The sequence below is a fragment of the Marmota monax genome, unplaced genomic scaffold, assembly GCF_021218885.2.
Source record: "Marmota monax isolate L192 unplaced genomic scaffold, Marmota_monax_Labrador192_F-V1.1 WCK01_AAM20220418_F8-fsc00218, whole genome shotgun sequence".
In the NCBI taxonomy this organism is placed as follows: Eukaryota; Metazoa; Chordata; class Mammalia; order Rodentia; family Sciuridae; genus Marmota; species Marmota monax.
This window is the reverse complement of record NW_026694764.1, coordinates 285374-356015: the sequence shown is the minus strand read 5'-3', so window position 1 is coordinate 356015 and position 70642 is coordinate 285374. Positions and strand designations below refer to the sequence as shown.

Sequence of the window (70642 nt, the reverse complement as noted above, 5' to 3'; positions counted from 1 at the left end):
GTTCCATAGAATGATATTGAGATTCAATGGCAAAATGTAAGTAATCACCTAATGGGACTTGATTCTTTTCATAATGTTCCTTTGGATGTGTTGAAATTACAATCTCAGGTTCTGATTGTGGTTGATGTAAACGTACCTGCTTTTAACAATGAAAAATTTAGGGCAATTTGGCTGAAACAATCTCTTCCCTTAAACCTTTTAAATACTTTTCTATACATGCAGCTGGCTTACTAGCTATATCTATACTGTTAAACTTGTCTCTGTTCTTCTTTTGCAGAGCCTGTCAAGCAGAATGGAAATGATTAAAACATCAGGATAATATGATTCCAAGAAACAGTTTCTTAGGAAGATGACTTGCCCAACCCAATCCACCTCCCAGGACATATGTCCTCCCATGCCCATTGCCTGACTTTTTGAAAAGGAGGACTTCACTCATGACAATCTGAAGCTCCTCTCACATATATACGACTCTTCAACCTCAACCAACAGGGTCCCCATGTTCTCTTCCAGAACTCTGAAACTTCCCAGAACTCAAAGTCAGGAGAGGTTGCTGAATTTGCCCCTTCTCAGCAAGAAGCAGTCAGACTTGATATTGATGCCCGATTCATCCCAATTTATTATAATACAGCTTTCAGAGTCTGAAATGAAGGATATGAAAAATAAGTCTAAGCTTTTGTCATTTAAAATCCCAGAACATGGCTCGGGAAACAGCTCAGCTGGTGGAGTTCTTGCCTCCAATACACAAGGCCCTGTGTTCAATCTCCAGCACCACACACACACACACACACACACACAAATACCAGGCCTCATTCAGAGTAAATGAACTCAAAATAAACTCCACTTGACTGGCAGCTCATCCCCAACCTAGATACCCATTAATACTTAATGGGTCACCTGGTGCCAATACAATAAGCCCCTGGTAATTCTCTATTTACATTATAGTCCCACCCTAATGGGTCAGTGGGACCCCAATACAATGGATCCCAGGAATTGCCCTTCTGTCCCACCCTAAATAAAACCTATATAACCCAGGCCCTTGCTTTAGCCTGCTGCCATTTTCTGCCCTAAAAACGAGCCATGCCAGGGCTGGGGCTGTAGCTCAGTGGTAGAGTGCCTGCCGTGCATTTGTGAGGCACTGGGTTCGAGCCTCAGCACTATATAAAAATATATAAAGATATTGTGTCCATCTATAACTCATATATATATATATGTATATATATATACATATATATATATATATATATATATACACACATATATATATATGTATATGAGCCATGCCAAGTTTCTACCAATTGACTCTACCACTGAATACTGAATAAACAAAAGACTGCTGATCTGAGGTTTGCTTCTAGTCTCCTACATTTGTCATGTATGCATCTTTTGTCCTAACAATAGTATACTAGGCATGGTGGTGCACACTTGTATCCCAGATACTTCGGGGGCTGAGGAAGAGGACCACCAGTTGGAGCCCATCCTGGGCAATTTAACAAGAATTTGTCTGAAAATTAAACAAAAAGGGATGAGGGTGTATGTAGCTCAATGGTGTGGTAGAGCAATTGCAGCGTGTATGTGAGGCCCTGGTTCCAGTAATCTCCAGTACTATATATAAATCAATAATAAAATAAATTAAAACATGTTAACCATTGTAAGACACCACACCACACTATGAATGGAAGATACCACATGACACATATCACCGGAGAGGCTCTGCTTTATTTCAAAAGGCTGTGGGTTTATATAGACCTAAGGAGAGGTGGCAGGGCTGAGGTAGATAATGGGTCACCCTTTTATTGGCAAGCTCTTCTATATGTCAGATCCAGAGCCCAAGAAGTTAATTCTTATTGTGTCTAAGGTTTCCCACCCGCAGGATTTGAACATTGGTGCCGGTGGGAACGTTTTGCGCCAGTGAAAGAAAAAAGAGGAGAAAGAGGGTCGTTAGGTGCCATGTTGAGGTTTTTCTCTGGGGTGCTGCTGCTGTTATGTTTTCCCAACATTCCTCCCTTTTTGTTTTCTTAGTAATTGGGGCCTTGTTGGTCAGATCTGGCTGCTTCCGGCTGTGCAGGGGTGGCATAGGGCCTAGAAGGGGAAGTGGAGGAATTTTTGGGGGGCAGGTCTGGGGATATCATGGCAACCAGAAATAAAACCCAGTGGCTATAGACAGCTACTTCCGTAAGGGTGAAGTCTATAAAAGTTCCCTGAAACCGCAAGTCACCGATGGCATCGAACCAGTCCTGGATGGAGGAGATTGTTGGTATCAGCCACTGGTCCTGTAACAGAGACTCTAGGAAATATTGGAAGCGTTGCCTTGACATAGCGTCACCAGCACCTGAAGAAGATCAGAGCGAACAAAAACAGGATGAAGATAAAAATTAAAGCAAATATCAGTTTTTGGCAGAAGTTCCATGTTGGGGGACTGACAGAGAAGAGGCCAAGGGCCATGAGGAGGCTTAAAAGGACATAAAGGCCCAAGAATCCAGGATGGCAGATTAAGAGATTCTCCGGGCTTGTTGTCTCCCGCTGTCCGATGTCCGTTGCATTCCATTGTGCCTGGTAGTGAGCTTCAGCACTGAGTGAGCTGTTCTCTTGAAGATGTTGGGGATTCATTGGTCATCAGAGGCTGGTAGTACCTAAGCAGAAGCTGGTGGAATGTTTGGTTAGAGATCTTCCGTAATTGGCCCTGTAGGAAGCGAAGTAGACAGGGCAGGAACAGACACATCAGGAAAAGGAGACATATGGACCCTAAAAGAGGCAACAGCCACGATTGGAAGTGGGCTAAAAAGAAGGTGGCAAATGGGTTTTGGTTTGGTGGATTTTTTTCAAAGAGGTAGCCAAGTTGGTGAGCTTGACTACAATAGTTTCCACAAGGCCTGATTCATTGATGTAGTAACAGCATTCTTCCCTCAAGAAGAGACAGGTTCCACCTTTTTCGGCTGTGAGTAAGTCTATAGCTCATCGATTTTGAAGAGTAACTTGAGCCAAGGATGTGACCTGCCTTTGTAAAGATGCTAGAGATTCTGCCGTAGAAGTGAGCACTTGTTCAAGTTTAGAACTTAAGTCCTGTACAGCCCATAAGGAGTGTCCTAGAGCTCCACCAGAATTTCCTGCTCCCACTGCAGATGCAGCCAGTGAGAGACCCACCAGTATTGGAAGGAAAGCAGCCCGCTTACTCCGCACTGGGGGATACAAGAGGGCCTGCACTTCAGCTGGAGTATAGAGAGTCAATTGAGGGACAAGCGTCACCAGTATACATGGGGTAGAGGTGTTGGTGAATAAGATAGTGATGAGAGAACCATTACACCAGAAGAATGAGCCAGGTGGTGCATAGAGGGTGAATTTAAAGATGATGTTAGAATGGCAAAACTGACTGGGAGACACCCAAGCCCAGGAGGCAGCGCCGGGGAATCACAGTATGGTTAGACTCCTCGGGTTCTCATAATGGAGCGTTGGGTGAAAGAGTTCAGAGAGAACAGTGGGCAGATGGAGTGGAGAAATTTGAGAGGTCAGAAGCCGAGAAGTTCAAGGGAACCGCAGCAAGCAAAGGTCGAGTCAGAGAGGCGCATAAGTAGCAATCAGTTGGCGGGGAGGGTTAGATTTAAGAAGGTTAAAGTTTCAGTAAGTAGTTGTAGCCATGAATACTGTGATGAACTCCCGACATAAGACTCATATGGATCCTGTATGGAGTCTAACAACTGCTGTTCGGAATGCTTTATATCAGTAGAGATTATAGCTACTGAGGGCTGGGAGGGTTGAAGGTCTCAGGAGATGGAGATGGAGCCACAGCGGGTGGGAGAGGATATGTCACAGTAGAAGGAAGCATTTACCCTAGAGGTTCAGCGTGGATGGTTAGGGTGCATGATAGACAATTGATAGCCCCCCAAGATCAATCTGAAATTTCCAACAGAGGAATTCCCGATGCATGCACGTGGGTTATGAATGTTGCATGACCAGTAGGGGCACCCCCCATAGGTTTCGGGCCACCATTTGCAGTAATCCTCTGTCTGATCATATACGAAGCAAAGGTAAGGCCTAGCAGTTGTTTTTAAAAGTTCAGAATTCTGGGAGGAGAGGGGAAGGAAGATAGATGCATTATATCCCGTAGGGGTGCAATCAACCGAAGAAACTAGGTGAGTGTAACGAGTGCTGCCTTGGACATATGTCTCTCTGACTTTGGATCTCCAAGTATAAGAGGAGGACAATGATGTCCCCAGAAGAAAGGTGATGACTGTGAAAATACCAATTAGAAGAGTGGGAGTCATGGTGGAGTATGGGCGGTTACGCGAGACAGGCGAAGCTTTAGAGGATAGTTAGGATGTGGAGAGCAGGAGTAAAGGGGAGGTCTAGGAGGTGACTTTTGAAGTTCCTCTGGGGTAGTCTTGTCATCAGCAGGTGGGGTGGCCTCCTGGTGATATGGCTTCAACAGGATTCCTCAGTTTGATCTGCTATGAAGCATAGCATTGCTGAACATAAGTGGGATGAGGTGGCCCAGTTGAATCCAGGAACATTAAGGGCCCGGTTACAGCCAGTGATAGGGCAATTGCCTTGGCCCATAAACTGAGAGCGGATGGTGCCATCCTTTTGCCATGTTGCTTGGATGTAGAAGCTCCATCTGTGGGTTGGGATAGAAGCTTGAGAGGGATTAATGATTAGTAACAGGAGAGGGTTGGCAAAAAACTTTAAGTTTGGTGGGCCTAAGCATGGTGGAAATATGAGTGTATGGGGTCCTGTCTGGCAAGGTTTCAATGACTGAGAATGTAGCTCTCGACGTAAGACTGCATCACCCGGTTGAAGAGTGTCCGATTTAATTCCTGGTTGTGCTGGAACAGAAGTAACAGATAGTGCAAGAAGACACCGGTCTGCGTGTTCTCTTGGGAGTCTGTATAGAAGCATGAGATACAGCAGGTAGGACACAAGGGGAGGAGGAGTGAAAGGAAAGTTTTAGTTGATTAAGAAAGGCATCCAGAGAAGAGCTCAGAGGGGCTAAGGCCTGAGGGGGCTCTAGGGGTTGCCCGAATTTGGGTGAGGGCCAATGGCAAAAGATTGGGCCAGGAAAGTCTGAGTTCAATAGCAAGTTTAGTGAGATGATCCTTGAGAATGCCATTAGGCCTCTCAACCTTACCGGAGGATTGGGGTCAGTGGGGGATGTGGAGCCTCCAAGTCCTGTTAAGGCCTTTGGAAACTAGTTAAACAATCTGAGAAGTGAAGGCTGGACCATTGTCTGACTGGATGGAGGCAGGAAGTTCGAACCTAGGAATGATCTGCTCAATGAGGATGGAGGCGACAGTGTCAGCAGTTTTCCTGGATGTAGGGAAGGCTTCTATCCAAGTGTAAGAGAATGCTATCCCCAAATTTCAAACAGTTAAATCCTGTGTCAAGGCCTGACCAAAGTGGTAGGGACTGTCCCTTAAGCCTTGGGATAGGCCTGTCCATGTCAGCTGTTGAAACCTAAAGAATGTAAGGTCTTCCCATGTGAAGGCAAAGAGGTAATAAGAGTCAGGATGCAGAGACACTGTAAAGAAATCAGCTTTAAGATCCAGGACAGTAAAGTGAATGGTCAAAGGGGGATATGAGAAAGAAAAGCATGAGGGTTGGAAACCACCGAGTGGATGGGAATAACTGCCTCATTAATTAGGCGGAGTTCCTGGACTCAGTGATAGGCTCCTGAGGGTTTGCGTACCAGAAATATGAGATTGTTGCAGGGGCAGTCTTAGGGAACCAAAGGAAATTTAGTTTGGGGTTTCAGCTGGATTCACATGGTATGGCTTGTGGTGGGAGGCTATGACCAGCGTGGAGATGTCCCAGATCTGGGGATCGACTAGGTCAGGGAGCAATGACACAGTAGGTACTGGTGGGTTATTAGAGAGGGTAAGAATTAAAGAAAGAAGGAGATGGGTGGTAGTATTCTTGGGGTGTAGTTGGAGGGTGGCTCCTAGTAATTGGAAAACATCTCTGCCTAGGAGAGGAACTGGACAGGATGGAATGACCAGAAGAGTGGGTGAATGGGTGTCCCTCCAGGGCACAGGCCAGCTTTACAGTTCTGTTTGGGGAGAAGGGTTTGTCATTAATCCCCATAACTGAGACCTGGGAAGGAAACAGAGGCCTGAATGGGCAGGCAAGACAGAATAGATAGCCCCCGTGTCCACAAGGAATGGACTTACCGGCTGCCTGGAGCACTACCCTGGCTCGGAGAGGGCTGAGGGGGTCTTTGAATCTGGGCTTCTTCAGTCTTCTGCAAACCCCAAAAGTTCAGGAGAAGGGACTGCCTGACTGGTCATACCCCTGCGTAGAGGCACCGAGGAAGGGCCAGCCATGGGGCAGTCAATCTTCCAATGTCCTGTCTGCTTACAGGTGGGGCATGGCCTGGAAGGAGGCCATGGGTTTGGGCATTGGCAAGCCCAGTGACCTTCGCATCCATATTTGAGGCAAGCCTCTGGTGGAGAGGAATGCTGGTTCCCCTCTGAAACTTTTGCTGGAGATGTAGGCCTCAGGGCTGCTGTCAAGACCTGAGTTTGGGGTGTTACCTTCTTTTCTGCAATGGAGCCTGCTTTAAAGGCCATTTTAACCAGATCTCAGATAGGGGTCTGAGAGTCCTCCTCAGCTCATTTGAGCTTTTTCTAATATCATGGGCCGATTGAGTAATGAAATGGGTTGCTAACACTGTAGCCCTGATGAGGGACTAAGATCTAGCTTAGTGTATTTGGTTAGGGCCTCTGTAAGGTGGTTGAGAAATAAGGATGGATTTTCATCAGGGTTCTGGATAATGTCCTTCAGTTTATCAAAGTTAACTACCTTATTAGAAACTGCTTGCATGCAGTCCCAGTTAGGTTCAGTTATGGGACGTGCACTCGGACTATCCCTTTAGCACCAGCTACTTCCCTGAGAGGACAAAGGAACTGTGAGTTATCTGATAAGAGGGATCAGTGGGACCGGGTGTGGGCACTGACAGGAAAAGAGAGGCGTGAGTAGGGGGAGGGAAAGGGCTTATCAGTAGAAGAGGTGAGCAGAGTGCGGGGGGGGGGGGAGGTTTGAAGGGATCCGGAGATCCCACCCATTGCAGCCAGGTGGGACCCATCCTGCCTGCCCATGGGAACCCGGCGGCAAAAGGGAGGCATGCGCGAGTCGGGGGCTCACGCGAAAGCTGCCGTGGCACGATGAAGGTGAAGGACGGTGGTTCGCACGCTGGTTGAGGTGGGATCCCGAGGCCTCTCCAGGCCACCAAGGGCGCACTACTGGCCCGTTTCGCCCACTGCTCCGGGAAGGTGGAGCACCAGCGCAAGTGTCTGGTGGCCAGGCAGACAGGGCCACGTGCGGTGGTGGCGGACAGGAAGAAGAGGGAGGGGAGGGGGATGTCTCCAGGGGAAGTGCGCAGACAGGGCCGCGGGCTGCGGCTGCTGCAGGGAGAGGGAGGGGACGCGGAAGCGGTACCACTGGGAGGGAGAGCAGACATGAAGAGTGGAGGGAAGGGCGCAGAGGGGAAGGTTGGGAACAGAGAACAGAGGGCAGGACGGGAAAACATGGGAACCTCCTTCTACCCTTTCAGGCGCTGGCAATAGTTAAAAAGGTCCCGGAGGAGATTTGGATCTAAGGAGCCTTCTGGAGGCCAATGATTGCCATTATACAGTGAATATGTAGGCCAATCTTAGGTACAAAATCTGATAAGAATTTTGGGCTTGAGGTCTGGGGAGAGAGAGAGTAGCCAAATTCTCAAGGAGACACTTGAGTGGTGAGGTGTCCGGTATAGATGAGGAGGCACCCCTAGTTAAAGAGTGGAGGAAGGGACAGCAAAGGGAGAAAAAGAATTAACCCGGGCTGTAGGGGCTTCCTGGAAGCATAGAGCAGATGGAGGATCACATGGGCGTCCCCGAAGTGACCAGTCCACTGCGAGTAGGCACAGAGGGCACAGCTCGATCGTCACCGACGAAGTGCAGTGTGTGTGACCCTGTAGGGTCGAGGCCGCGGGCAACCTGGTGTCAGGAAAGTTTTTCGACTGGAACTAGAGAGAGTCAAGAAAGAAAAGGGACAGAGCTCCAGCAGAACGCAGCTCTGGGCCGGAAGTTCAGCTCCAGGCTGAACACAGCTCCTGCGGGGTGAGTTCCAGTGGGACGCAGCTTCCGCAGAGGAGGAAGAGACCAGGGAGCCTCTCATGTAAACCCAGAATCCTCACACCCCAAAGGGAAGCGGGTCACCAGAGGGTCCCCTGTGACCAGTGAAATCTTAGTGGGGTGCATTCCCTCCTCCCTACTAGATGTCAGGGGCGTGCTGGACAATCATGATCGCGTCTCCTGCTGCTGCCTGAAGGGAGTTGGCAAGCCGGAGAGGGGGAACTTGCCTAAACTTGATCAGTGGTGAGTGCAGGGAGCCAGCACCCACAAAGACAGACAAGGGCGAAATGTGTCCTTGGAGATAGCGGTGGCGGAGACGGGGCTTGGTTTATCAAGCACACTGTCTCCCTGGTTTTCGGCACCACTGTAAGACACCGCACCGCACTACAAATGGGAGACACCACATGACACAAATCACCGGAGAGGTTCCGCTTTATTACAAAAGGCTGTGGGTTTATATAGACCTAAGGAGAGGTGGCAGGGCTGAGGTAGATAACGGGTCACCTGTTTATTGGCAAGCTCTTCCATATGTCAGATCCGGAGCCCAAGAAGTTAATTCCTATTGGGGCTAAGGTTTCCCACCCGCAGGATTTGAACATTGGTGCCAGCGGGAACGTTTCGCACCAGTGAAAGAAAAAAGAGGAGAAAGAGGGTCGTTAGGCGCCATGTTGAGGTTTTTCTCTGGGGTGCTGCTGCCATTATATGTTTTCCCAACAACCATCAATTGAAATAATACTTTGCTTGTTTTACTTTTATTTTATTTTATTTTTTTATAATTTGGTCTTTCTTTTTTAAAAAAAATATTTATTTTTTAGTTGTAGTTGGACATAATACCTTTATTTCACTTATTTATTTTTATGTGGTGCTGAGAATCAAACTCAGGGTCTTGCACGTGTGAGGCAAGTACTCTACTGCTGAGCCACAGCCCCAGACCATCCTTTGCTTCTTTTAAAATTTCTTTTTCCACACTGGAATGTTAAATTCTCTGAGGGCACAAAACTTATCTGCCTTGTTTACCAATGTATTCCTGAGCAACTTAATAGCTCAGCAACTCTGAAAAAAAAAATAAGTAGGGTTTGGGGCCTTTAACAGTGGCAGAAGAACACCAAGGCTTAGGAGGCCTTCACACACTCCTGCTGGTTTAGGGCATTATCTGAGCGGGGAGTGTTGTGAGTGGACTCAAAACAGTTTATTCCAGGGGTCCATGGAGTGGGCAGGCCAGGCAGGGGTCCGGGGGCAAGCAGGTATAAGGAGGTATAAGTGGAACCTCAGTGAGCTGAGCCCAGCAGAAAAGACAGTGTGAGCAAGGACTTAGCCAGGACCAAGCAGGTCCCTCCACATCTCCACCTCACACAGTCCTATCCTTTGGATACTGCTGGTTTTTGGTGAAGAGTCCTGCTTCCTCACAAGTTGAAGTTTGAACATTAGAGAAGCATACTGAGGCAAGCATATAAAGCAGGGTTTATTTAAAAAGGGGTAACAGAGACTTCTCCTGGGAGGGAGAATGGGGCCATAGCTAGTATCCTGGTATCCCAAGAAGCAAGGTGTTCTGCCCTTTTTATATGTCCTAGGCTTCCTTTGTTCTTCTGCCCTCTTCCTCTTATCTTTCTCCTTCCCAAGTTAGGGAAGGAGAAAGAGCATGCTCTTTCTGTGGGATGGTCAAAGGTGGAAAAGAGGTGGGGAAGGGCAGGATGGCAGAGCCCAGGACACCTTAATCAACAACCTTAGAGCTCCCTGTAGGGAGGGGCAATTCCTGGGTCAGGTTACCTTAGCCACAGGTTGGAGCAGGGGCAGGTTCTTGATAAGGGTGGAGGAAGGGCTCTGAAGGAATTAACATTTCAACCCATCAGGGGACAGTCTCTAACTTCCTGACTCAAAATTGGCCTCCTAGATCTGACCTGACTCCATTTACATATTTCTACTGACTGCCTGTCTGATTTTGCTTCAGTTTTTCTTGTAATCTTCACAAATGACAAAGTAATGTTACTGAAAGCTGGGTCTTTGTCACCAATGCCAATACATGCCAATTTAATAACGAAGACATTGTTTTGAGAAAAAAGTGAAAGTAGTTTTATTACTTTGCAATGAAATGAGAAATACAGGGGACTAGTGTCCCAGAGGCTGGGTTCTGCCCATAGGGAAACAGAGGGCTTTTAAAAAAGGTTTTCAAAGTTGTAAGATCAGGCAAAGGCGGGCAGAGACCAGAGGAGGCAGACTTAAAAAGGCTGCCAAATGAGGCTTTATTTTGTTTTATTTTATATTATTTTTAAAATATTTTAAGTTGTTGATGTATCTTTATTTTTTATTTATTTATATGCGGTGGTGCTGAGGATCAAACTCTGTGCCTCACACATGCCAGGCAAGTGCTCTGCCACTGAGCCACAACTCTCCCCCCTCCATGAGGCTTTATTTTGATATCTTTCCTGGGCAGAACTCAATCAGACCCACACAGTTGACAGGAGAAGAGTCTGAGAAACCACATGGGAGCTGGTGTTAGATCACGTCACAAGAAAACACCAGTGACTCCAATTAAAATGAAATTAAAGCAAGCTTATTATTTCGACCTGCCAGCCTGCCTTTCCCATCAAAATCATGGGAGCCAAGGACAGCCCAGAAGCTTCCTTGCAGCCCAGTTTTATAGCCCAAAATGTTACACAAAGGAGGATTACAGATAACAAAACACTGAGGAGCATAACACAAGTTTACATTTTTGCTGGCCCCTACATCAGAATTTATGGAGGTGTTAGAGACTCAGAGAGGGTCGTTATCTGGCCAGGGAAGGCCAGAATTCATGAGATGTCACTAAGGTTTAGGAAAGGGTTGTTATCTGATCAGGGAAAACCGGGCTTGGGTGAGTTCAGGGCATGGGCAGGCATTCCAATTAGCTTTACAACATCAACTAATGGCCAGGCCATACAGACATCCTAATATTTTTACAGAAAACAGAAATGAATCCTTCATAACTTGTGACAATCTGGCTTCTGATCTAAAGAGAGAACTAGGCTAAGTATATCACTGGATGGGACTGGGGTTTTATGGGGCTCATGCAGGAAGGGAACGGCTTGGGACAGGAAAAGGTGTTTTTGGAGTCCCTTGTCCTGCTAGAGTTGGTCGGGGAGCTTGGCTAAACTTCAGGATTGGCCAGGGGGTCCTGATGATTGACAGGCATTAGTCAGGAGATCCTGTTGATTGAATAGCATTTCTGTTGGTGCCTGATTGATGTTTCTTTCCCCTTGAGGGCTGCTTTGTTCTAAGTCACCACCACCAACCTGACAAAAGGCTACTTTCCAGGTGTGCCCTGGAGCTATTCATTTCCTAGATCCTCTTCTTGTGGAGCACAGATAACTCAGGGTAATCTTGTTCCCTGACCCCAGGTTAGGGAGGAAGGAGGGAGAAAAGGAAAAAAAAATTTTTTTTTTGCTTTCAAAAATAAGCCTCAGAACAAGGAGAGTTTTAATAAAATGGAGAAGTGGAGCACTGTTATGATTATTCAAACTGTTAAACCCTGATGCAAACAAAAGACCACCAACTCCAATTTTAAATCCAATTAAAACAAGCTTGTATTTGTGTACACAAAAAGAGCTGATAAGTGTTGGCTGTCTCTTCTAACGTGGGCTAGAGACTAGCCCCCCAGCTTTGCAGGAATAAGGTTTTATAGCACAAAAAGTTGCAAAGGGGGGTGTCTTAAGAACGTAGATCTAACACGATTTTGAGAAGCATTTACAAAGGCAGATAGTAGGTTAATGATCTACAGGGCATGTTAGTTCAAGATAGGGAGTAATCAGATCCCAATGAAAAACCATCCTCTACCTCAGGGCAAAGCATGTTCAAGGAAGGGGCATGACCTTTGTCCTTGGAAAGACCCACAGAGCACTCCTAGGCACATTCCCACCCTGCTAAGTTGTTTATCTACAAATAACAGGAGAGATCTGCTGTGACAGGTGTCCCTGACTCAGTCAGGCTAGGTGAGGACCCATAGCAACCCCCTAGCAGCCACCAATCAGCATGAGACAGGGAAATACTTGGGATGCCAGATGACCCTCCCAGGAGTTTATGGTGTTGGGAAACCACGTAGTTCAGCAGGAACACCCCCTTGGCTTAAACCAATCAGTTCAAACGAATTTCCCTCTTGTAGTAACCAATCACCCCTACCCAACTTGTTCCCACCAGTGAATGTGCTACTCATGTTTTAGAGTTGTTATTTGATTTTCCCGTGGTGTGTGATGATTTGCTAAGAGATACTATGATGTATGTGGCGGTCCCTGCCTTCTCCAAAGAATGTATAAAACTGCTGCAAACCCTGGGCTCGGGGCCTCTCAGCGTCACCAGTTGCTGTGTGCGCACAGAGGACCGAGTTAGCTTGCAATAAACACCTCTTTGCTGTTTACATTGATCTTGGTCTCTGGTGGTCTTTTTGGGGGTCTCGAATTCGAGCATAACACCAACATCAGAATTGTTGTTATTTGGTCAGGAGGAACCAGGATTTATGAGGTGCCAGTAAGGTCTTAGAGAGGGTTGTTATCTGGTCAGGGAAAGCCAGGCATGGGTGAATTCAAGGCACAGGCAGGAATTCCAAACAAGTTTGGAAATCGCAGTAATTTATAGTAAAACAGAAATTAACTTTTTATGACTTTAAAATGGATTTGATCTGGGTTCATCCGAAACAGCAATACAAGTGAAGCAACAGCCGCTGAAAATCAGGAGGATCTCCAGGCTGGAGACAACCACCAGCAAGGAGAAGAATGTCACATTCCAGGACACCACATTGGATGGCTCCTCACAGATATTCCAGTCATCAGGGTGGCTCAAGTATTCATCTCTGTGAATGAGTAGGGTCAAGAGATCCAAAGAGGAAACGCAGCACCCTTCCCCCACCCCATCTCCTGAGAACACACCTAATGGTATTTTCTTTCTTTCTTTTCTTCATGGGGATTTAACTAGGGACACTCAACCACTGAGCCACATCCCTAGCCCTATTTTGTATTTTATTTAGAGACTGAGTTGCTTAGCACCTTGCTTTTGCTGAGGTTGTCTTGGAACTCTTGATCCTCCTGCCTCAGCCTCCCAAGCCACTGGGATTACAGGCACCCCACTTTGAATGGGATTTTCAAAGGGCTAGTTAGGCCCACAGGAGGGAATTCTCCTGAAGCTCTGAGCACCCAGGTTTCCTGGCCCACGTGGGAAGGGCATGGGGGGATGGGGAGTGGGGGTCACGAATACAAGTTAAGCCTTACCGTTGGAAGTGATAGTCCCACTTGCCATTTATTGAGCATTTGGGTCCAATTCTGAGTCCTTCTGCTGACATGGTGAGGCAGTAGATGGCACCAAGTAGTCCCTCAATAAAGCAGACGGGTAAACACCACTCCTGGACAGGGGTGTGGAAGGTGGGCTGGATATGGCTGTCCGCTCCCCACTCCTGGGCTAGCCACACCTAGCTCCACCCCCCACACTGCCCAGCTCCTCTGGAGCCAGGTTGAAAATACATTCTGTGGGCTGGGGATGTAGTCCTGTAACAGAATGCTTGAAATTCTGCAGAGGGTGCTGTGGCTCCATGAGAGACTGGTTCAGAGACAGAATCCTCAATCTCTTTCTCCATTTTTGGAGGGGATGCTGGTGTTACTTGGGATTGAACCCATGAGTGCTCTACCAAAGAGATACATCCCCAGCAGTTTATATTTTTTATTTAGGAGATGGGGTCCCACTAAATTGCTGAGGATGGCCTCAAACTTGGAATCCTTCCTGCCTCAACCACCCAGTCCCTTGGATTACAAGTGTGCACCACCACACCAGGCCAAATCTCTACATAACTGGGATCTCACCGGACAGTCATAGTCAACAGCTACCAGAACCAGTGCAATTCCCAGACACAGCACCTGTGGGACAAGAGTCAGTGTGATACTGTGAACCCTCCACCCCAACCCAGATCCTCAAGGTCTCCATCTCTTCCAGAAGCTGCCTAGTTTGTCCTCAGGCCTTTGGACTTGGTAAGACCTTATCTCTATGTGTCCTGGAGCATGGTTGGGCTCTACAATACTTTATTTGCCTGCCTATCTAAACTCTGTCCATATTGTATATTCCTTAGGGTTTGGGTTTAGTATTAAACATTCCCTGTGAATCTTGGCACCTAGTAGGTGCCTATCTGAATGGGAATCTGGAGGCTCTGAGTGGAAGGCCAGGGCCACACTACTTCACACTCAATGAACTCATTGCTTTCTCTGTGTCTCAGTTGTGTCCAATGTAAAATGGGTTTGTAAAACCTAGTTCTCAGTGATTAGGAATGAAAGAGATAACTGGTGGGCCTGATGTCAAGGCTGATTTACAGTAAGTTCTCCTTAGCTATAAATGTCTTCAGCAGTGGGAAGAGGTAGTGGTGTTGAAGGTCTGGTGAGCTAGGATATGGTAGAGTGTGTTCACAAATGCTGTGATGTGGGTTGTGGGATTTCCTAAGATCCAGCCCCTGATCTTTTTTCTTCCGGTGACTTTTCTCACAAAGTCCATCCTCTCCCAGGTAATTCCCTCTGCTAATAGTCACCTCCACATGCCTGGAGATCCAAACCCAACTGCCTGAAGGATGTGTTCACTCAAATGTCTTGATTTTCGCTCAGATTCAGTTTCAGAGGTGACCTCAAAATATTTCCCAAATAAATCTCCATTTGATTTCCTCATTCTTGTATTTGAAAAATATCACCCCTCAGGTCCCTTAGGCTTAACAACTCTAATCCTTTTGCACCCAGTCAGATTTCAACTCTTTTTGTCTCTTTCTTCAATGGTTCCTGAATCAATCAGTCCTTTTTCCTTCTTCCCCCATTCAATTCCTAATTAAGTTCCATTAGGAAGATGTTCTTAGCCTTCCTTCTGGTGGGAGGAGGTTTCTAAATCCTAGGAAGAATTTTGAGGCTCCTCACTCTGCCTCCAGCCTTGTCATTGTGATCATAGCACAGGCCAGGTTCATCTCCCATCCCTGGAATTCCACAGCTGTTTTGATCCTTCCTTCCCTGTTGGTCTTGTCTGGCATACACCATACAAGGCAGCATTTTGTTCTTTTCCAGGGAAGGGGCTGAGAGTTTTAGTTCTCAGCCTCCCTTCAAAGTCTCATGGCTCTTGCCCTTTGCCACACCATAGTTCACTCACATGCCACCACCAGATTAAACTTGGTCTTGCCTAGGTGTGATGGTGCACACCTTAAACCCAGTGACTCAGGAATTGCCATTGCAGAGAAACACCTGATGAGTGGAACCAAATTTCTACCAGCTCTCTCATGCCCCTCTTCCTGTTTCAGGGCAATTCAGGGCCATTCTCCACCCATTGCTTACCCTCACTGGTGAGGTCACCTACTGGGAGCCTCCAGGATCCACAGATATCTAGAACTGCCTCTGGCTTTATGTGTGTGTGTGTGTGTGCTGAGTAGCTAGCAATCTAATCCAGGGCCTTGCCATACTATGCAAGTGTTGTATCACTGAGTTATACCCCCAATACATTTTGTCAATTTTAAATGACCCACCTCCTTGAGAATTTTACTTTTGGTCAAAGTTTTTGTTTTTGTCTGTGGTCTAAGCTTCCCTGTCTTGCTCCTAGCCCTCTAATTATTTTCACAAAAAGAGAAGAGTTATCATAAATTCAAGAGACAACACTGTTTATAGCTCGAATCTGCTGACTTCTGTCTATCACCATGGTCACTGGCTTCTTTCAAGATACTCTCTTTCCTCCGTGACATTAGTCTCCTCTTCCTGCATCTATGCTGACCTCCTACTATTCATTCTCCACACAATAGCCAGGGGATCTACTTATCCAGTGGGGTGGATAGTGACTAGAACTCTCACACTGTGCTGATCAGAATCAAATTGATACAGAAACTATAGAAAACTATTTGTCAGTATTAGCACTGAATATTTGCCAATCATAAGAATCAGCAGTGTTGGGCTGGGGTTGTGGCTCCCTGGTATAGTGCTAGCTTCACATGTGTGAGGCATGGGTTTGATTCTCAGCACCACATATAAATAAATGAATAGAATAAAGGTCCATCAACAATTAAAAAAAAAAAAGAATCAGCAATCGTACTCCTCTCTAACTGTAGACAGGATGGAAATAAATGCATATATTTACCTAAGACAGCTACAGAAATATAATAAGAATATTATTTGCAATAAACCCAAACTACAAACTATCCAAATGTCCATCAATGGTAGAATGTTTAAATTATAGTTATACAATGGAATGCATAAGAAAAGCTATAGCTACATAAAATATTATGGATGGGTTATAAATATATATTATGTTAAAGAAGCCAGACATGAAATAACACATAGTGCATGGTTTCATTTTAAATAGAGTACTGAAGAAACCAAACCAGTTTCTGGAGGTTGGAAGATAGAATTAACCTTGTTGTTGAGGATTAGTACCTGGTAAGAGGCATGTGTGAGATTCTGGTAATAATGAACTGTGTTTTTTGTTAGTTTGTTTTATGAGATGGGGTTTTGCTATTTTACTCATGTTGACCTGAAACTCCTAGCCTTAGCCTCAAGATCCTCCTGCTTTAGCCTCCTGAGTCATTCCAATGCAGGTATGTAAATTAACTGTTTTTGATCTGGGTAGTGGATATGTGGGTATGTCCACTTTGTAAAATGAGCTGGGGCTAGGGATCTAGGTCAATAATAGGGCATGTGTTGAGCTTCCACAGGGCCCTGAGTTCATACCCAGTGAGCATGCATGCACACACATACAAACAACCCAAAACCTAAAATCCCCAAACTTCTTGTGCTAGGAGCTCTATATGATAAATCTATTTGTTTATTTATTTACTTATTTATTTATTGTGGTACTAGGGATTGATCAACCCATGCACTCTGCCCCTGAGCTGTACTGCAGTGTACTCACACACACAAACACACACACACACACATGCACACACACACATATACACACACATATTTGTATATATTCTAATTTTACTAGGTTGGCCTCAATAAAATTTATAATTTTCTCCCCCCCCCCCCGCCGTTTTTCTTCTGGTAGTGACAATTGTACCTTAAGGCTCTCTCCATTGAGGCATATTCCAGTCCTTTCAATTTTTTATAGCCCAGGCTGGTCTCAAACTTGTGATTCTCCTGCCTTAGACTCCTGAGTTGCTGGGATTATAGGCATGTGCCCCTGCACCTTGCATTATCTTCCTTTTGAATTAACTGGGATTGCAGACATGTGTTACTATGCATAGTGCTCTTTCTGTCTCTCAGGCATGTGCTAATATGCATAGCTCTCTCTCTCTCTCCCCCCCCCCACCACTTTGCAGTAGTGCTAGGGATCAAACCCGGGTGTCACACATGTTAGGTAAGTATCTGACCTATACCTTCAGTCCTAATTATTTTATTTTTGATGGTACCTACTCCTGTCTGAAATCATCTTATGGATTACTTCATTCATTCAGTGACTATTAACCAAGTTCCTGTTAGGTGAAGGCACTGGTCTAGGCTTCAGGCACACAGCAACCAACAAAACAAGCTGTACTTGCTCTCATGGGGTTTCTAGTTTTGATTCCTCATACCATTGCCCCCTAAAAGGTACCAGTTTTCCAGGAGAGCAGGAACCTTGTCTGTGTCTCCGTGGCATAATATGGTACTTCCTGAGAGTGACTCGAGTAGTAGAGGGGAAGGAAGAGGGCTGTGAGTTAGAATGTTGGGAGCATAGTGTTGAAGGTGGCCTCTACAGATGATTAGTTAGATTGGGTGGAGGAGTGTGAGGTAGTTTAGGTTGAAGAAGGGACATGATATGACAATGGGCAAGTATGTAGGCCTAGAGGAGTGTGACATCTCAGAGATAATAGAAGTCAGAGAGATGGAGTAGAGTCCAACAGCCATGATGCAAGAGATGGGGAGTAGAAGAGACCTCAGAAAGTAAGAGGGAGTTGCTAGTTAAAGGAGCGGTATCCTCATTTAGGTAATAGAGATGTGACCCAGAATAGGGACAAGGTGAGACCTCTTCTAGAGAATGTTATCTGTCAGCTGTCCTGAAAAGAGGGAAACTCTGCTGGGTAGATCTCTCAACTTTGCCCCCCCACAAATATTACACTAGGTTGACCATCTAAACTTCCCCTAAACGAGGAAAGAGAGGAGGAGGAGATACAGGAAATCTGTCTCCTCTTCCTTCACTTCTTCCAGCAGATCCTCATCTCCAGGAAGCCTTGGGAGCAACTTCTCTGCCTGATTTACCTGCTTCTGAGTTTGTCCTTAGCAACCAGCACAGAGTGGGCATCCAGAATGTGGGCTGAGAGTGAGTGGAAGAGGAGGAGGGAGGGGCAGCACTGAGCTGAGAGGTAGAGTGACTGATGGGTGACATCACTGCCTGGCTCCAGACCTTTCTGCTGTACCTCCCCATGCCTATTATTACTCTTCCCTGATAACCTCCCACACAGCCAGCTGTTCCTTCTGCTTGGACCCTTGTAGTGAGGGGTCCCCAACATCTGCTCAGTTGCCTGTGCAGGGAGGGTCAGGTGGGACAAGCTTTGACCCATAAAGGGAGCTCTTTAGAGATTTGAGCCTCCCCTCCTTGCCTTCTCCTTCCCTTACACATTGATCTCAGGTCCTTGGGGGCTCTTCCAGGGCTGTCTCCAGAGTGTTGAGTTTATAGGGGGAGCACCCTGTACATTCCTACTCCCCACCAAGCACTTGCCGCCCCTCTGGAGCACTGTCCTTTTCATCTCCCCTCCCTTCCCATTCACAATCCTTTTCAGTGGTGCCCATACCCTGATGACTGGCCTGTGCTCTATACACTCCTCACCATCAATCCCCCGCCGATGAAGCCAGGCATGAGCAGGACTTGCAAGCTGAGTTGGTCTGAGCTCCAGGTCTTCCCATCAGGCACCAATAGGAGGGCATTGGCCACGATGCACACTAGGGAGAGAGATATTAGGGAGAGGCCCACCCAGTGGGCACACTTCCTTGGGTGCATGGTGAAACAGTGAATGAAAGTGAGCCTGAAATAAAATGAAAGTATTCCTGGCCACAGAGGAACACAGGCTGTAATGTGAGTACAGGTCAGAGAAAAGCTGTGGTAGACACTGGCAGGATCAGAATGATAAGGGAGGCCCTATCACCAGCTGCAGCTGGTGAGGAGAGGGGGTGGATGTGCGATAATGTGGTGGGAGAGCTAGTCACACACTGGTGCCAATGTCTTCTTCGTCTTTTTTTCTGCACACACCTCTCCATCATCCCTCTTCAATTCCTTACCTGTTGAAGACTCAACCAAGCCATTGTATGTCTCTAGGTCACAACTGCCTCATCCCTATAAAGGATAGAGTGATATCACTTGCCTCTTGACTGATTGTAAGGGTTCCTTAGGACAGGGGGAATGTTTGTTAAACTAGGCAGCGCAAGGAGGTGTACAGTGGGCTTATCATTTCCATTTGTTACACATAGAGAGTTCCTCCCAGAAAGAAATGAAAAAAGATGATAGCAGGCTTCAGCTGTGTTTTTATTTCAAATTCTTTAAAAAAAAATTTTTTTTTTGTACTGAGCATTGAACACAGTGGCACTTAACAAATGAGGCACAACCCAGCCTTTTATTTTGACTTTTGTTTAGAGACAGGTTCTCACTGAGTTGCTTAAGACCTTGATAAGTTACTGAGGCTGGTTTTTAAATCATGATCCTCCTGCCTCAGCCTCCCATGCACTGGTATTACAGGCATGTGCCACTGAGCCTGGCTTCATTTCATCTCATTAATATTTGTTTATTGATCCCTCTCCTTTTGAGACTACTACATGTTTCTCAGGGTAGAATTGAGACTGAGGCCTGATTTGTTAGAACATACCATCCTTGGGCCTCAACATTTCACTCAGCCATACTTGTACAATCCAAGCCAGTTCCATGAAGAATCCATTTTTAAAATTTATTTATTTGTGTTCTTGTTTTTGTTCACCATCTGAAGGTCAAGGAAATTCTGGGTTTTTTTAGGTGATGATGTTGCTTGTGGCCTGTTTCACCTTGAGGAAGGCCCTTCCTGTTAGAGCAGGAAGTTAATCCAGAGGAAACAACCATTGAGAGAGAGAGTGAGGTGTGACAACATCATTTGAATTGGCAGATTCAGCCATGCCTGGAACCTGATCACTCCTTGGAACATTTTTTTAAATTAGGGATTGAACCCAAGGTCTCTTAACCACTGAGACACATCTTCAGTCCTTTTTTATATTTTATTTGGACATAGGGTCTCGCTGAGTTGCTTAGGGCCTCCCTCAATTGCTGAGGCTGACTTTGAACTCACAATCCTCTCGTCTCAACCTCCTGAGATGCTGGGATTACTGGCATGCCCCACCACACTCTGCACTCCTTGGAAACATTTTTTCTTTGCTTTTTAATTTCTTCTTTTTAGTTTTATGTGATGGTAGAGTATATTTTGACATATTGTACATAGAGTATAACTTTGCATTTTTGTGGTTGTACATGATGTGGAGTTACATTGGTGGTGTATTCACATATGAAACTTGGAAACTTTTTTTAGAAACATTTTTTAGTTGTTGATGGACATTTATTTTTATTTATTTGTATATGGTGCTGAGAATCAAACCCAGTTCCTCACACATGCTATGCAAGCCCTCTTTCACTGAGCTAGAACTGCAGCCCAATGTGGAACCTTTGGATAATGTGAATTGGTTTGAATTGTGTTTCTGTCAACTACAATATAAAAAGTAGTTTTTTCATACGGAGATTAATTTATTAAAACCTTGCTTCATTAGGACCTGTGGTAGAGATACCAGGATTCACAGATGAGGGCTGAGACCCAGCTTATTGTCAGGCAGAAAGAGGAGTGTGCAGCCCCTGCAGAATTAGCCCACATCCATGTGTGATGAGGTAGTGTCCATGGAAGATATGAGATAGTACTAAGTACCGCAGGACCCCACAGTGCTTGCCATAAAAAGTGGTACCACACAGAAAGTGGGAGCCAGTTGGGGACTACTGATATAGTTTCTCCCAAAGGCCCACTTGAAACATTAGAGAGACATGGATGGTGGAGAAATCTTACCACTAAAATGGAATGCCAGAATTTGAGCGGAATTCTTGCTGTTTATAAGATAGAGAAGCTGGATGGAGAAAAAGCTCTGAAGAATTGACCTCTAGAATGAGAGGACACATGAACAAAGAAAATACTTTGAACTGCCCGATAGGTTACCTCTGACTCACAGGCAATCAGTGTGGTAACTGATGTTGGGTTTTGCTTCTATTGACTTGTTTAATGCTTTTAAAATGTTTTAAAATGCTGCTTCTGATATCTACTATCCTTTTTCTTCAAAAATTTTGCATTTCCCTATTAGAAGGCCTATTTTATTTTAATTTTTTAAGGAAGTTTAAAAAAATTTTTTTAGTTATAGAGGGACACAGTATCTTTATTTTGTTTAATTATTTTTACATGGTGCTGAGGATTGAACCCAGTGCCTCACACGTGCAAGGCAAGCACTTTGCAACTGAGCCACAACCCCAGCCCCTACAAGGCCTATTTTAAATCTAAATAGCAGTTATTTTTGTTTATTATTATCGTGTGTGTGTGTGTGTGTGTGTGTGTGTGTGTGTGTATGTTGTGCTGGGGATTGAACCAGGGTGAGATAAGTGCTTTACCAGTGAGGTATATCCCCAGCCCTAGTGGTTACTTTGAAATATTGCAAACAGTGTCTTTTAACTTGTGACCCCCTGAGAAACCTCAGACTCTCATTCCACAGCCTCCTTTGAGGGGTTTCATCATGCCTGGAGCCGTATGACCATATGATCTGTAGTAAAAATGGAATTGCTCATTGCAAGTGCTCCATCCTCCCTGTAAACATGTACTTTGTTAAGCAATTTAGTTGTCCCTTTACCACCTCCCCACTCAGTAAGAGGTAGAATACACTTCCCACCATATTGGCAGAAAATAAAATGGGCATAATTAACAAGATACTGGTTCTGAGTCTAGGCCTTAGGAGATGTTGTGTGTTGTCTCTTGCCACTATCATGGCCATGAGAAGAACAGGCCTGAGTTACCCACTGATAAAAAAAAATGGTGCAAGATGCAAGGAAAAGGTCCAGGTTGGATCCCAACCCATATCAGCCCATCTCCAACCAATCCATGCACAGGTAAGTGAAATAAATGCTTATGTTTGTATGCTACTAAGATTGTGTGGGATTTTTCCTTACACATAAATAGCTGCCCAACACAAACCCTATTATCACTGACTGAGTGATAAATGTAGCTGATCCAAGGCAGGCAAGCATGTAGCTAGAGACTTAGGATATTGCTGAAGGTGAGAGCCCTGCTGAACAGAGGTACCCTGTCTGCATGATCACTCAGCAACTACCTGGATCTGCATTCATGAGAAATATCTGTGTGAGACAACCTGAGAGAGACATTAGAGATGTAGAAGTTTCCAAACTGATAAATGTATGAAGAAGGCAGTAGAAAAAAGCCATGAGGCAATAGAAACCACAAATGATCAGAAGGTGCCACAAGAGTATTGCATAGAGAGGTGCCATTCAGGAAGAGTGCAGGAGGAAGGAGCATGAGGACTGGGAGGCCGAGATGGAGAATGTGGGTCCTGCGGTGAATGGGTGGGAGGTGAAAATGATGAGAGGTAGAGCAGTATCACTAGAAATAATGTTGAGCTACTAGAGCCACTGTCCTGTCCTGAATAGTGGGCCTTTCCAATGTAGACCTGAAGAGGGACTAAGAGCAAGAATAAGGGACTAAGAGCAGGCCATGAGCAGGCCACATATTTGTCTTCACGTTGATCTCTAGTGAGTCTGAGAGATGTTTTTTTTTTCTTGTTCTTCTTCTCCTCTTCTTCCTCTTCTCCTCTTCCTCCATTGTCTTCTTTTTCAGATTGAATCTAGGGGTGTTTAACCACTGAGCCATATCCTCAGACCATTTTTCAATTTTGAGATAGGATCTTGCTATGTTGCTTAGGGTCTTGCTAAGTTGTTGAAGTTGGTCTCAAACTTACCATCTTCCTGCCTCAGCCTCCCTCCCAAATTGCTGGAATTATGGGCTTACACCACTGCACCTGGCAACATGGTACTTCTTTGAGGACAACAGTCCTTAAATACAGGCTCTTTTGCATACTTTGTAAGCCCCTTCCCACTGAGCCATGTCCGTAGCCCAAGAAGTTACTTCTTTTGAGGACAAGAGAGAAAAAAATATGTGTGTGTATGGTCCACAAATACTCATTATTTTTATGCAACTCTGTATGGATGAAATAATGTGAATAATGTTTCAAGACATTATAGGAGTTCTGAAATTTTTCTTCCAAACAAGGGGAGAGCATGTCACCCCAAATACTGAGACAGATCTCTGAAGAAATATTTACTGTGGGATTTGGAAGAATTTTTCAGGAAGGTTTTCAGTGACATCACTAGGATTCTGCAAGTAAGAGCCAGAAAGAATGGCTGAGATGAAGAGGTGCTAGTAAACTAGGTGTGGTGGTGCATACTGGGTCCCACCTACTTGCAGGGCTGAGAGAGTAGGATCCCAATTGGAGTCCAGCCTGGGCAATTTAGCAGACCTTGTCCCAAAATTCAACAAAAAGGGATGTGGGTGTGTGTAGCTCAATGGTGTGGTAGAGCACTGGCAGAGCATGTGTGAGGCCCTGGGTTCAATAATCTCCAGTATGGAGCATGAGTCAATAATGAAATTACCAAATAAAATGTGGTAAGCATCAATTGAAATAATCCTTTACTTCTTTTAAAATTGCCTATTCCACCCCTGGAGAGCACATGTACCTTGTTAACCACTGTATTTCCTGTGCAAGTTAGTAGCTCAGTACCTGTGACAAAAATAAGTGGGGAGTGAGGGCTCCTAACAGGGTCACAGAACACCAAGCTCAGAAGGCCCTCACACACTTCTGCTGTTTAGGGCATACTCTGAACAGGGAGGGTTGGGGTGGACTCCAAGCAGTTTATTCCAGGGAGGTAGGGAATGGGCCAGCCAGGCTGGGGTCCTGGAGCAAGCAGGAATGACCTGGCCGTCAGTGGAGGGAGGCTCAGTGAGCTGAGCCCTTCGGAAATGAGGAAGGGAGTGAGGACTTGGCCAGAAGCAAGCAGGTCCCTCAACAAGTCCACCTTATGCTGTCCCACCTCCTTTTTCCTCCAGTTGGCACAAATGAAACTAATAATGTAACCCAAAGATTGGTCTTTGTCCCCTATGACAATTCATGCCAATTTAATAATGAGGACACTGTTTTGAGGAAAAGGAAAAGTCATTTTATTGTTTGCTAGGAAGGTGAAACACAGGGGAATCCTGTCCCAGAGGCTGTGATTCTGCCCATCAGGGAAATCAGAGGGCTTATAAAGAAGCTCTTCAAAATCTACTTTCCAGGTGTGCCTGAGAGGGGGTCTCAGGGCATCTGGATTGTGTGTTAGGATTCACTTGTTAATGTGGGAGATAGTCTCTTCCTGGAAACTCTGGCAGACATCTCCCTCCTGTGGAGCACAGATAACTCAAGGCAATCTTTTTCCTTGTCCCCAAGTTGGGAGGGGGAGGAAGAAGAAAAAAAGAAAAACATGTCCCTTTTCAAAATAAGCCTCAGATCAAGGAGGGCTATAGTCTATACATGTTCACAAAGTATAGAATAAAAGTGTTCACCAGGTGTATGCCACACAGCACAATATCCAGGCATGAGGCAACTACCAGCAAGGAGAACAGTGTCACATTCCAGGACACCACGTTGGGTGGTTCCTCACAGAAATTCCAGGAAGCATAGTTCTTCAAGTAAGCGCCTTTGTGGACAGGTAGGGTGCGGTGAGTGAAGGAGGTCAGGTGGTGCCCTACCCCCACCCTCAGTCCCCTCCACTCACAGGATGAAATTTTCGAAGGGTTAGTTGGACCCACATGGAGGGAATTCTCCTGAAGCTCAGTGGCACCCAGGGTCCTGGCCCTTGTGGGAAGGACATGGAAACCAGGGCATATAGAGAATGGGGGTCACTAATTTGCTAATCCTTACAAGGTTTCTTGGAAGTTGTAGTCCCACATGCCATACATTGAGCATTTGGGTCCAATTCTGAGGCCGACTCCGGACACAGAGAGGCAGTAGATGGCACCAAGCATTCCGAAGACTGAGCACCAGCAGGAACATGTAATCTGGACCGGGTGTGGAAAGTGGGCTGAATAGGGCTGCCCCCTCCCCATGGTGGCCCGACCACACCTAGCTGTGTTCTCCACATGGCCAAGTGACTCTGGAGCCAGGTTGAAATACATTCCTGGGGCTGGGGATGCAGTCTTGTAACAGAGTGCTTGAAAATAAATTTTCCTATATCCCGGGACTTGGAGTTAGGCAAAACTAAGGGCCAGTGGGGATTCATGGCAGTTAGGAATTCTGTAGAGGCTCTGGGAGAGACTAGTTTAGAGACAGAATCCTCAGTCTTTCTTTTTTTCATTTTTGAGGGGTGGAGGCTCACTGGGGATTTATCCTAGGAGTTCTCTACTACCGAGATTGATCACAGCAGCTCCTCCGCCCTTTTAAAATATTTTTTTTAGTTGTTGATGGATATTTAATTAATTAATTAATTTATGAGAACCCACTGTCTCACACATGCCAGACAAGTGTGCTACTGATGAGCTACAACCCCAGCCTGATCTATAGCCCTTTTTATTTTTTATTAATGAGAGAGGATTCTGCAAAATTGCTGTGGCTGGCCTCGAGCTTGAGAAGCTCCTGCCTCAACCTCCAGGGTCACTGGGATTACAGGTGTGCACACCATGTCCTCCCAAATCGCTTCTTAATTTGTATCTCACCCAGTCAGGATGTCTAGCCTCTGCCAGAGCTGCTGTGATTCCAGGACATAGTATCTGTGGGATAAGAGTCAGTGTAATAGTGAGTCAATGTAATAGTGTGAACCCAGCACCAAACACAAATTCTTAAAGTCTTTACCTCTCCTGGAAGCTGCCTATGATGTCCTCAGCCCTTTGAACTATAGGAAGACCTTACTTCTACCTGTTCTGGAGCATGGCTGAACTCCACCTTACTTTATCATATTTATGTGCCTACCTTACATGTTCATATTTTAGCTTCCTTGAGGGTTGGGTTCAATATTAAACATTCCCCATAAACCTTGGCACATAGTAGGTGCCCTCCTGATTCCCAATCAATTCCTCAACCTGAGTTGAGGCTAGGGCCACACTACTTCACACTCAATGAACTAATTGGTTTCTCTGGGTCTCAGTTTGTCCTAGGTAAAATTGGTTTGTAAAACCTACCTCATATAGTTGTTCTTAGGATTTAATGGTAACTGGGGGGCCAGGTGTCAAGACTGCTTTAGAGTAAATGCTCCTTAGCTATAAATGCCTTCAGCAGTGGGAAGATGTAGTGGTGTTGGAAGGTCTGGTGAGCTAGGATATGGTTGAGTATGCTCACAAATGCTGTGATGTGGAGTATGGGATTTCCTAAGATCCAGCCCCTAATCGTTTTTTCTTCCTGTGACTTTTCCCACAAGAAGTTCACTCCTGCCAGGGAATCGGCTATTCCCCTGATGATAGTTATCTGTACATGCCTAGAGAACCAAATCTAACTGCCTGAAGGATATGTCCACTCAAATGTCTTGGTTTTAGCTCAGATTCATCCTGTATCTGAAGTGACGTCATAATATTTTCCAAATTCATCTCCCTTTGATTTCCTCATCCTTTTAATTGAAAAATAGCATCCACCAGGTCACCTAGGCTGAAAAACTTTAATTCTTATGCACCTGCCAAAGCCAAGTCTTCTTGACTTTTGCTTCAATGGCTCCTGAATCTATCAGTCCTTTCTCCTTCTCTCATTCAATTCCTAATCATGTTCCATGAGGAAGATGTTCTTGGCTTCCTTACTAAGTCCCATTAGCTCTTGTCCCATGCCACCCCACACTTCATTATATATGCCCCCAGCAGATTAACCTTGGTGCTGCCAGGGTGGGATGGGGCACACCTGTGAGCCCAGAGATCCAGGAGATTGGGACCTGAGGATGCAAGTTCAAGGTCAGCCTTGGCAACACAGGGAGACATTATCTCAAAATAAAAAATAAAGGGCTAGAGCTGTAGGTTAGTTGGAAAATGTTCCTAGGTTCAGTTGGATGTGGGGGTTGGGGTGGGGAGGATTTTCTTATTTTTTTGAATTGCCTTGGTACTGGGTATTGAACCCAAGAGCACTTAAACACTGAGCCACATCTATAGCCTTTTATTTTTAAAATTCTATTTAGACACAGGGTCTCAATTAGTTGCTTATGGCCTCCCTAAGTTTCTGGATTTGAACTTGTAATCCTCCTTTGTCAGCCTTCTGAGCCACTGGGAATACAGGTGTGATCCACAGAGCCTTCTGCGAGGAGAGTTTCCAAATCTTTGAGGCTCCTCACTCTGTCTCCAGCCTTGTTCTTGTCCTCATAGCCCAGAACAAGTTCTTTGTTCATCTCCCATCCCTGGAATCCCACAGCTGTTTTGATCCTTCCCTCCCTGTTGGTCTTGTCTGGCTTATACTACACAAGGCAGCATTTTGCTCTTTTCCAGGGAAGGGGCTGAGAGTTTTAGTTCTGTTATATCATCCCCAGCAACCGCAGAGGAACCAAATCTGCAGGAGCACTCTCGCTCCCCTCCTCCTGTGTCAGGGCAGATCCAGGGCCAGTGCTGACCCCATTGCTTAACTTGTCTGGTGAGGTCACTTACTGGGAGGATCCATGATCCACAGATACCCAGAATAGCCTTCTGGATTTACTAGTGTGTGTGTGTGTTGTGTTGGTGGAGATCTCATCCAGGGTCTTGCCATGCTAGGCAAGTGCTCTACCACTGAGTTTCACCCCCAAACCACATTTACCAATTTCAAATCAACCAACTAACTCCTTGAGAATTTTACTTTTGTTCAAAGTATTTGTTTCCTTTTGTATTGTCAGCTTCCCTGTCCTCTTCACAGTCACCTAATTGTCTTCATAAAAAGAGAAGAGTCATCATAAATTCAGGAGGCAACACTGTAGCTCAAATCTCCTCACTTTTTTTAATCACCATGGCCACTGGACTATTTCAAGGTACTGTTTTCCCCCCCATGACATTAGTCTCATCTTTCTGCATCTATGGATGACCTCCTACTATCCATTCTCCACACAATAGCCAGAGCAATCTACTTTAATCCAGTGGGGGTGTGGAACAACTAGAAATCTCACACTATTCTGATAGGTATTAATTGACACAAAAACTCTAAAAAAGTATTTGATAGTATTAGGACTGAATATTTGCAAATCTTTAGAGTCAGTAGTGTTACTCAGGTCTAAGAGTAACAATGGAAATAAAAACATATGTTTACCTAAGGTACCTACAGGAATGTTGATAGCAACATTATTTGCAATAAACCCAAATGGGAACTATCCAAATGTCCACCAACAGTGGAATGTTTAAATTAACGTACATTCAAATGATAGAATGCATAAGAAATAAAAAACTACAGCTACACAAAGTAACATGGGTGGCTATCACAAATATAATATTCTGCTAAGGAAGCCTGACACAGAAGAACACATAGTATATAATGTCAATTTATGTGGAATACTAAAGAGACCAAAGCAGTTTCTGGGGTTAGAAGATAGAATAATGGTTAACCTTGTTGGTTTGGGGCAGTACCTGGTGATGGGATGTCTGGGATTCTGGTAATATGATCTTTGTTTTTTTTTGTTCATTTGTTGTATGATTTGGGGTTTCGCTATTTCACCCCGGTTAACCTGGAACTCCTAGTGTCAGCCTCAAGATCCTCCTGCCTCTGCTTCCTGAGGAGCTGGGACTACAGGGGCATGGATGAATTGGTTTTGGAAGCGGGTGTTGGGTAGATGGGTATGTTCACTTTGTAAAACTACATTGAGCTGGGGCTAGGGATGCAGCTTAGAAGCAGGGCATGTGTTTAGCTTTCATATGGCTCTAGGTTTAATTCCAAGCGTGTGCCAGTGCGCACACACACATACACACAACCAAAAAAAAAGCATAAAAGAAAAATCCCGAAGGTAAGCGGAACTGTGACCACTGGGAGAACAGGCCCAGTGGCCTGCTGAGGGGCAGAGACCCCCCTCCCCCCTCACCTGCAAGGTAGGCGGAACTGTGACCACCGACAGAACATGCCCAGTGGCCCGTGGAGGGGCAGAGCTGCCAACCACACCTGCAAGGTAGGCGGAACTGTGACCATCGGCAGAACAGGCCCAGCATCCTGCGGAGGGGCAGAGCTGCCCCACGCGCCTGCAAGGTAGGCGGACCTGCGACCACCAACAGAACAGGCCAGACCTGCAACCGACAGACAGAACAGGCCCAGCGGCCTGCGGAAGGGTAGAGCCGCCCCCCCCCCACGCCTGCAAGGTAGGCAGAACTGTGACCACCAACAGAACAGGCCCAGCGGCCTGCTGAGGGGCAGAGCCGCCCCCTCCCCCCGCGCCTGCAAGGTAGGCAGAACTGTGACCACCAACAGAACAAGCCCAGCTGCCTGCAGAGGGGCAGAGCCGCCGCCCGCGCCTGCAAGGTAGGCGGACCTGCTACCGACCAGCAGAACAGGCCCAGTGGCCTGCAGGCGTGGTAGGCACGTTGCCCCAATTCGAGCAGGGGCAGAGCCTCTGCCCACGTCTGCGAGGGAGACTTTGCAACTATACAAGAGCAATATAAATATATAGGGGGAAAATTCAACAGCACAACAGTTTCACCAAGCAGAAAGAAAAGCGAACAGTATGAAGAGACAAGGAAAGAAGGGACCACAAGCAATGCAGGTCAACTCAACGTTAGAAGAGGTAATATCTGCAGCAGATGGAATGTCAGATAAAGAATTCAGGATATACATGCTTCAGATGATCTGGAGTCTCAAGGAAGACATCAGACAGCAAAATCAGACAATGAAAGATCACTTCAACAATGTATTACATAAACAAATCCAAGAAGCAAAAGATCAACTATACAGGGAGATAGAGGTTATAAAAAACAAACAAACAGAAATCCTAGAAATGCAGGAAGCAATAAACCAACTTAAAAACTCAAATAAGAATACTACCAGCAGAGTAGAACACTTAGAAGATAGAACATCAGACAATGAAGGCAAAGTATTTCAACTTGAAAAGAACATAGACAGCTCAGAGAGACTGTTAAGAAACCATGAGCAGAACATCCAAGAAATATGGGATAACATAAAGAGACCAAATTTAAGAGTCATTGGGATACAGGAAGGGATAGAGGTTCAAACCAAAGGAATGAGCAATCTATTCAATGAAATAATGCGAGAAAACTTCCCAGACATGAAGAATGAGACAGAATCCCAAATCCTAGAAGCCTACAGGACACCGAATGTGCAAAATCATAAGAGATCCACACCTAGCCACATTATAATGAAGATGCCCAACATACAGAATAAGGAGAGAATTTTAAAAGCTACAAGAGAAAGGAAGCAGATTACATTTAGGGGTAAGCCAATCAGGATAACAGCTGATCTTTCAACACAGACTCTGAAAGCTAGAAGACCCTGGAATAACATATTTCAAACACTGAAAGAAAATGGGTTCCAACCAAGAATTGTGTATCCAGCGAAATTAAGCTTCAGGATGGAAGATGAAATTAAAACCTTCCACGATAAACAAAAGTTAAAAGAATTTGCAGCTAGAAAACCATCTCTTCAAAACATCCTTGGCAAAACATTACAGGAAGAGGAAATGGAAAATAACAATGAAAACCAACAGTGGGTGGTAGGACACTAAAGGGGGGAAAATAATCAAAGAGGAAAACAAACCATGTTTAGTAACATAAATAAACAAATATGGCTGGAAGAACAACCCATATCTCAATAATAACCCTAAATGTTAATGGCTTAAACTCACCAATTAAGAGACACAGGCCAGTAGAATGGATCACAAAACAAGACCCAACAATATGCTGCCTACAGGAGACGCATTTGATAGGAAAAGACATACATAGGCTGAAGGTGAAAGGTTGGGAAAAATCATATCACTCATATGGACTTCGGAAACAAGCAGGAGTGTCCATACTCATATCAAATAAAATAGATTTCAAGCCAAAGTTAATCAAAAGAGATAAAGAGGGACACTACATACTGCTTAAGGGAACCATACACCAACAAGACATAACAATCATAAATATTTATGCCCCAAACAATGGTGCAGCAATGTTCATCAAACAAACTCTTCTCAAGTTCAAGAGTCTAATAGACCACCATACCATAACCATGGGAGACTTCAACACACCTCTCTCGCCACTGGACAGATCTTCCAAACAAAAGTTGAATAAGGAAACTATAGAACTCAATAACACAATTAATAACCTAGACTTAATTGACATATACAGAATATACTACCCAACATCAAGCAGTTACACTTTTTTCTCAGCAGCACATGGATCCTTCTCAAAAATAGATCATATATTATGTCACAGGGCAACTCTTAGACAATGTAAAGGAGTAGAGATAATACCATGTATCTTATCTGATCATAATGGAATGAAACTGAAAATCAACGATAAAAGAAGGAAGGAAAAATCATGCATCACTTGGAGAATGAACAATAGATTACTGAATGATCAATGGGTTATAGAAGACATCAAGGAGGAAATTAAAAAATTCTTAGAGATAAATGAAAACACAGACACAACATATCGGAATCTATGGGACACATTGAAAGCAGTTCTAAGAGGAAAATTCATTGCTTGGAGTTCATTCCTTAAAAAAAGAAAAAACCAACAAATAAATGATCTCATACTTCATCTCAAAATCCTTGAAAAAGAAGAGCAAAACAACAGCAAAAGAAGTAGAAGGCAAGAAATAATTAAAATCAGAGCTGAAATTAATGAAATCGAAACAAAAGAAACAATTGAAAAAATTGACAAAACTAAAAGTTGGTTCTTTGAAAAAATAAATAAAATCGACAGACCCTTAGCCATGCTAACGAAGAGAAGAAGAGAGAGAACTCAAATTACTAGCATATGGGATGAAAAAGGCAATATCACAACAGACACTTCAGAAATACAGAAGATAATCAGAAATTATTTTGAATCCTTATACTCCAATAAATTAGAAGATAGTGAAGGCATCGATAAATTTCTTAAGTCATATGATCTGCCCAGATTGAGTCAGGAGGATATAGACAACCTAAACAGACCAATATCAATTGAGGAAATAGAAGAAACCATCAAACAACTACCAACTAAGAAAAGCCCAGGACCGGATGGGTATACAGCAGAGTTTTACAAAACCTTTAAAGAAGAAATAATACCAATACTTTTCAAGCTACTTCAGGAAATAGAAAAAGAGGGAGAACATCCAAATTCATTCTACGAGGCCAACATCACCCTGATTCCTGAACCAGACAAAGACACTTCAAAGAAAGAAAACTACAGACCAATATCTCTAATGAACCTAGATGCAAAAATCCTCAATAAAATTCTGGCGAATTGGATACAAAAACATATCAAAAAAATTGTGCACCATGATCAAGTAGGATTCATCCCCGGGATGCAAGGCTGGTTCAATATACGGAAATCAATAAATGTTATTCACCACATCAATAGACTTAAAGATAAGAACCATATGATCATCTTGATAGATGCAGAAAAAGCATTCGACAAAGTACAGCATCCCTTTATGTTCAAAACACTAGAAAAACTAGGGATAACAGGAACATACCTCAATATTGTAAAAGCAGTCTATGCTAAGCCTCAGGCTAGCATCATTCTGAATGGAGAAAAATTGAAGGCATTCCCTCTAAAATCTGGAACAAGACAGGGATGCCCTCTCTCACCACTTCTATTCAATATAGTTCTTGAAATACTGGCCAGAGCAATTAGATAGAAGAAAGAAATTAAAGGCATAAAAATAGGAAAAGAGGAACTTAAATTATCACTATTTGCGGGTGATATGATCTTTTACCTAGAAGACCCAAAAGGGTCTACAAAGAAACTAATATAGCTAATAAATGAATTCAGCAAAGTGGCAGGATATAAAATCAACATGCATAAATCAAAGGCATTCCTGTATATCAGCGACAAATCTTCTGAAATGGAAATGAGGAAAACCACCCCATTCACAATATCCTCAAAAAATAAAAATAAAATACTTGGGAATTAACCTAACAAAAGAGGTGAAAGATTTATACAATGAAAACTACAGAACCCTAAAGACAGAATTAGAAGAAGATCTTAGAAGATGGAAAAATATACCCTGTTCATGGATAGGCAGAACTAACATCATCAAAATGGCGACATTACCAAAAGTTCTCTATAGGTTTAATGCAATGCCAATCAAAATCCCAATGGCATTTCTTGTAGAAATAGATAAAGCAATCATGAAATTCATATGGAAAAATAAAAGACCCAGAATAGCAAAAGCAATTCTAAGCAGGAAGAGTGATTCAGGTGGTATAGCGATACCAGACTTCAAACTATACTACAGAGCAATAGTAACAAAAACAGCATGGTACTGGTACCAAAACAGGCGGGTGGACCAATGGTACAGAATAGAGGACACAGAAACCAATCCACAAAACTACAACTATCTTATATTTGATAAAGGGGCTAAAAGCATGCAATGGAGGAAGGATAGCATCTTCAACAAATGGTGCTGGGAAAACTGGAAATCCATATGCAACAAAATGAAACTGAATCCCTTTCTCTCGCCATGCACAAAAGTTAATTCAAAATGGATCAAGGAGCTTGATATCAAATCAGAGACACGCCGTCTGATAGAAGAAAAAGTTGGCTACGATCTACATACTGTGGGGTCGGGCTCCAAATTCCTCAATAGGACACCCATAGCACAAAAGTTAATAACTAGAATCAACAAATGGGACTTACTCAAAATAAAAAGTTTTTTCTCAGCAAAAGAAACAATAAGAGAGGTAAATAGGGAGCCTACATCCTGGGAACAAATATTACTCCTCACACTTCAGATAGAGCCCTAATATCTAGAGTATACAAAGAACTCAAAAAATTAGACAATAAAATAACAAATAACCCAATCAACAAATGGGCCAAGGACCTGAACAGACACTTCTCAGAGGAAGACATACAATCAATCAACAAGTACATGAAAAAATGCTCACCATCTCTAGCAGTCAGAGAAATGCAAATGAAAACCACCCTAAGATACCATCTCACTCCAGTAAGATTGGCAGCCATTATGAAATCAAACAACAACAAGTGCTGGCTAGGATGTGGGGAAAAGGGTACACTTGTACATTGCTGGTGGGACTGCAAATTGGTGCAGCCAATTTGGAAAGCAGTATGGAGATTTCTTGGAAAGCTGGGAATGGAACCACCATTTGACCCAGCTATTCCCCTTCTAGGTCTATTCCCTAAAGACCTAAAAAGAGCATGCTACAGGGACACTGCTACATCAATGTTCATAGCAGCACAATTCACAATAGCAAGACTGTGGAACCAACCTAGATGCCCTTCAATAGACGAACAGATAAAAAAAAATGTGGCATTTATACACAATGGAGTATTACTCTGCATTAAAAAATGACAAAATCATAGAATTTGCAGGGAAATGGATGGCATTAGAGCAGATTATGTTAAGTGAAGCTAGCCAATCCCTAAAAAACAAATGCCAAATGTCTTCTTTGATATAAGGAGAGTAACTAAGAACAGAGTAGGGACGAAGAGCATGAGAAGAAGATTAACATTAAACTGGGATGAGAGGTGGGAGGGAAAGGGAGAGAGAAGGAAAATTGCATGGAAATGGAAGGAGACCCTCAGGGTTATACAAAATTTCATACAAGAGGAAGTGAGAGGAAAGGGGAAAATAATACAAGGATTGGAAATGAATGACAGTAGAGGGGGTAGAGAGAGAAGAGGGGAGGGGAGGGGAGGGGAGGGGGGATAGTAGAGGATAGGAAAGGCAGCAGAATACAACAGATACTAGTATGGCAATATGTAAATCAATGGATGTGTAACTGATGTGATTCTGCAATTTGTATACGGGGTAAAAATGGGAGTTCATAACCCACTTGAATCAAAGTGTGAAATATGATATATCAAGAACTATGTAATGTTTTGAACAACCAACAATAAAAAATTAAAAAAAAAAGAAAAATCCCAAAGCTACTTGCCCTAGATGATGTTTATGATAGCTTTATTTATTTATTTTTTATGGTAAAATGGATTGAACAACACAGGGCACTCAGCCACTGAGTCACATCCTTAGCATGAGCTCTTTTTCCCAGGTTGACCTTAATCATACAATTTTCTTTCTCTCTCTTTGCAGTACTGGCAATTGGACTCAGGTGTATTTTCTACCAAGGCATATCACAGTCCTTTTAGTTATTTATTGCTTAGGTTGTTCACAAATTTGCGATTCTCCTGCCTCAGTCTCCTAGGATTACAGACATGTGCTACCATGCCTGGCTGGCTTATGCGTGGTCTCTTGCTCTCTCTCTCTCTCTCTCTCTCTCTCTCTCTCTCTCTCTCTCTCTCTCTCTCTTGCTTGAAGTGGTGCTGGGGATCAAACCCAACATCTCTCAAATTCTAGGTACATTTTCTGCCCATGAGCTATACCTCCAACCCTATTTATTTTTATTTTTGGTGGTACTTACTCCTGTCTGAAATCATCTTCAAGTTCCTGTTAGGTGAAAGCACTGGTCTAAGCACCAGACACAGAGCAACCAACAAAACAGGCAGTCCTTGCTCTCATGGGGCTTCTAGTCTTGCTTCCTCGTATATTTATCTCCAGAAAGGATCACAAGCTTCCAGGGGATCAGGGACCTTGTTGTGTCTTTGTGGCTTAATGAGCTATTTCCTGAGAGTGACTCAATTTGTAGAGGAGGTGGAAGATACCTGTGAGATGTTGGAAAGAGCATCGTTGGAGATTGCCAGTGAAGAAGACTAGTTAGACTGGGTAGAGGAGTGGGGAGTAGTTTAAGCTGCACAAGAGACATGCTGTAACACTGGGGAGTGTGTACGTGTGGGAGGAGTGTGACATTTCAGAGAGAGTTGAGGTAAGAGAGACGGAGTAGAGTCCAACAGCCATGAATCTATGTAAGAGATGGGGGAGTATCAGGCAAGAAGGAGTTGCTAGTTCAAGGAGAGGTATTCCCATTTATCTAATAGAGATGTGACCCAGAATAGGGATGAGGTGAGACCTCTTTTAGAGAATGTTATCTGTCATCTGTCCTGAAAAGGGGGGAACTCTGCTGGGTAGATGTCTCATCTTTGCCCCACACAAATATGACACTAGGTTGACCATTTAAAACTTCCTCTAAATGAGGGAAGAGTTAAAGGAGGAGGTCCTGGGAAATCGGTCTCCTCTTCCTCCACTTCTCCCAGCAGGTCCCCATCTCCAGGAAGCCTTGGGGGCAACTTCTCTGCCCTTCTGACCTGCTTCTGAGTTTGTCCTTAGCACCCAGCACAGAGTGGGCATCCAGAATGTGGGCTGAGAGTGAGTGGATGAGGAGGAGGGAAGGGTAGCACTGAACTGATAGATAGAGTGACTGATGGGTGACATCACTGCCAGACTCCAGACATTTTTGATGTACCCCCCATGCCTATTATTACCCTTCCTCGATGAGCTCCCACACAACCAGCTGGTCCTTCTGCTTGGACCCTTGTAGTGAGGGGTCCCCAATATCTGCTCAGCTGGGGAGGCAGGGAAAGGCAGGTAGGACATGCATTTTCCCAGATGGGAAGCTCTTTAGAGTCTTGAGCCTCCCTTCCCTGCCTTCCCCTTCCCTTCAGACATTCAGCTCCTGTCCTTGGGGGCTCCTTCAGGGCTGTCTACAGAGTGCTAAGTGTGAGGGGGAGCATTGTGTAGATTCCTGGTCCCCACCAAGCACTTGCAGCCCCTCTGGAGCTCAATCCTTCTCCATCTCTCCTCCCTTTCCATTCACAATCCCTTTCAGTGGTGCCCAGTCCTTTGGGACTGGCCTGTGTTCTAGGCTTCTTACCATCAATCCCCCGCCGATGAAGCCAGGCATGAGCAGGACTTGCAAGCTGAGTTGTTCAGGGCTCCAGGTCTTTCCATCAGGCACCAGTAGGAGGGCATTGGCCCCAATGCAGACTAGGGAAAGAGTTATTAGGGAGAGTCCCACAGAGTGGCTATACTTTTTGGGGTTCATGGTGAGGCGGTAAGTGAAAGTGAGCCTTAGGTTCAGAGGAACACAGGCTAGAATGTGAATAAAGGTCAGAGGAAAGATGTGGTAGAAACTGGCAGGATCAGAATGATAAGGGAGAGAGGCCCTTATCACCAGCTGCAGCTGGTGAGAGAAGGGGAGGGTGTGGTGATGGAGCAGGTCGGGGAGCTAGTCACAGGCTGGAAGTTACCTGGTATCGGTGTCTTCTTCATCTTTTTTCTGCACACACCTCTCCATCATTCCCTTTTCATTCCTTACCCGTTTGTCTCTAGGTCACAATTGCCTCATCTCTATAAAAGGTAGAGTGATACCACTTGGCTCCTGAGATGGTTGCAGGGGTTTCTTAGGACAAGGGGACTATTTGGTAAACTAGGCAGCACAAAGGAGGTGTACAGTAAATGCATAAATGGGTGGGAGGTGAAAATGAAGAGAGGTAGAGCAGGATCACTAGAAATAATGTTGAGCTACTAGTGCCACTGTCCTGTCCTGAATAGTGGGCCTTCTCAATGTAGACCTGAACAGGGACTAAGAGCAAGACTAAGGGACTAAGAGCAGGCCATGAGCAGGCCACGTATTTGTCATCAAGTTGATCTCTAGTGAGTCTGAGAGATGTTTATTTTCTTCTTCTTTCTTCTTCTTCTTCTTCTTCTTCTTCTTCTTCTTCTTCTTCTTCTTCTTCTTCTCCTCCTCTTCTTCCTCTTTCTCCTATTCCTCTTTTGTCTTCTTTTTCAGATTGATTCTAGGGGTGTTTAACCACTGAGCCATATCCTCAGACCATTTTTCAATTTTGAGATAGGATCTTGCTATGTTGCTTAGGGTCTTGCTAAGTTGTTGAAGTTGGTCTCAAACTTACCATCTTCCTGCCTCAGCCTCCCTCCCAAATTGCTGGAATTATGGGCTTACACCACTGCACCTGGCAACATGGTACTTCTTTGAGGACAACAGTCCTTAAATACAGGCTCTTTTGCATACTTTGTAAGCCCCTTCCCACTGAGCCATGTCCGTAGCCCAAGAAGTTACTTCTTTTGAGGACAAGAGAGAAAAAAATATGTGTGTGTATGGTCCACAAATACTCATTATTTTTATGCAACTCTGTATGGATGAAATAATGTGAATAATGTTTCAAGACATTATAGGAGTTCTGAAATTTTTCTTCCAAACAAGGGGAGAGCATGTCACCCCAAAGACTGAGACAGATCTCTGAAGAAATATTTACTGTGGGATTTGGAAGAATTTTTCAGGAAGGTTTTCAGTGACATCACTAGGATTCTGCAAGTAAGAGCCAGAAAGAATGGCTGAGATGAAGAGGTGCTAGTAAACTAGGTGTGGTGGTGCATACTGGGTCCCACCTACTTGCAGGGCTGAGAGAGTAGGATCCCAATTGGAGTCCAGCCTGGGCAATTTAGCAGACCTTGTCCCAAAATTCAACAAAAAGGGATGTGGGTGTGTGTAGCTCAATGGTGTGGTAGAGCACTGGCAGAGCATGTGTGAGGCCCTGGGTTCAATAATCTCCAGTATGGAGCATGAGTCAATAATGAAATTACCAAATAAAATGTGGTAAGCATCAATTGAAATAATCCTTTACTTCTTTTAAAATTGCCTATTCCACCCCTGGAGAGCACATGTACCTTGTTAACCACTGTATTTCCTGTGCAAGTTAGTAGCTCAGTACCTGTGACAAAAATAAGTGGGGAGTGAGGGCTCCTAACAGGGTCACAGAACACCAAGCTCAGAAGGCCCTCACACACTTCTGCTGTTTAGGGCATACTCTGAACAGGGAGGGTTGGGGTGGACTCCAAGCAGTTTATTCCAGGGAGGTAGGGAATGGGCCAGCCAGGCTGGGGTCCTGGAGCAAGCAGGAATGACCTGGCCGTCAGTGGAGGGAGGCTCAGTGAGCTGAGCCCTTCGGAAATGAGGAAGGGAGTGAGGACTTGGCCAGAAGCAAGCAGGTCCCTCAACAAGTCCACCTTATGCTGTCCCACCTCCTTTTTCCTCCAGTTGGCACAAATGAAACTAATAATGTAACCCAAAGATTGGTCTTTGTCCCCTATGCCAATTCATGCCAATTTAATAATGAGGACACTGTTTTGAGGAAAAGGAAAAGTCATTTTATTGTTTGCTAGGAAGGTGAAACACAGGGGAATCCTGTCCCAGAGGCTGTGATTCTGCCCATCAGGGAAAACAGAGGGCTTATAAAGAAGCTCTTCAAAACCTACTTTCCAGGTGTGCCTGAGAGGGGGTCTCAGGGCATCTGGATAGTGTGTTAGGATTCACTTGTTAATGTGGGAGATAGTCTCTTCCTGGAAACACTGGCAGACATCTCCCTCTTGTGGAGCACAGATAATTCAAGGCAATCTTTTTCCTTGTCCCCAGGTTAGGAGGGGGAGGACAAAGAGAAAAAAAGAAAAACATGTCCCTTTTAAAAATAAGCCTCAGAGCAAGGAGGGCTATAGTCTAATCCTGAAGTTCTCAAGTTTTAAATTAATAATGTTCACTAGGTGTACACCACACAGCACTATTTCCAGGCAGGAGGCAATGACCAGCAAGAAGAAGAGCTTCACATTCCAGGGCACCACTTTGAGTGGCTCCTCACACAAATTCCAGGAAGTATCATTCTTTAAGTAAGAGCCTCTGTGGACAGATAGGGTACAGTGAGTGAAGGAGGTCACATGGCACCCTACCCTCACCCTTAGTCCCCTCCACTCACAGGATAAAAATTTCAAAGGTTAGTTAGACCCAGGTGGAGGGAATTCTCCTGAAGCTCAGTGGCATCCAGGGTCCTGGCCCACGTGGGAAGAGCATGGCAGCCATGGGATGCAGAGAATGGGGGTCACTAATAGATGCTAAGCCTTACGCAGTTTCTTGGAAGTGATAGTCCCACTCGCCGTTTATGGAGCATTTGGGTCCAATTCTGAGGCCAACTCCTGACACAGAGAGGCAGTAGATGGCACCAAGCATTCCGAAGACTGAGCACCAGCAGGAACATGTAATCTGGACCGGATGTGGAAGGTGGGCTGAATAGGGCTGCCCCCTCCCCATGGTGGCCTGACCACGCCTAGCTCTGCCCCCCACCCCCCAACATGGCCAAGTGACTCTGGAGCCAGGTTAAATAGAGATTCTCAGGGCTGGGGAAGCCCTCCAGAGACAGTGTGCTTGAAAATACATTTTCCTATAAACCCAGGGCTTAGACTACTTTAGGCAAAACTAAAGTAGTCAGCGGGTTTCATGGCAGTTAGGTATTCTGTAGAGGTTGCTTTGGCTCTGGGAGAGACTAATTTAGAGACTGACTCCTCAACCTCTCTCTCTCTCTCTCTCTCTCTCTCTCTCTCTCTCTCTCTCTTTGTGGAGTGGAGCCTCACTGGGGATTTAACCCCAGGGTTCTCTACCAGTGAGACTGATCCACAGCTACCTGTATTTAAAAAAATATATTTAGTAGTTGTTGATGGATCTGTATTTTATTTATTTATTTGCTTATTTATTTATTTGTGAAAATACACGGTCTCACACTTGCCAGGCAAAGCCCTACCTGAACCACAGCCCCAGCCTCATCCACAGCCCTTTTGATTTCTTGTTAATGAGAGAGGATCCTGCAAAATTGCTGAGGCTGGCTTTGAACTTGAGAAGCTTCTACCTCAACCTCCAGAGTCACTGGGATTACAGGGGTATGCACTATGCCCTGCTGAATCTCCTTTTAATTTGGATCTCACCCAGTTGGGATGTTCAATTGCTACCAGAACCGCTCCGATTCCCGGACACAGCACCTGTGAGACAAGAGTCACTGTAATAGTGTGAATCTGGCACCAAAACCAGATTCTCAAAGTCTTTACCTCCTCTGGAAGTTGCCTATGATGTCCTCAGCCTTTTGGGCCTCTCCTGGAGCATGAATGGGCAATACCTTACTTTATCATTATTTATGTGCTTACCTTATCTCTGTCCATATTTTAGCTTCCTTGAGGGTTGGGTTCAATATTAAATATTGCCTATAAATTTTGGCTCATGGTGTAGGTTCCTTTCTGATTGGGAATCAGGAGGACTTGAGTTGAGGCCAGGGCCACACTACTTCACACTCAATGAACTAATTGGTTTCTCTGGGTCTCAGTTTGTCCTAGGTAAAATTGGTTTGTAAAACCTACCTCATACAGTTGTTCTTAGGATTTAATCATAACTGGGGGGCCAGGTGTCAAGACTGCTTTAGAGTAAATGCTCCTTAGCTATAAATGCCTTCAGCAGTGGGAAGAGGTAGTGGTGGTGGAAGGTCTGGTGAGCTAGGATATGGTTGAGTATGCTCACAAATGCTGTGATGTGGAGTATGGGATTTCCTAAGATCCAGCCCCTAATCGTTTTTTCTTCCTGTGATATTTTTCATGGGAATATCACTTCTCCCAGGGAATCAGCTATTCCATTGCCAATAGTTACCTGAACATGCCTAGAGAAACAAATCTAACTGCCTGAAGAAGATGTCCACTCAAATGTCTTGGTTTTAGCTCAGATTCAGCCTGTATCCAAAGTGACATCATAATATTTTCCAAATTCATCTCCCTTTGATTTCCTCATCCTTTTAATTGAAAAATAGCATCCACCAGGTCACCTAGGCTAGAAAACTTTAATCCTTTTGTGCCTTGCCAAAGTCAAGTCTTCTTGACTTTTGCTTCAATGAATCTATCAGTTCTTTCTCCTTCTCTCATTCAATTCCTAATCATGTTCCATGAGGAAGATGTTCTTGGCTTCCTTACTAATTCCCGTTAGTTCTTACCCCATGCCACCCCACATTTCATTATACATGCCCCCACCAGATTAACCTTGGTGTTGCCAGGGTGGGATGGGGCACACCTGTGAGCCCAGAGATCCAGGAGATTGGGATGGGAGGATGCAAGTTCAAGGACAGCCTTGGCAGCCCATCTCAAAATAAAAAATAATGGGCTAGAGCTGTAGCTCAGAGGGAAAATGTTGCTGGGTTCAATTGGGGGTGGGGGTGAGGGTGAGACAATTTTCTCTCTTTTTTTGCATTGCCTTGGTACTGGGTATTGAACCCAAGAGTACTTAAACCCTGAGCCACATCTACAGCCCTTTTTTACATTTGTATTTTGACACAGGGTCTCAATGAGTTTCTTATGGCCTCCCTAAGTTGTTGAGGCTGGATTTGAACTTGTGATCCTTCTACCTAAGCCTCCGGAGCCACTGGCAATCCAGGCATGCCCCACAGAGCCTTCTGAAAGGAGGGTTTCCAAATCCCTTTGAGGCTCCTCACTCTGTCTCCAGCCTTGTCATTGTCTTCATAGCCCAGGCCAGGTTCTTTGTTCATCTCCCATCCCTGGAATTCCATGGCCATTTTGATCCTTCCCTCCCTGTTGATCTTGTCTGGCTTATACTACACAAGGCAGCATTTTGCTCTTTTCCAGGGAAGGGGCTGAGAGTTTTAGTTCTGTTATATCATCCCCAGCAACCGCAGAGGAACCAAATCTGCAGGAGCACTCTCGCTCCCCTCCTCCTGTGTCAGGGCAGATCCAGGGCCAGTGCTGACCCCATTGCTTAACTTGTCTGGTGAGGTCACTTACTGGGAGGATCCATGATCCACAGATACCCAGAATAGCCTTCTGGATTTACTAGTGTGTGTGTGTGTTGTGTTGGTGAAGATCTAATCCAGGGTTTTGCCATTCTAGGCAAGTGCTCTACCACTGAGTTACACCCCCAAACCACATTTACCAATTTCAAATGACCTGCTTCCTCAAGAATTTTACTTTTGGTCAAAGTATTACCTTCCTTCCGTGGTGTAAGCTTTTTGTCTTCTTTCCTACTATCTAATTGTCCTCATGAAAAGAGAACTGTCATCTTAAATTCAGGAGACAATATTGTTTATATCTCAAATCCCCTCATTTTTCTCTATCACCATGGCCACTCGCTATTTCAAGATACTGTCTTCACTTCATGACATTAATCTCATCTTTCTGCATTTATGGCTGACCTCCTACCATCCATTTTCCACACAAATGCTAGAGGGATCTACTTCAATCCAGTGGGGTGTGGAGCATCTAGAACTCTCACACTGTGTTGATAGGAATGAATTGATACAAAAAACTCCAGCAAACTCTTTGCCAGTATTAGCACTGAATATTTGCAAATGTTAAGAGTCGGCAGTGTTACTCCTCTCTAAGAGTAACAATGGAAATAATCACATATGTTCACCTAAGGCACCTACAGGAAGGATGATAGCAACATATTTTGCAATAAACCCAAACTGGGAACTATCCAAATGTCCACCAACAGTGGAATGTTTAAATTGAAGTATATTCACATGATGGAATGAATAAGAAATAAAAAAGTAGAGCTACACAAAGTAACATGGGTGGCTATCACAAATATAATATTATGCTAAGGAAGCCTGACACAAAAGAACACATAGTGTATAATTTCAATTTATGTAGAATACTAAAGAGACCAAAGCAGTTTCTGGGGTTAGAAGATAGAATAATGGTTAACCTTGTTGGTTTTGGGGTAGTACCTGGTGATGGGATATCTGGGATTCTGGTAATATGATCTGTGTTTTTTTATTCATTTGTTATATGATTTGGGGTTTTGCTGTTTCACCCAGGTCAATTGGAACTCCTAGTGTCAGCCTCAAGATCCTCCTGCCTCTGCTTCCTGAGGAGCTGGGACTACAGGGGCATGGATGAGTTGGTTTTGGAGTGGGTGTTGGGTAGATCGGTATGTTCACTTTGTAAAACTACATTGAGCTGGGGCTAGGGATGCAGCTTAGTAGCAGGTCATGTGCTTAGCATTCACATGGCCCTGAGTTTAATCCCATGCAGACACACACACACACACACACACACAAAGCATAAAAGAAAAATCCCCAAGCTACTTGCCGTAGATGCTGTTTCCTTCCTTCCTTCCTTCCTTCCTTCCTTCCTTCCTTCCTTCCATACTAGGGATTGAACAACCAACAGAGGGCACTCTGCCCCTGAGTTACATCTTTAGCATGAACTCTCTTCCCCACCACCCCACGTCTATAAATATGGTCTAATTTTCCCAGGTTGACCTCAATCAAACTCACAATTTTCTTATCTCTCTCTGTCTCTCTTGGAAGTACTGGCAATTGAACTCAGGGGTATTTTCTATCAAGCCATATCCCAGGCCTTTTAATTATTTATTGCCCAGGATTTTCTCAAATTTGTGATTCTCTTGTCTCAGCCTCCTGAATTCCTGGGATTACAGACATGCACTACCATGTCCGGCTGGCTTGTGCTCTCTCTCTCTCTCTCTCTCTCTCTCTCTCTCTCTTTCTCTCTTGCTTGCAATAGTGCTGGGGATCAAACCCAACATCTCGCAAATTCTAGGTTTGTGCCCTACCCATGAGCTCTACCTCCAGCCCCATTTATTTTATTTTTGGTGATACCCACTCCTGTCTGAAATCATCCTTATTTATTTGGTGACTGTTAACCAACTTCCTGTTAGGTAAAGGCACTGGTCTAGGCACCAGGCACACCGCAACCAAACAAAAACAAGCAGTCCTTGCTCTCATGGGGCTTCTAGTCTTGCTTCCTCATAATATTTACCTCCACAAAGGAACACAGGTTTCCAGGGGAGCAGGAACCTTGTTGTGTCTCTGTGGCTTAATGTGGCATTTTCTGAGTGACTCAAGTTGTGGAGGAGAAGGAAGATAGCTTTGAGTAAGAATGTTGGAAGCATAGGCTTAGGGATTGCCAGTGAAGAAGACTAGTTAGACTGGGTGAAGGAGAGGGGCATAGTTTAAGCTGGAGAAGGGACATGATGTGACACTGGGGAGTGTGTTTGTGTGGGAGGAGTGTGACATCTCTGAGAGAGTTGAGATCAGAGAGATGGAGTAGAGTCCAACAGCCATGAATCTTTGTAAAAGATGGGAAGTAGAAGGCAAGAAGGAGTTGTTGTTAAAGGAGAGGTATCCCCATTTATCTAATAGAGATGTGACCTGGAAGAGGGACGTGTGAGACTTTTTCTAGAGAATATTTTGTCATCTGTCCTGAAAAGAGGGAAACTCTGCTGGGTAGAGCTTTCAACTTTGCCCCACAAAAATATTACACTAGTTGACCATCTAAAACTTCCTCTAAATGTGGAAAGAGAGGAGGAGATCAGGAAATCTGTGTCCCCTCTTTCTCCACTTCTCCCAGCAGATCCTCATCTCCAGGAAGCCTTGGGGGCAACTTCTCTGCCATGGTGACTTGCTTCTGAGTTTGTCCTTAGCACCCAGCACAGAGTGGGCATCCAGCATGTGGGCTGAGAGAGAGTGGATGTGGAGGAGGGAGGGGCAACTCTAAGCTGAGAGATAACATGACTGATGGGTGACATCACTGCCTGGCTCCAGGCCTTTTTGACACACCCCCCATGCTTATCATTCCTTTTCCCTGATAACCACCCACACAACCAGGTTCTGCTTTTGCTTGACCCTTGTAGTGAGGGGTCCCCAACATCTGCTTAGCTGGGGAGGAACGGAGGGTCAGGTAGGACATATTTTGACCCACAATAAAAGCTCTTTAGAAACTTAAGCCTCCCTTCCCTGCCTTCCCCTTCCCTTCAAACATTCAGCTCAGGTCACTGGGGGCTCCTCCAGGGCTGTCTACAGAGTGTGTAGGGGGAGGATTGGCACATTCCTTGTCCCCACCAAGCACTTGCCACCCTTCTTGAGCTCCATCCTTTTCCCTCTCCCCTCCCTTTACATCCAGAACCCCTGATGTGTGTCCACACCCCTGGCCACTGGCCTTGTAAGGGTCCGGTGAACGTCGGAGGAAGAGACCACCAAGAGACCGACTCATGCAACAGCAAAAGGGGGTTTATTGAGGATCCAGCATGCTGGGGCTCCAGGCTCACTCAAGAAGGGAGAGCAGCCAAGAGCCCCGAGCAGAGGTTAAGCAGTGCTTAAGTACACTTTTTGGGGAGGGCGGGGTCTTTGCATACATCAGAACAAATCATCATGAGGCTTGGGGAAAATCGAACAACAACTCTCAAACTTGATTAGCACATTCATTGGCGGAACAGGTCGGGCGGGGGTGATAGGTTAGTCCTAAAGCGGGGTACACATTTAAACTGATTGGTTTAGGCCCCGGAGTGCATACGTGCTGAGCTGCTTGGGGTCTGGGTTATTAAGCAACTAGGTAGTCAAGTGGGAAATTCCGACACACACCTAATGGGTGGTTGCGGGAATTGTCTTAACTGCCACAGGAATGTCAGGCTTTGAGTGTAGCTTAGAAACTTTACAATACCTGGTCTTTTACATTTTAACTCAGGCTTTGCAGCTTAGAAGCTTTACAATGCCTGGTCTTTAACTTCAGTTTCTTTTATCCTTTCAGCTTGTGCTCTAGACTCCTCACCATCAATCCCCCACCGATGAAGCCAGGCATGAGCAAGACATGCACGCTGAGTTGGTCAGTGCTCCAGGTCTTCCCATCAGGAACCAGTAGGAAGGCATTGGCCACGATGCAGACTAGGGAAAGAGTAGTTAGAAAGAGTCCCACACAGCAAGCACGGTTCCATGGGTTCATGGTGAGGCAGTGAATGAAAGTGAGCCTGAGGTCCCTGGGTCCAGAGGAAAACAGGCTGGAGCATGAGTAAAGGTTGGAGAAAAGATGTGGTAGAAACTGGCAGAATCATGATGATAAGGGAGAGAGGCACTATCACCAGCTGCAGCTTGTGAGGAGTAGGGGTGGATGCTGATGGAGCACTTGGTGGAGTTAGTCACACACTGAAAGCTGCCTAGTGTCCGTGTCTTCTTTTTCTGCACCCAGGTGTTTGTAGTCTTTCTTTGATTCCTTACCTGTTTGAACACATCACCAAGCCATTATATGTCTCTAAGTCACAATTGCCTCATCTCTATAAAGGATAGAGTGGTACCATTTGCCTCCTGAGCTGGTTGTAAGGATTCCTTAGTACAGGAGAATATTTGGTAAACTAGGCAGCTCAAAAATTGTGTACAGTGGCCTCATAATTTCCCTTTGTCACATGGAGAGCATTCCTCCCAGAAAGAAATAAAAAAGATGATTGTAGGCTTCATGTATATATGACTAGGTATTGAACCCAGGAGCACTTAACCACAGAATATCTCCAGTCTTTTTTTTATTTTATTTAACACAGGGTTTTACTGAGTTACTTAGGGCATCACTAAGTTGCTGAGGCTGGCTTTGAACTCATGATCCTCTTGCCTCAGACTCACAAGATCTGGGATTACAAGCATGTGCCACCATACCTGGCTTCATTTTATATTCTTAATATTTGTTTATTGATCCTCTTTCCTTTAGAATCTACTACCTGTTTCTCAGAGTAGACTTGAGACTGAGACCTGATTGTTAGAACATTGCATTATTTGGCCTCAACCTTTGATTCAGTGATGACTGTACAATCCAAGGCAGTTCCATGAAGAATTCATTTTTAAATTTATTTATTTGTGTTCTTTTTTGTTCACCATCTGGAGATGAAAGAAATTCTGTTTTTTTTTTTTTTTTTTTTTGAACCAGGGATTGAACTCAGGGGCACTCAACTACTGAGGCACATCCCAAGCACCCCGCCGCCTTTTTTAAAAAAAATAATTTTTAGTTGTAAATGGGTCTTTTTTATTTTAATTAATTAATTAATTAATATGAGGTGCTGAGGATCAAACCCTGGGCCTCACACATGCCAGGCAAGTGCTCTACTACTGAGTCACCACTCCAGCCCTTCCCCAGCCCAATTTTGTATTTTAATTTGAGACAGGGTCTCATTGAATTATGCTTAGCACCTCCCTAAATTGCTGAGGTGGGCTTTAAATTCACAATCCTCCTGTCAGCCTCCTGAACCCAGTTAACTAGCCTATCTTAATGGGGGGTAAAAGATAAAAGCTGCCAGTGACAAGGAATGGGGCAATAGGTACTATGAAACAAAATTATAACCTTGGGACAAAATAGTTTCCCCCTTTTAAAGATCTCACTGGATGCTCTATTTGGCCAGAAACACTTTTGGGTGCGGCCTTACCTATTGCCACAAAATCTAAAATACATGAATTCAAGCACCTATGTCTTGGCTCTGCTGATTTCTGCAGAGAGAGGTCCCTAAGAATCTTTGTATGGGCAATGTGACCTTTATTGGACAGAATGCCCCAGATACATACACATATAATGACAGAATCTCTGGGTACAATTGACAGTGGGGAACTCACTTAAAGTTGATGACATTATGATGATGACAATAGAAACTGGTCAAATAACAATAACCTGTGTTCCTACCCCTTGAGCTCAAACTGGAAGGGAAAAAGATTTAAGGCACAGTTTTTAAAAAATATGCCAGACTGACTTCTCTCTTGGGATAAAAATCGATGATCAATGTTATTTTAATCAAGATTTTTTTAGGAGGAAATAACTTGCCCCCAGGAGGATAGGATAACCCCTTAACATAGAGACATTAATGGGGATTCTGGGAATCCATTCTCTTCTGGCCAGTTGTTTAAAATATGAATCGAGTCAGCTTTTCCAGATCTCCTACTCTGCCTATCCTGCCTGTTAAAAAAAAATCTCACTCTGATGAGTAAAAATTTGTGGAAGTCTTGAGAATTATAAAAAACTGTGATGTCCATTACCTTTAGGTTTTTTCATTGTTAGAGAAACAGATAACTTAAAATTTTGACCAGGCTTGATTTTTCATGAATAACCTGAATACATGTGACAGAAATAAAATACATCTGAAATGAAATATGTTTGTCTGAATCTTATCTAAATGTTCTTGTAAAACTTTATAAAATGAAAGTTCATATAGGTTTGACCAATAAGTGCTCTCTTATATATTGCATCTGGCATAAAAGGGCCACACTGACATTTGAGAAACTGGCTAGTATCTGTCTGCTTTAACTAGTTCTGATCATTAACACTGTTCCCTAAATATATAAGAGATTTAAGGCTATTCTTCTGATTTTTTGCTAGTACTGTTAAACTCTGCAAACCTGTAATGATCCATGAATTCTGAATTTTACTGTGAAAAATTAAACCTAATTCATACAAAGGACATCTGGGTAATGGTGATGCTAACTATTAGTTCTTTGTATATTAAGTATACTCATTTCTTCTAGTATGGAAATTTTAAAATATAAAGCTTAGAAAAGCACTTTACCAAGCTTATGTTCCCCAAACTAAAATTGTCTAAAATGGTAACTTACCTGAGATAAGGCTCTGCCTCCCACCTTATTCCATGTTAGAGTGGCTCCAAAATAGGCAAGACTTCAGCTCATTTAAAATTGGTGTTCAAAAGATTGATTTTTGTAGTAAAGATTACTGTGATCTCAAAGAGGGAATATAATATATAACTAAGTAAAGGTTCAAGATTATAAAAGTCATTTTTCATGGTTCATAGCTATTGCACAAACTGAATATGTTTTTGCTCTGTTAATTTCATTTTGTATTTTCCTTGTAAACTTTATAAAGGTTGCTCTTTAATGTTTTCAAGAGACACTGCTTCTAAAAGAAGAAGAAGAAAAAAACAACAGTAAAATATTTGGGTTATTTTGAGAGAATAAGCCATCACCTACAGGGCAAATAATATATAATGGTGACTTCCAATACAAATGCTAACCCAATAAAATGAAAGGGTAACTGTAAAATTGCAGATATTAAAGTTATAACCTGTTACTCTCTCTTTAAGACTGGTGAAACTGGCTTGCTGGGTGTTTAAAATCAGAAACTTGGAGACCAAAGTCAAGGAAGTGAAAGGGCCAGGAAAAATCAGCCAATATTTGGCCCTTGCCCTCCAAGTTCAGCCAGCACCCAGAGAATGATGGAATCCCTCTGAAATTCTGGTGAGTCACCTGATCTGCCAATCAGAAAGATTGAAGGGACCCAAGAGAACAGAAAGCCAACTGGTGGTACATACTATGCAAAGAGGAGGGTCACTGGAGAATGAAATGCCTAAAACTTCCAAAAGAAGTCACATGTGTGATCATCAAGACCCTGATCTGACCCATCCTGGCACATGGCACCACTGATAGAGGAAACCTAAAGGAGCCAGGAGGCTTCACACGTGTCCCCAAGAGTCATCTCTGAGGATTCTCGGCTGACTCTTCAGACTAGATAGGAACAAGTTCAGTTTTGACCAACTTGGTCGTAAACACCTGGCAGGAGAGGATAGCCTGAGCACAGTCCTATATGGACATTTAAAAAGAAAACCAAATTTTTTTAATGTAACTTAAGATGTACACTTGTGTCAGCCCTAACAAAAGTAAGTAAAGCTGGAGGCTGTAAAGAAAGGGTACTTAATGAGAGTGCCTAATATTCAACTATCACAAAGGACTTCTAGAGACACAAGCTTGTCCTGCATTCCAGACACTGGCAAACAAATTGTTTTCATATTAATTGTTTACCAAAAAAGTAATGCTTTGCTCTCTTGTTTATTGTTGTCCTAGCATAAACCTTGTCTAGTCACTTGTCAACTGCTACCATGGACCTTTGGACTGCTGTAGTTCATGCCCCATCTGACAGAAAATAAGGATTTGAGGTCACTTCCCCCCAAATCACCCTCAGCATGAAGTACCTTGGAGATGTCACTGCCCACTTTTCCATAGAAATGGAAGGTAGAAATTGACAGTGGGAAATTTAACAGTGGTCCCTTCACCTTCTGAATGCAGCCCTTATTGCTCTAAGACATTATTATTATTATTATTATTATTATTAGTAGTAGTAGTAGTAGTAGTAGTAGCAGTAGTAGTAGTAGTAGTCCTGGGATTGAACCCAGGGCCTTGTGTATGCAAGGCAAGCACTCTATCAATTGAGCCATATCCCCAGCCCCCAAGGCTTATTTTTTAAATATTTTTTCTCTCTTCTTCCCTCTCCCCCTCCCTAACAAAATTGGGGAGACAGTGAAGTTCCTTTAAAAGCTGCCTGTTCCTCTCGATCAGGAGAGTCACAATCTTTGGGACAGGAGCCCCTGTATTTCTCCTCTGCTAGCAAAGCACTAAAACTTATTTTTCCTTTTTCTCAAAACTGTGTCCTCATTATTAAATTGGTATTAATTGACATTGGGGATAGGGACCAAACTTTCAGTCATAAGAGTGCCCAAACTGAGAAATGTATGAATGAAAGCAGTAAAAAAAAAATGCCATGAAGCAATAGAAACCACAAATAATCAGAAGGTGCAGCAAGAGATATGCGTAGAGAGCAGTCATTCAGAAACTGGCACATGGCATCAGGAGGAAGGAGCCTGAGGACTGGGAAGCAGAGATGGAGAATCTGGGTCCTGAGGGGTGGGGGTGGGAGGTAAAAATGATGAGAGGTAGAGCAGAATCACTAGCAATAATGTTGAACTACTAGAGCAACTGTCATGTCCTGATAGTAGGACTTCCCAATGTAGACCTGAAGAGGGGATTCAGCCCTTGGTCCTAGTGAACTATGAAGCAGGTCAAGAGCAGGCCACTTATGTCTTTAAGTTGATCACTAGTGAATCTGAAAGATAGTTCCCCCTCCTCCTCCTCCTCCTCCTCCTCCTCCTCCTCCTCCTCCTCCTCTTCTTCTTCTTCTGAGCTGAGCATTGAACCTAGGGCTATTTAACCACCGAGCTATATCCTCAGACCATTTTTTATTTTGTGACAGGGTCTTGCTAAGTTGCTTAGCATCTCACCAAGTTGTCCAGGCTGGTTTCAAACTTGCAATCCTCCTGCCTCTGCCTCCCTCCCAAGTTGCAGGAATTATAGGCACGTGGTACTTTTTTGAGGACAAAAGTCCTTAAATACAGGGTCTTTTGCATACTTGGCAAGCCCCCTCCCACTGAGCCATGTCCCCAGCCCAAGAAGTTACTTCTTTTGAGAACAAGAGAGAAAAAAATTGTGTGTGGGGGTGGTCCACAAGTACTCATTAAATTATTTTTATGCAACTCTGTATGGATGAAATAATGTTAATAATGTTTGAAAACATTATAGTTGTTCTGAAATTTTTCTTCAAAGCAAGAGAAGAGTATGTCATCCCAAAGACTGAAAGAAAGAGAGAGATCTCTGAAGAAATATTTAATGTGGGATTTGGAAGAATTTTTCAGGAAGGTTTTCAGTGACATTATTAGAATTCTGCAAGTAAGAGCCAGAAAGAATGGCTGAAATGAAAAGGTGCTAATAAACTAGGCATGGTGGTGCACACTGCATCCCAGTTACTTGGGAGGCTGTGGTATGAAGATCATCAGTTGAATGCCAGTCTTGGCAATTTAGTGAGACTTTGCCTCAAAATTAAACAAAACTCCATGGGGGTGTAGTAGTTCAATGGTGCTGTAGAGCACTTACAGAGCCTGTGTGAAGCCCTGGCTTCAATAATTTCAAATATTGAGCATAAATCAATAATAAATGAATACATTAAAACGTGTTAACCACCAATTGTAATAAGCCCTTGCTTCTTTAAAATTGCCTTTTCCACTCATGGAATGTTCAGTTTTCGAGAGTACATCTAACTTGTTAACCACTGTATTTCCTGGGCAAGTTAGTAGCTCAGTACCTGTGACAAAAATAACAAGTGGGGTGTGAGGGCTCCAAACAGGGTCACAGAACACCAAGCTCAGTGCTAAGATTCATAGCTGAGTAGGAATGACGCATGGCATTTTTGGTTGAAAGGTGAGGCCAGCAAGCCATTGAGATGATAATGATTATGTTAAGATGTGCATTCAATTGGATATTAGACCCCTGCTGTCAGCCTCAGCCTGCTACTTTGGAGCTCTCACAGGGACTCCCAGAGAGTTCCCATTGGTTGGGGAAGTGTGGTAGGAGGGATTTCCGGAGGAGGGATTTCCTGTTGGTGTGGTGTGTCCCAGGAGAAGGCTGGGTGGGTGGCATTCACAGGAGTTTTGGAAATAAAGTTTGTTCCTGCTTGAGTGTCTTGTGATTTTGTGCCCAGCCAGACTGCGGCAGCTGAGGAGGCCCTCACACACTGCTGCTGTTTAGAGTATCCTCTGCTCAGAGAGGGGTAGGGTGGACTCCAAGCTGTTTATTCTAGGGAGGCAGGGATTGGGCAGGCCAGGCTGGGGTCCTGGAGCAAGAAGGAATGACCTGGCAGTCAGTGAAGTCTCAGTGAGCTGAGCCCTGCGGAAATGAGAAAGGAAGTGAGAACTTCACCAAAAGCAAGCAGGTCCCTCAACAAGTCCACCTTATGCTGTCCCACCTCCTTTTTCCTCCAGTTGGCACTAATAATGTAACTCAGAGCTTGATCCATGTCCCCTATGTCAATTCATGCCAATTTAATAATAAGGACACTGTTTTGAGAAAAAAGGAAAAATAATTTTATTGTTTTGCCAGCAAAGGAGAAACACAGGGGAATCCTGTCCCAGAGGCTGTGATTTTACCCATCAGGGCAAACAGGGCTTTTAAAGAATGTCTTCAAAATCTACATTCTAGGTGTGCCCTGAGAAGGGGGGGGGTCTCAGGGCATCTGGATAGTGTGTTTAGGATTCACTTGTTAATTTGGGAGACAGTCTCTTCCTAGAAACTCTGATAGACATCTCCTTCCTGTGGAGCACAGATAACTCAAGGTAATCTTATTCCTTGCCCCCAGGTTGGAAGGGGGAGGAAGGAGAGAAAAAGAAAATCATGTCTCTTTTCAAAAATAAGACTCAGAGCAAGGAGGGCCATATTCTAATCCTGAAGTTTTCAAGTTCTAAATTAATAGGTCTTTACCTCCTCTGGAAGTTGCCTAAGATGTCCTCAGTCTTTTGGATCTCTCCTGGAGCATGAATGGGCTCTACCACCAGGTGTAAGCCACACAGCACTATCTCCAGGCAGGAGGCAACGACCAGCAAGAAGAAGAGCGTCACATTCCAGGGCACCACTTTGAGTGGTTCCTCACACAAATTCCAGGAAGTATCATTCTTCAAGTAAGTGCCTCTGTGGACAGATAGGGTCCAGTAAGTGAAGGAGGTCACGTGGAGCCCTACCCCCACCCGCAGTCCCCTCCACTTGCAGGGTGGAATTTTTCAAAGGGTTAGTTAGACCCATGTGGAGGGAATTCTCCTGAAGCTCAGTGGCACCCACGTGGGAAGAGCATGGGAGCCATGGGATGCAGAGACTGGGGGGGGGGGGGTCACTGACAGATGCTCAGCCTTACGCAGTTTCTTGGAAGTGATAGTCCCACTCGTCGTTTATGGAGCATTTGGGTCCAATTCTGAGGCCGACTCCTGACACTGAGAGGCAGTAGATGGCACCAAGCATTCCGAAGACTGAACACCAGCAGGAACATGGAATCTGGACCCGGTGTGCAAGGTGAGCTGAATAGGGCCGCCCGGTCCCCACTCATGGCCTGACCGCGCCTAGCTCTGAGCCCCCCACCACCCCCAGCCCCCTGCCACATGGCCAAATGACTCTGGAGCCAGGTTAAATAGAGATTCTGGGGGCTGGGGAAGCCATCCCGAAATAGTGCGCTTGAAAATACATTTTCCTATAAACCCTGGGCTTAGAATTAAGCAAAATTAGGGCCAATAGATACTCATTGCCTTGAGGAATTCTGTGGAGACTGCTGTGGCTCAGGGAGAGTCTAGTTTAGAAACCGAATCCTCAATGTCTCTCTCTCTCTCTCTCTCTCTCTCTCTCTCCTTGTGGAGTGTTAGGCTCACTGGGGATATAACCCAGGAGTGCTCTACCACTGAGATTGATCCACAGCACCTCCGCCACTTTAAAAAATATTTTTATTAGTTGTTATGGATCTGTATTTTATTTATTTATTTGTGAGAACCCACTGTCTCACACATGCCAGGCAAGTGCGCTACCAGCTGAGCCCCAGCCCCAGCCCAAGCCACATCTCTGGCCTCATCCACACCTCCCTCCCTCCCCCCCTTTCTTTCTTTCTTTCAACTGTACTTATAGATGGACACAATACCTTTATATAATTTATTTATTTCTATGTAGTGCTGAGGATTGAACCCAGTGCCTCACAACATGCTAGGTGAGTGCTCTATCACTGAACCACAACCCCAGCCCCGCCTTTTTATTTCTTATTATTAATGAGAGAGGATCCTGCAAAATTGCCCAGGGCTGGCCTCAAACTTGAGAAGCTCCTGCCTCAACCTCCAAAGTCACTGGGATTACAGGGGTATGCACTATGCCCTGCTGAATCTCCTTTTAATTTGGATCTCACCCAGTTGGGATGTTCAACTGCTGCCAGAACCATTCTGAATCCTGGACACAGCACCTGTGAAACAAGAGTCAGTGTAATAGTGTGAATCTGGCAACAAACCCAGATTCTCAAGGTCTTTACCGCCTCTGGAGGTGGCCTAAGATGTCCTCAGTCTTTTGGACCTCTCCTGGAGCATGAATGGTCTCTAACTTACTTTATCATTGTTTATTTTCCTCCTTATCTCTGTCCATATTTTAGCTTCCTTGAAGGTTGGGTTCAATATTAAACATTGCCCATACATTTTGGCACATGGTAGATGCCTTTCTGAATGGAAATCAGGAGGACCTGAGGTGAAGGCAAGGGCCACACTACTTCACACTCAAATGAGTTGATTCATTTCTCTGGGTCTCAGAGAAATGGTTGTAAAATCTATGTCATGAGTTGCTTTTAGGTTTTAATTGTAACTGGTGGGCCTGCTGTCAAGACTGCTTTAGAGTAAATGCTCCTTAGCTATAAATGCCTTCAGTAGTGGGAAGATGTAGTGGTATTGGGAGGTCTGGTGAGCTAGGATATGCTCGAGTATGCTCACAAATGCTGTGATGTGGAGTGTGGGATTTCCTAAGATCCAGCCCCTGAACTTTTTTTCTTCCTGTGACTTTTCCCACAGGAAGATCACTCCTGCCAGGGAATCAGCTATTCCCCTGCCAACTGTTACCTGTACATGCCTAGAGAACCAAATCTAACTGCCCAAAGGATGTGTTCACTCAAATGTCTTGGTTGTAGCTCAGATTCAGCCTGTATAAGAGGTGACCTCATAATATTTTCCAAATTCATCTCCCTTTGATTTCCTCATCCTTTTAATTGAAAAATATAATCCACGAGGTCACCTAGGCTGGAAAACTTAAACCCTTTGCACCTTGCCAAACTCAAGTCTTCTTGACTTTTGCTTCAATGGCTCCTGAATCTATCAGTCCTTTCTCCTTCTTCTCCCATTCAATTCCTAATCACGTTCCATGAGGAAGATGTTCTTAGCCTCTCTACTCAGTCCCCTTAGCTCTTGCCCCATGCCACCCCACACTTCACCATTCATGCCCCCACCAGATTAACCTTGGTGTTGCCAGGGTGGGATGGGGCACACCTGTGAACCCAGAGATCCAGAAGATTGAGGCAGGAGGATGCATGTTCAAGAGCAGCCATGGCAACACAGAGAGAGCTTATCTCAACATAAAAAAATAAAGGCCTGGGGTTGTAGCTCGGTGGGAAAATGTGGCTGAGTTCAATTGAAGGTGGGGGGGCAGGGGTGGGGAGGATTTTCTTTTTTTTTTTGTATTGTTTTGGTACTGGGTATTGAACCAAAGAGCACTTAACCACTGAGCCATATCAATAGCCCATTATTACATTTGTATTTAGATACAGGATCTCAATGAGGGCCTTTTAAAGTTGCTGAGGCTGGATTTGAAATTGTGATCCTCCTACCTAAGCCTCCTAAGCCACTGGGAATACAGATGTGAGCCACAGAGCCTTCTGCGAGGAGGGTTTCTTAATCCTTTGAGGCTCCTCACTTTGCCTCCAGCCTTGACATTGCTTTCATAGCCCAGGACAGGTTCTTTGTTCATCTCCCATCCCTGGAATTCCACGGCTGTTTTGATCCTTCCCTCCCTTTTGGTCTTGTCTGGCATACACCATAAAAGGCAGCATTTTGTTCTTTTCCAGGGAAGGGGCTGAGAATTTTAGTTCTGTTATATCATCCCAAGCAACCTCAGAGAAGCACCTGATGAGTGGAACCAAATTTCCACCAGCACTCTCCCTTTCCTCCTCCTGTGTCAGGGCAGATTCAGGGTCAATACTGACCCCACTGTTTACCCTCTCTGGTGAGGTCACTTACTGGGAGGATTTAGGATCCACAAATACCTAGAATTGCCTTCTGATTTTCTTGTGTATGTGTGGGTTGTTTTGGTGGAGATCTAATCCAGGGTCTTTCCATGCTAGGCAAGTGCTCTAACACTAAGTTGCACCCCCAAATCACATTTACCAATTTTGAATCACCCACCTCCTTGAGAATTTTACTTTTGGCCAAATTATTAGCTTCCTTTTGTGGGGTGAACTTCTTTGTCTTCTTCCCTGCCATCTAACTATCTTCATGAAAAGAGAAGTGTCACCATAAATTCAGGAGGCAACACTCTTATAGCTCAAATCTCCTCACTTTTCTCTATCACCATGGCCACTGGGCTATTTGAAGGTACTGTCTTCCTTCCATGATATTAGTCTCATCTCTGTGCCTCTATGGCTGACCAGATCCTACTATCCATTCTCCACACAAGATCCAGAGGGATATACTTCAATTCAGTGGGGTTTGGAGCAACTAGAACTCTCACACTGTGCTGATAGGAATTAATGGATTAAAAAAAAAACCTTCAGAAAACTACTTGCCAGTATTAGCACTGAATATTTGCAAATGTTAAGAGTCAGCAGTGTTACTCCTATCTAAGAGCAACAATGGAAATAATCACATATGTTCACCTAAGGCAAATACAGGAAGGATGATAGCAACATTATTTGCAAAAAAGACCCAAACTGGGAACTATCCAAATGTCCACCAGCAGTAGAATGTTTAAGTTGAAGTGTATTCACATGATAGAATGCATAAGAACTAAAAAAGTAGAGCTACACAAAATAACATGGATGGTTCTCACAAATACAATATTATGCTAAGGAAGCCAGACACAAAAGAACACATAGTGTATAATTTCATATTATATAGAATACTAAAGAGACCAAAGTAGTTTCTGGGGTTAGAAGACAGAATAATGGTTAACCTTGTGAGTTTTGGGTAGTACCTGGTGATAGGATATCTGGGATTCTGGTAATATGATCTGTGGGTTTTTTGTTCATTTGTTGTATGAATTGGGGTTTTTCCATTTCACCCAGGTCAACCTGGAACTCCTAGTGTCAGCCTCAAGATCCTCCTGCCTCTGCTTCCTGAGGAGCTGGGACTACAAGTGCACGAATGAATTGGTTTTGGAGTGGGTGTTGGGTAGATGGGTATGTTCACTTTGTAAAACTACATTGAGCTGGGGCTAGGGATGCAGCTTAGTAGCAGGACATGTGCTTAGCATTCAAATGACCCTGAGTTTAATTCCTAGCATGTGTGTGCGTGCGCGCAAACACACACACACACATACACACACACACACACAACCAAAAAACAAAAAGAAAAATCCCCAAACTTCTTGCCCTAAATGCTGTTTATGATAGCTTTATTTATTTATTTATTAGGATACCAGAGATCGAATAACATAGGGCACTCTGCCACTGAGTTACATCCTTAGCATGAACTCTTTTTCTTCTCCCCCCATCTCCCCATATTATATGGTCTAATTTTCCCAGGTTGATCTCAATCAAACTCATGATTTTCTTATCTCTCTCTGTCTTTTTGCATTACTGGCAATTGAACTCGGGGTATTTTTCACCAAGCCCCATCTGAGTCCTTTTAATTATTTATTGCCTAGGTTGTTCTCAATTTTGTGATTCTCCCTGCCTCAGCCTCCTGAGTTCCTGGGATTACAGACATGTGTTACCATGCCTGGCTGGCTTGTTCTCTCTCTCTCTCTCTCTCTCTCTCTCTCTCTCTCTCTCTCTCTCTCTCTCTCTCTCTCTCTCGTACAGGGGATCAAACCCAACATCTCATAAATTCTAGGTACATGCCCTACCAATGAGCTCTACCTCCAGGCCTGTTTCTTTTTATTTTTGGTGATACCCACTCCTGTCTGAAATCATCTTCATTCATTTGGTGACTATTAACCTATTTCCTGTTAGGTGAAGGCACTAGTCTAGGCACCAGGCACACAGCAACCAACAAAACAGGCAGTCCTTGCTCTCATGGGGCTTCTAGTCTTGCTTCCTCGTAATATTTACCTCCACAAAGGAACACAAGCTTCCAGGGGAGCAGAGACCTTGTGTCTCTGTGGCTTAATGTGGCATTTCCTGAGAGTGACTCAAGTTGTGGAGGAGGAGGAAGATACCTGTCAGAATATTGGGAGCACCTCCTTGGAGATTGCCAGTGAAGAAGAGTAGCTAGACTGGGTGGAGGAATGGGGGGATAATTTAAGCCGAGGAAGGGACATGATGTGACACTGGAGAGTGTGTAAGTGTGGGAGGAGTGTTTCATCACAGAGAGAGTTGAGGTCAGAGAGATGGAATAGTATCCAACAGCCATGAATCTATGTAAGAGATGGGGAGTAGAAGACAAGAAGGAGTTGCTAGTTCAAGGAGAGTTATCCTCATTTATCTAATAGAGATGTAGCCTGGAATAGGGGCATGGTAAGACCTCTTCTAGAGAACGTTCTGTCATCTGTCCTGAAAAGAGGGAAACTCTGCTGGGTAGATCTCTCAACTTTGCCCCACACAAATATGACACTAGGTTGACCATCTAAAACTTCTCCTAAACGGGGAAAGAGAGGAGGAGGAGGTCCAGGAAATCTGTGTCCCCTCTTCCTCCACTTCTCCTAGCAGGTCCTCATGTCCAGGAAGCCTTGGGGGCAACTTCTCTGTCTTACTGACCTGCTTCTGAGTTTACCCTTAGCACCCAGCACAGAGTGGGCATCCAGAATGTGGGCTGAGAGACAGTGGATGAGGAGGAGGGAAGGACAGCACTGAGCTGATAGATAGAGTGACTGATGGGTGACATCACTGCCTGGCTCCAGACATTTTTGATGCTTATTATTACCCTGCCCTGATAACCTCCCACACAACCAGCTGCTCCTTTTGCTTGACCCTTGTAGTGAGGGGTCCCCAATATCTGTTCAGCTGCAAGGGCAAGGGAGGGTCAGGTAGGACATGTTTGACCCAGAAGGGAAGCTTTTTAGAGACTTGAGTCTCCCCTCCCTGCCTTCCCCTTCCCTAGACATTCATCTCAGGTCCTTGGGGGCTCCTTCTGGGATGTCTACAGAGTGCTGAGTGTGTAGGGGAGGATGGGGCACATTCCTTGTCCCCACCAAGCACTTGCCATCCCCTCTGGAGCTCTGTCCTTTTCCCTCTCCCCTCCCTTCCCATTCAGAACCCCTTATGGTTGTGCCCACACCCCTGGTCACTGGCCTGTGCTCTAGACTCCTCACCATCAATCCCCCGCCGATGAAGCCAGGCATGAGCAAGACATGCATGCTGAGTTGGTCACTGCTCCAGGTCTTCCCATCAGGAACCAGTAGGAAGGCATTGGCCACGATGCAGACTAGGGAAAGAGTAGTTAGAAAGAGTCCCACACAGCAGGCATGGTTCCATGGTTTCATGGTGAGGCAGTGAATGAAAGTGAGCCTGAGGTCCCTGGGTGCAGAGGAAAACAGGTTGGAGCATGAGTAAAGGTTGGAGAAAAGATGTGGTAGAAACTGGCAGGATCACGATGATAAGGGAGAGAGGCCCTTATCACCAGCTGCAGCTTGTGAGGAGTAGGGGTGGATGTGCTGATGGAGCACTTGGTGGAGTTACTCATACACTGCAAGATGCCTGGTGTCTGTGTCTTCTTTTTCTGCACCCAGGTGTTTGTAGTCTTTCTTTGATTCCTTACCTGTTTGAACATATTACCAAGCCATTATATGTCTCTAAGTCACAATTGCCTCATCTCTATAAAGGCTAGAGTGGTACCCCTTGCCTCCTGAGCTGGTTGTAATGATTCCTTAGGACAGGGGAGTATTTGGTAAACTAGGCAGCTCAAAGAATATGTACAGTGGTCTCATCATTTTTCTTTGTCTCATGGAGAGAGTTCCTCCCAGAACGAAATAAAGAAGATAACAGCAGGCTTCAGTTGTCAGTTTATTTCATATATATATTTAACTGGGTATTGAACCAGGAACACTTAACTACTGATCATCTCCAGCCATTTTTTGTATTTTATTTAAGACTGGGTCTTACTGAGTTACTTAAGGCTTCACTAAGTTGCTGAGGCTGGCTTTGAACTCATGATCCTCCTGCCTCAGACTCCCAAGGTCTGGGATTATAGGCATGTGCCACTATGCCTGTCTTCATTTTATATTCCTAATATTTGTTTATTGACTCTCTCTCCTTTAGAGACTACTACCTGTTTCTCAGAGTAAACTTGAGACTGAGGCCTGATTTGTTAGAACATTGCATTATTTGGCCTCAACCTTTGACTCAGTGATGACTGTACAATCCAAGGCATTTCCATGAAGAATCCATTTTTAAATTTATATATTTGTGTTCTTGTTTTTGTTCACCATTTGGAGGTGAAATAAATTCTGGGTTTTTTGTTTGTTTGTTTGTTTTTGGTACCAGGGAATGAAGTCAGGGGCACTCAACCACTGAGGCACATCCCAAGCCCCCACTTTTATAAAAAAAATAATTTTTAGTTGTAAATGAGTCTTTTTATTTTAATTAATTAATTTATTTATATGAGGTGCTGAGGATTGAACCCAGGGCCTCACACATGCCAGGCAAGTGCTCTACTACTGAGTCACCACTCCATCCCTTCCCTAGCCCTATTTTATATTTTAATTAGAGACAGGGTCTCACTGAATTGCTTAGCACTCCATAAATTGCTGAGGCTGGCTTTAAATTCACAATCCTCCTGTTAGCCTCCTGAGCCACTAGGATTTCAGGTGTGCACCACTATGCCCAACTAACTAGCTTATCTTAATGGGAAGTAAAAGATAAAAGCTGTCAGTCACAAAGAATGGGGCAGTAAGTTACAGTACTAAGAAATAAAATTATAACCTTGGGACAAAATAGTTTCCCTCTTTTAAAGATCTCACTGGAGTCTCTATTTGGCCACAGAACATTTCTGGGTGCAGCCCTACCTATTGCCCCAAAATCTAAAATACATGAATTCAAGCACCTATGTCTTGGCTCTGCTGATTTCTGCAAAGAGAGGTCCCTAAGAATCTTTGTATGGGCAATGTGACTTTTATTGGACAGAATGCCCCAGATACATACACATATAATGACAGAATCTCTGGGTACAATTGACAGTGGGGAACTCACTTAAAGTTGATGACATTATGATGATGACAATAGAAACTGGTCAAATAACAATAACCTGTGTTCCTACCCCTTGAGCTCAAACTGGAAGGGAAAAAGATTTAAGGCACAGTTTTTAAAAAATATGCCAGACTGTCTGATTTCTTTCTTGGGATAAAAATCGATGATCAATGTTATTTTAATCAAGATTTTTTTAGGAGGAAATAACTTGCCCCCAGGGGGAGAGGATAACCCCTTAACATAGAGACATTAATGGGGATTCTGGGAATCCATTCTCTTCTGGCCAGTTGTTTAAAATATGAATTGAGTCAGCTTTTCCAGATCTCCTACTCTGCCTATCCCCTTGTTAAAGGGGACTGTGATGTATGTAAAGTCCCTGCCCTCCCTAAAAAAGTGTACTTAAGCACTGCTCAACCCCTGCTTGGGGCTCTGGGCCGCTCTCCCTTCTTGAGTGAGCACGGAGCCCCAGCGCGCTGGATCCTTAATAAACCCCCTTTTGCTGTTGCATGAGTCGGTCTCTTGGTGGTCTCTTCCTCCGTCGTTCGCCGGTCCATTACAGTTTGACCAATAAGTGCTCTCTTATATATTGCATCTGGCATAAAAGGCCATACTGGCTTGTATCTGTCTGCTTTAACTAGTTCTGATCATTAACACTGTTCCCTAAATATATAAGAGATTTAAGGCTATTCTTTTGATTTTTTGCTAGTACTGCTAAACTCTGCAAACCTGTAATAATCCATGAATTCTGAATTTTACTGTGAAAAATTAAACCTAATTAATACAAAGGACATCTTTGTGTATTAAGTATACTCATTTCTTCTAGTATAGAAGTTTTAAAATATAAAGCTTGGAAAAGCGCTTTACCAAGCTAATGTTCCCCAAAGTAAAATTGTCTAAAATGGTAATTTTAAACTTAAAGCAATAACAAATTTAATTGGAGATTTATTTATGTCATTTAATGTTCTGTAACTGGACCAGTTATCAATAAGATGTATGTGAAATTTTATGTTAACTTTTTACACTGGGGTAGAAATTTAAATGTATTTTTAAAAGAGAATGAGAGCCTGATCTGTTTAAAGGTGGACATTGTAAAACATGAAAACATTTTGGCACTTTCCCACATAAAAGGGTTAAAATCACTAAGCTTTTCTTTTATTAATATTTCAGACGTTATGATGTATTATGTTATTTGTGAAGAGTCCCCTTACCTGAGATAAGGCTCTGTCTCCCACCTTATTCCATGTTAGAGTGGCTCCAAAATAGACTAGACTTCAGCTCATTTAAAATTGTGTTCAAAAGATTGATTTTGTTGTAAAGATTACTGTGATCTCAAAGAGGGAATATAATATATAACTAAGTAAAGGTTCAAGATTATAAAAGTCATTTTTCATGGTTCATAGCTATTGCACAAACTGAATATGTTTTTGCTCTGTTAATTTCATTTTGTATTTTCCTTGTAAACTTTATAAAGTTTGCTCGTTAATGTTTTGCAGAGGCACTGCTTCTAAAAGAAAAAAAAATTTGGGTTAATTTGAGAGAATAAGCCATCACCTACAGGACAAAGAATATATAATGGTGACTTCCAGTACAAATGCTAACCCAATTAAATGAAAGGGTAACTGTAAAATTGCAGATATTAAAGTTATAACCTGTTACTCTCTCTTTAAGACTGGTGAAACTGGCTTGCTGGGTGTTTAAAATCAGAAACTTGGAGACCAAAGTCAAGGAAGTGAAAGGGCCAAGGAAAAATCAGCCAATATTTGGCCCTTGCCCTCCAAGTTCAGCCAGCACCCAGAGAATGATGGAATCTTCTGAAATTCTGGTGAGTCACCTGATCTGCCAATCAGAAAGATTGAAGGGACCCAAGAGAACAGAAAGCCAACTGGTGGTACATATTATGCAAAGAGGAGGGTCACTGGAGAATGAAATGCCTAAAACTTCCAAAAGAAGTCACATGTGTGATCATCAAGACCCTGATCTGACCCATCCTGGCACATGGCACCACTGATAGAGGAAACCTAAAGGAGCCAGGAGGCTTCACACGTGTCCCCAAGAGTCATCTCTGAGGATTCTCGGCTGACTCTTCAGACTAGATAGGAACAAGTTCAGTTTTGACCAACTTGGTCGTAAACACCTGGCCAGAGAGGATAGCCTGAGCACAGTCCTACATGGACATTTAAAAGGAAAACAATTTTTTTAAAATGTAACTTAACATCTTAACTCTCACTGAGTGTCTAATATTTAACTATCACAAAGGACTTCTAGAGACACAAGCTTGTTCTGCATTCCAGACACTGGCTGAAAAACAAATTATTTTCATATTAATTGTTTACCAAAAAAGTAATGCTTTGCTCTATTGTTTATTGTTGTCCTAGCATAAACCTTGTCTAGTCACTTGTCAACTGCAACATGGACCTTTGGACTGCTGTTGTCCATGCACCATCTGACAAAAAACAAGGACTTTGGGTCACTTCCCCCCAACATCACCCTTAGCATGAAGTAACTTGGATATGTCACTGCCCACTTTTCCATAGAAATAGAAGGTAGAAATTGACAGTGGGGAAAATTTAACAGTGGTCCCTTCCCCATTTGAATATAGCCCTTATTGCTCTAAGACTTATTATTATTTTTTTGGTAGTCCTGGGATTGAACCCAGGGCCTTGTGCATGCAAGTCAAGCACTCTACCAACTGAGCCATATCCCCAGCCCCAAAGGCTTATTATTTTCTCTCTTCTTCCCTCTCCCCCTCCCTAACAAAATTGGGGAGACAGTGTTATCTTTTCTTCTTCTAGTTAACTGTACTTGAACACATCCACTACAAGAGGGAGATGCCTGCTAAGGATCTGGGAAGTGAATATCTCCCAAATTAGCAAGTGAATCCTAATATGCCATCCTGGGCCCTGGGTCCCCTTACCAAAGCACATCTGGAATGTAACCCTTGAAGTTCCTTTAAAAGCCCCCTTTCCTCTTAATTGGGAGAGTCACAATCTTTGGGACAGGAGCCCCTGTATTTCTCCTCTGCTAGCAAAGCAGTAAACCTTATTTTTCCTTTTTCTCAAAACTGTGTCCTCATTATTAAATTGGTATTAATTGACATTGGGGACAGGGACCAAACTGTCAGTTATAAGAGTGCCCAAATTGAGAAATGTATGAATGAAAGCAGTAAAAAAAAATGCCATGAGGCAAAAAAAAAAAAAAAGCAAATAATCAGAAGGTGCAGCAAGAGGTATGAGTAGAGTGCAGTCATTCAGAAACTGGCACATAGCATCAGGAGGAAGGAGCCTGAGGACTGGGAAGCAGAGATGGAGAATCTGGGTCCTGAGGGGTAGGGGTGGGAGGTAAAAATGATGAGAGGTAGAGCAGAATCACTAGAAATAATCTTGAACAACTAGAGCAACTGTCATGTCCTGACAGTGGGACTTCCCAATGTAGACCTGAAGAGGGGATTCAGCCCTTGGTCCTAGTGAACTATGAAGCAGGTCAAGAGCAGGCCACCTATGTCTTTAAGTTGATCACTAGTGAATCTGAAAGATGGTTCCCTCCTCCTCCTCCTCCTCCTCCTCCTCCTCCCCCCTCCCCCCTCCCCTCCTCCTCCCCCCCTTCCTCCCCCTCCTCCTCCTCCTCCTCCTCCTCCTCCTTTTCTTCTTCTTCTTCTTCTTCTTCTTCTTCTTCTTCTTCTTCTTCTTCTTCTTCTTCTTCTTCTTCTTCTTCTGAGCTGGGCATTGAACCTAGGGCTATTTAACTACCAAGACACATCCTCAGACCATTTTTTATTTTGTGACAGGGTCTTACTAAGTTGCTTAGCATCTCACCAAGTTGCCAAGGCTGGTTTCAAACTTGCAATCCTCCTGCCTCTGCCTCCCTCCCAAGTTGCAGGAATTAAAGGCATACACCAGTGCACCTGGCAACATGGTACTTCTTTGAAGACAAAAGTCCTTAAATACAGGGTCTTTTGCATACTTGGCAAGCCCCCTCCCACTGAGCCATGTCCCCAGCCCAAGAAGTTACTTCTTTTGAAAACAAGAGAGAAAAAAATTGTGTGTGGGGTGGATCACAAGTATTCATTAAATTATTTTTATGCAACTCTGTATGTATGAAATAATGTGAATAATGTTTGAAAACATTATAGGTGTTCTGAAATTTTTCTTCAAAGCAAGAGAAGAGTACGTCATCCCAAAGACTGAAAGAAAGAGAGAGATCTCTGAAGAAATATTTAATGTGGGATTTGGAAGAATTTTTCAGGAAGGTTTTCAGTGACATTACTAGAATTCTGCAAGTAAGAGCCAGAAAGAATGGCTGAAATGAAAAGGTGCTAATAAACTAGGCATGGTGGTGCACACTGCATCCCAGTTACTTGGGAGGCTGTGGTATGAAGATCATCAGTTGAATGCCAGTCTTGGCAATTTAGTGAGACTTTGCCTCAAAATTAAACAAAACTCCATGGGGGTGTAGTAGTTCAATGGTGCTGTAGAGCACTTACAGAGCCTGTGTGAAGCCCTGGCTTCAATAATTTCAAATATTGAGCATAAATCAATAATAAATGAATACATTAAAACGTGTTAACCACCAATTGTAATAAGCCCTTGCTTCTTTAAAATTGCCTTTTTCACCCATGGAATGTTCAGTTTTTTGAGAGCACATCTACCTTGTTAACCACTGTATTTCCTGGGCAAGTTAATAGCTCAGTACCTGTGACAAAAATAAGTGGGGAGTGAGGGCTCCAAACAGGGTCACAGAACACCAAGCTCAGGAGGCCCTCACACTCTGCAGCTGTTTAGAGCATACTCTGAACAGGGAGGGTTGGGGTGGACTCCAAGCAGTTTATTCCAGGGAGGCAGGGAATGGGCCAGCCAGGCTGGGGTCCAGGAGCAAGCAAGAATGACCTGGCCATCAGTGAAGGCTCAGTGAGCTGAGCCCTGTGGAAATGAGAAAGTAAGTGAGGACTTAGCCAGAAGCAAGCAGGTCTCTCAACAACTCCACCTTATGCTGTTCCACCTCCTTTTTCCTCCAGTTGTCACAAATGAAACTAATAATGTAACCCAAAGATTGGTCCTTGTCCCTGATGCCAATTCATGGCAATTTAATAATGCAGACATTATTTTTGAGAAAAAAGATTATTTTATGGCTTTGCTAGCAAAGGAGAAACACAGGGACTCTTGTCTCAGAGTCTGTGTATCACCATCTCCCCAGCTGGTGACCTATGCTGGGTTCACAAATCTTACTATCCCAATCAACAAAGAAAATGACAAAGGAAGAATAAATACCCACAGAAGTACTTTTTTCAAAATCCAGGGACAGCCCTCCAACCTTACAGGTCTGTGGAAAGAGACAGCCACTGGAATTCTTTATTCTTATATAGGGGAAACACAAGGGGAGTTTCCATGGAACATTCTATCTCCAAAAGAGCAAAGGGGTAGAATTACAAATGAACAGGTGAGTGTAACTCATCTTCAGTGGGTGATGCCCACTCCTGGAGCCACGCCTTGTTATCCAAGCTGGGGTAAGGATCTGGCACTACTGTGCCAGACTGAATCCAATAATTGTTCAGAACCCTGTGCATCAAGACTTAAAGGTGTCTGCATCCAGGGCAGCTCCTGACAGCTGTGATTCTGCCCATCAGTGAAAACAGAGGGCTTTTAAAGAAGCTTCAAAGCTTACATTCCAGGTGTGCCCTGACAGGGGATCCCAGGGTACCCTGATAATGTGTTAGGATTCCCTTGTTTAATTTGGGAGATATTCTCTTCCTAGAAACTCTGGCAGACATCTCCTTCCTGTGGAGCACAGATATCTCCAGTCCCCAGGTTAGTGGGGGGATAGAGGGAGAAGAGGAAAAGAAAAACATGTCCCCTTCAAAAATAATCCTAGAGCTACCAGGGATATATATTGAAAGGTGACATGGACATTGAAGTATATGGTTACCTACCTGTGCTCCTGCCCCACCCTAAACTCCTCCTAATACCTGGCCCTAAAATGGCCCACCAAAAGTAACTCCTCCCAACATCTGGCTTGGCTAAACCCTATAAAACCCAGATCCGCCCGCTGCTTCCCTGTGCATCGCTTCTTCAGGACACAGAGCCTGCTGTTCTCTCTTCCCTGAGCTGCCTATTTGGGGGCATGGAACTGCCAACAAAGCCTGATGTCTTTGAGCACATGGAGCCCTAGCTCAAAGGAGAGTCGAGAGGGTTGGTCACACTGCAAAGGTGTTGTCAAGCGACTGCCTGAGTACAAGGTGGTGGTGGTGGGTGCAAGTGGCGTGGGCAAGAGTGCATTGACCATCCAGATGACCCACCAGTGCTTTGTGGAAGACCATGACCCCACCATCCAATATTCCTTCTGGAAGGAGGTGGCCGTGGACCGTGGGGGTTATATTCTGAATGTGCTAGACACTGCAGGGCAGGAAACTCACAGGGCCCTGCGTGACAAGTGTTTGGCAGTTGGTGACCGTGTGCTAGGTGTCTTTGTTCTTGATGATCCTTCATCTCTGACCCAGCTGCAGCAGATATGGGCCACCTGGAGTCCTCGCCACCCCCAGCCCCTAGTCCTGCTGGGCAACAAGTGTGACCTTGTAACCACCACTGGAGATGCTCATGCTGCTGCTGTAGCCCTGGCCCAAAGCTGGGGGGGCCCCATTCGTGGAGACCTCAGCCAAGACCCGGCAAGGTGTGGAGGAAGCCTTTTCCCTGCTTATCCAAGAGATCCAAAGGGTCCGGAAGGCCATGGCAGTGTCACGTGAGGAGAAGTCCCGGCACCAGAAGGCCATGTGCAGTTGTGGCTGCTCTGTGGCCTGAAGATATAGGTCTGAAAAGATGGCTTCTCCCACAGGCCTGGATGATGGTTCCTTTGATATGAGACACCCCACTATCAACTAGTATCATGGACACTGTTGGTGTAATGGGCATAGATGGACACACTTTTATTAACTTTCATTTGGTGAGGGTTTTTTTTTTTTTTTTTGGCAACACGGGGGTTTCTAATGTTGGCTATGTTATGTCAAATTGAGAGATTTTTGTGCAAAATTAAAATGTTCTCAGGTTTCAACAACAACAACAACAAAAAACACCCAGACCCTCATGATGACCTGCCTCTGCCATTTTGCCCCCAAAGATGTGCCTCTCCAGTGTTGAATAAAGCATCACTGGTCCATGAGGTCTCCCTCCATTTTTCTGTTTCTTTTTGTATTCTCTTTCAGGTGCTTTCATTTGGTTCCCTAACTGGGAACGGGATGTTTTCTAGGTTATTTTTACCCCTCCCCATTCCAATGAAACTCCATTTTTTTTCCTCTCTCTTCATGAGAACTCCAACTCAGAGGCCACTTTATGTCATTTTTGGTCCCACATGCAACCTGGGCCTTCTTTTCCTCAGAGAAGTTAAGACCAATTCCAGTCTCTTTTCGAAATGCCCTGCCAAGACCCTTTGCCTTTTGGATAATCCAGGGTCCTGCACTGATACCGCCATTGATGATTTATATGCAGTGCTGAGATTTGAACCCAGGGCCTCACACATGCCAGGCACATGCTCTACCGCTGAGCCACAACCCCAGCTCCACAATCTGGACTCTTATCTCTCCAAATAAAAATCAGTTTTTATAGTTTTAACCTTTTACAGCTGCTCCCCGCTGAGTTAAAAGTTTTAATCTACATAACTAGCCCCTGAATGTCTGAAGGGTGTACCCACAAGTTCCAATGATGGAATCACCCTAATTTTACCCTATAAAACCAAAATACCCTCTGTAATGGATGGCCTTTTTTTGCATCTAGAAAATGAGTTCTCGAAGAACAATAAATGACTTCCCTGGATCTGTTGAGGTCTGCATCCATTATTTTGTGCTTATACAAATGCCCTCTTTTAAATTGAAATAGTTATTAGAAAGTTAATATACTCCATTCTGAGTGAGGCCCCAGCCAGAGTACATGGAAGGAAAGACAAAAACTCAGGGGATGGAACTGTAGCTCAGTGGCAGAGCACTTGCCTGGCATGTGTGAGGCACTGGGTTTCATCATTAGCACCACATTAAATAAATAAAGGCATGCCATCCATCTACAACTACATTAAACAAAAAAACAAAACAAAACAAAAAGGGGTAAGGGGACTTATGACCACTCTGGGATCGGGAAGTTGTCCCCTAGCCAAAGAAACATTTTTCTCAGCAAAGGTTCCCATATTTCTGTTCTCTTTATTTTTGTTCAAAGGGAAGCCTCACCCTCAAAAGTAATAGTAGGGAATGAGATGATCACAGCTTAGATAAAGGAGATGCCTAATAGTTTTCTGCAAGCCTGGCCTGATTAGCAACTGGGGAATAAAAATGGTTCAAATGCTCTAGGCATGAGGTGTAACTCAAACAGTGGATTCCCTTGGCTTCTGCCAGATCTCAGGAAATCTTACATTGAAATGTCAATGGTGTATGCCTTTCCAGCTTACAGGACTTGGAACCAGAGGGGG

General features: G+C 44.1%; 3 protein-coding genes and 1 pseudogene across 5 annotated transcripts; 1 reads left to right on the top strand and 3 right to left on the bottom strand.

The window, feature by feature from the left end:
* Nucleotides 1-10214: 10214 nt before the first annotated feature.
* LOC124079496 (transmembrane 4 L6 family member 5-like) lies at nt 10215-19172 on the bottom strand. 2 transcript variants are annotated; one of them, XM_046425072.2, is made up of 4 exons: nt 18873-19171; nt 13922-13975; nt 13337-13467; nt 10215-12921 (listed from the first exon to the last, which is right to left on the bottom strand). In XM_046425072.2, the coding sequence occupies exons 1-4, from the start codon at nt 19041-19043 to the stop codon at nt 12735-12737; spliced, it is 543 nt and encodes a 180-aa protein (XP_046281028.1). In that variant the 5' UTR covers nt 19044-19171; the 3' UTR covers nt 10215-12734. The 2 variants fall into 2 exon arrangements, with proteins under 2 accessions (XP_046281028.1, XP_046281029.1); XM_046425073.2 differs by lacking the exon at nt 13922-13975 and having other exon boundaries at nt 18873-19172.
* Nucleotides 19173-24294: 5122 nt separating this feature from the next.
* On the bottom strand, nt 24295-37180 carry LOC124079504 (transmembrane 4 L6 family member 5-like). Its single transcript, XM_046425091.2, has 3 exons — nt 36972-37180; nt 25843-25896; nt 24295-25188 (listed from the first exon to the last, which is right to left on the bottom strand). Exons 1-3 carry the CDS (start codon nt 37140-37142, stop codon nt 25048-25050), a joined length of 366 nt encoding a protein of 121 aa, XP_046281047.1. The 5' UTR covers nt 37143-37180; the 3' UTR covers nt 24295-25047.
* Nucleotides 37181-52126: 14946 nt separating this feature from the next.
* LOC124079497 (transmembrane 4 L6 family member 5-like) lies at nt 52127-63511 on the bottom strand. Of its 2 annotated transcripts, XM_046425075.2 has the most exons (6): nt 63412-63511; nt 60331-60443; nt 55238-55291; nt 54212-54348; nt 53785-53991; nt 52127-53193 (listed from the first exon to the last, which is right to left on the bottom strand). In XM_046425075.2, exons 2-6 carry the CDS (start codon nt 60373-60375, stop codon nt 53052-53054), a joined length of 585 nt encoding a protein of 194 aa, XP_046281031.1. In that variant the 5' UTR covers nt 60376-60443; nt 63412-63511; the 3' UTR covers nt 52127-53051. The 2 variants fall into 2 exon arrangements, with proteins under 2 accessions (XP_046281031.1, XP_046281030.1); XM_046425074.2 differs by lacking the exon at nt 63412-63511 and having other exon boundaries at nt 60331-60567.
* A 4806-nt stretch (nt 63512-68317) lies between these two features.
* LOC124079454 (GTPase ERas-like) lies at nt 68318-68991 on the top strand (annotated as a pseudogene).
* The last annotated feature ends 1651 nt before the right edge of the window (nt 68992-70642 follow it).

Excerpts from the sequence above, each read along its gene's own strand:
- LOC124079496 (XM_046425072.2), bottom strand. The coding sequence starts at position 19,043 with ATGCACCCAAGGAAGTGTGCCCACTGGGTGGGCCTCTCCCTAATATCT. Across the intron at positions 13,468-13,921 it reads CTGTTGACTATGACTGTCCG|GAGTGGTGTTTACCCGTCTG; the intron begins GTGAGATCCCAG and ends ACCCCTGTCCAG. Across the intron at positions 12,922-13,336 it reads TGGGACTATCACTTCCAACG|AGATGAATACTTGAGCCACC; the intron begins GTAAGGCTTAAC and ends ACTCATTCACAG.
- LOC124079504 (XM_046425091.2), bottom strand. The coding sequence starts at position 37,142 with ATGAACCCCAAAAAGTATAGCCACTCTGTGGGACTCTCCCTAATAACT. Across the intron at positions 25,897-36,971 it reads TCATCGGCGGGGGATTGATG|ATACTATGTCCTGGAATCAC; the intron begins GTAAGAAGCCTA and ends CTTATCCCACAG. Across the intron at positions 25,189-25,842 it reads AGGCTAGACATCCTGACTGG|ATTACATGTTCCTGCTGGTG; the intron begins GTGAGATACAAA and ends CACCCGGTCCAG.
- LOC124079497 (XM_046425074.2), bottom strand. The coding sequence starts at position 60,501 with ATGAAACCATGGAACCATGCCTGCTGTGTGGGACTCTTTCTAACTACT. Across the intron at positions 53,992-54,211 it reads TATCACTTCCAAGAAACTGC|AGGCACTTACTTGAAGAATG; the intron begins GTAAGGCTGAGC and ends ATCTGTCCACAG. Across the intron at positions 53,194-53,784 it reads TTAGGCAACTTCCAGAGGAG|GGCTCAGCTCACTGAGACTT; the intron begins GTAAAGACCTAT and ends TCATTTCCGCAG.